Source organism: Colias croceus, chromosome 4 (assembly GCF_905220415.1).
Source record: "Colias croceus chromosome 4, ilColCroc2.1".
Taxonomy (NCBI): Eukaryota; Metazoa; Arthropoda; class Insecta; order Lepidoptera; family Pieridae; genus Colias; species Colias croceus.
Window position 1 is genome coordinate 4,294,822 of NC_059540.1, and position 60,948 is coordinate 4,355,769.

A 60,948-nucleotide genomic window follows, 5' to 3' on the forward strand; every position below is an offset into this window, starting at 1 on the left:
TTATTAAAAACACGAGTAGTTTTCCTATTACGGTGGTAGATATTTCCAGGTAACTCTGTATTAGGTTATATATGATCTCCTATTACGGCCCTATTTCATAGAACTTAAAATTACCAGATTTAGGGTTGCGTAAATAAATAAGAAGTTCTGTGTCTTTTTTGTGGATTCTTATTTGATATGCGTGTTTTTTTTTCCGATAAAACTAAAAGCATAAATGAAACACATTAAAAGTGAATCAACGTAATCAAACCAATGGTTAATGAATAAAAAACTTACAATTTACTTTACTAACACATTCCTATTATTTAACAAATATTATTTGTACGGAACTTCAATGTATATAATATCTGACCTCCGTATTAGGAGCCGCCTACCGCAGTATTAGGCTCTGACCAAAATCATACCTCCGTATTAGGGAAAATCGACATGACTATTTAAATATTTTTTTAAAATAAGAATTATCATGAAAATAAACATAGACTCAACAGCAATACAAAATTTAAGTTCCACTTTTAACGATAAAGTGGTTTGGCACCTTTAGAAAGACTTACAAATGCTTATTTTTGATACTTACTTTCAAATGTTGCGAAATACCTCCGTATTAGGTGCTTTTACCTTAAATGTTTGCCAAAAGCTGGGCTTATTTGCTGTTGCATTTTAGTTATTAAATCTACTAATTTGGGCGAAGGAAGTTCAAGGAAATGACTGACTGAAGTTGATGTTGATTCGAGATGCATTGTTGGTGTTGGAATAGGACTTAGACGGCTTATATGGTTTGTTAAATTAGGTATAAGCACAAAAAAAAGCAAGTCTTTCTTAGAAAAATATAAAGAACCAAGAGCTGACCATACTGGTCAACAATAGGCGAAAAATTGTTTTCGTTGTTCCAAAAGATAACCAGGCCGCTAAAAATCATGAAAAACTGTTCATGCCAAAAATGAAGCCAAAAGTCTATAACAGAATGGTTCAACATTATGCCTATAACAAGACATATAAAGAGTAATCGATTGCATTCAAGATAAATTAAGATTTCCCAATCAACTCCCGATAAAAAACTCTTAGTAAAAAATGTGATTACTTACGGGGCACCTACTTAATTACATCTTCGTGTTGAAAAAATGTCAATATTTCTGATCAATAGCAGCAAGGTTTGTTTATATTTTATAGATGATGTTGCTTTATAGAAAAAACAATAAACTATCATCTGGGGCTGCCATATTTTCTTAATTGGCGCGTATATTTGAATTTTGGTCATGTATTGGCGCTTGGTCAGCTAGTGGTACATTGACCCTAACTTGGCCTTAAACAAGAATACGATTGAATCAATAAAAAAATGTAATAACGATTCGTAATTATAAAAAATAAACGGATTTTGTTACTCTGTACTGGGGTGAAACCATCTTTATCACGCACAAACTTATATTTTTCATTAACAGAACTTTTAATAGTAAGTGCTAAGTTAGGATAATAAAATCCTCGTCTCTTAAATAAATTTCTTAGCCCTATATTAAACCAGTATGTGTATCAGTGATTACATTTACTCATCATTAATAAAACGTCCTTTAATTAAGTTAATATACCGGTCATTGAATTCTGTTCGGAGGAAAGTAAATATATGAATACCATAATTAATATAGAATGTGGATAGAGCCTTATTTACTTGTGTGTTGAAGAGAAAATGTAACATACCTTATGTAGTAGGCATACCGTCTTACATCCATAGAATATTATGAAAGCACCAAATTATTAAAATGTACACCATGAAATATTTCCAGAATAAAACAATCCAGAAAAGACCTACCGAATTCTTGTTTTGTCCACCTGTCCATGCATTCTTGATTTTGGCCTTTGTTTTAGAGACGATCTATTTCTCCAAATTACTTGCAGTGCAGCAGTGCAGTAAAAGAGCGAGAATCATCCCTGTTTTTATTTATGCAAACCTATTCTGTTTGTAAGTTTTAATAAGTTATCAATAGAGACTGGCGTAGCCAACGTTATAATTTATTTCTTTGTTTATTTAATATCTCTACATCATATTACTTTCAAAGATAGCTATAGAAACAATTAATGTTTAAAGGTAAGAGAAACATCGTCACACAATTATACGCTCCGAATTTTAATTTAAACGTTAAAACGGGCTTTGTAAATCAGAGTAACAATAACCTATGTTTGCATAAAGTCCAATTTGGTTTCACACGCTTTTGTCGCGTCTATTTGCTTTGCCAGAACTGTTGTCCGACTCTAAACATGGATCCCAATAGTAAATGAATTGTCTCTGTATGTAAGTTTTAAATATTTATATATGCCAAGGGAAAATTAAAATGTCTCTCGCTGTGCTAACTAAAAACAAACGAAGAGGTGCACTGTTAAGTTGCAAGCGACATAATTATATGTGCTTTAAGGAATTTTTTATGTTCTCTACTTGTCATAAACACGCGTTGAAGCTTGAAGTCGTTTTGGGGTAAGGCATGATGTCCACTAAGTACCGTCGACGTTTTCATATTATTTTTTACATAATTTATGTGAATGAAGATTTTGTCATAGTTTTAAGTATTCCTAACTACTAAAAATCGGACAATTAGTTCTTCCTGTCTGTCTGTCTGCATGCCTGCCTTGAAGTCCGACTCACACTGGGCTGGTATTTTTTTACAGGCAAATCAAAAAAGGACGTTTTTGATTTATGGACCAAATACCAAGCCACATTTCACCTCCGAAGTTTTCATCTATTTACCATTTCCAGAAATAGCTCTAGAAGTGGAAACCTCCCCTTACCACTAACCAGTTGAGAATACAACCAGAAAGTCACTTCATCTTAAAGTATAATCCAATTATATTCCCGTGCACGCCTGACGCGTCCCTACAAACAACTTAATATTTTGATGAGCTTATCTTGTTTAGAAACTCCGCTATTTCTATCAGAGGTAAGCTGATAATTAGTTAAGATTAATTAAAAACTTTGTTAATTAAATTTTAAAACTATTAACGAGCCCTGGAAAATATATTGAATGTGAATTTTTTAACTAACGCTGTCTACCCACGCGTTTGATCTAACTTGGTTTAAAATAATAAGCGAAGTTCTGTAACGTTTTAATAATCCTTGGAATTATATTTGAGAAGTATTTTTTTACATTCGATCGTGGATTACCTAAACATGGTATTTTTGATCTGTATGAAATTAAGTATCAACATTTAGCAGTGCATCAGGTGTTACTTAAAATGTTGCAATTACGTTTAATATTGTAAAGTATAAACATGAACCGAAAACGTCGTCATATAAATCACGGTCTACGCTCGTTGTATGATTAATGCTTCTGTGTACAGTTAAACTATAATTTATTCCAAATAATTGACAAAGCTTATCGCCTAACGCAGTTAGGATACATTACAATTACCCGTTAAACTAACACGCTATATCAAATTTTAGTTGTTCAACGTAAATTATTACCTATATATTATATTACAATAGACCTGTATATAAGCTTGGAAACTCGATATTATTGTGGACTGTATTCAGGTACCTAATATTATGGCTACGTCATTACTTATAAGCCTTACGCAATGAACATTAATTAATTATTGGAATGTATGCATTATTACTTCGCTATCAGGAAACATAACCCAGTATTAATAGAAATAATAAGCGGGAAGAACTAAATTACTAATGTGTGTATCAAATTAAAATAAACGAAAAAATAGACCTACGTGATCCAGCGATTTGCCAGTTCAGAAGGAATCTTGGGTTAAATATCAACACGGTGATTTTTTAAATAAATAAAACGAATTAAATAAAGTTAGTTAACTAAGACATCTTGGCAATCTTAAATATTTTTCCTTTCGTCTTGTAACTATGATTTGAAATAAGGTTCTGTCGCTATGAAAAAGTTATCCAAACTACCACTTTTTAAAAATCACACAAGATATTTCATAATTTATCGATTTGCTTTATTGTTCATTTATAAAAAAAGATGGTATCGTTATATAAAAAATTTTTATCAAAACTTATCACTTATCAATAAGTGTTCCTTAAATTTATTCAAGCGAAATTATCTCCTTCGATCACAAAGAAAGCTCATTCATGCATTCAACGAAGTGACCTAGGAACGGTTTTTGTTACTTTTTGCCGAACCCGTGGCTAATGTAGCGAAGAATAACTTTGATTTAAGAGCCACTATGATTTATTGTATCCATTATTTATCGTTCTCAATTAAGACGTTATTAATATCTCTCTTTTATTATAAATCATTCCAAAGCTCCCACTATTCTCTCTTTTCAGAGATCTTGCGTAATTTATTTTTTACATTGTTACGTAGAAACAATAATAGTCGTTAATCTCGGTCTTTGTAGCGAATTTAATAAATTTGATTTGTTTTCCCATTTAATAACCAAGTAATTCTTACATCTTTCTTTAAGATGTTGAAAAGATAAATAAAAAAAATCGTTTATTTAGAAACAATACATACAAACAAAAACAATTTAGACACGACGATCGCCTCAACTAGGAATATACCTGTGCTAGAGACGGATGTAACAAACATCTCCCATTTTGCTCCAAAATAATGTGTTACAGTATCATAATCCTAATGTCTATTTATAGCTACAAAACAGAGGTAACATAAATACAATTCCAAACCATGACCACGGTTATGCGGTTTTATTAATCACCCAAAGTACCGTAAGTTTATAACCGCTCCGAACCTGAATATCGTCGCCTTCCGAAACTATCGATAATGCTCCTAAACTAACAAAGTGAATTTAGAAATCTAGCATCAAACACCAACTTCGTAACTTCGAAATTTGCTAAGCCAATAATGCTGTGTTTTGCGATTCATTAATATGATATTACTTTAATTAACATAACTGAATATATTAATTTAAACATTGGTATTAATGTGAAGACACTTTGAAGCTTTGATTCATAAAATATAAGGTACGAGATAAAGGAAGGGTATTAATGGTCTGTATAATATATTGTTCACTGAATTAATATACGTATTATATAAATAGGTTAACAGTGTGTGGCATGAGTAATTTTAACTTATATAAAGGATTATTAGTTTCTCGGTGCCCTTCAAATAATGTAATATGTCAAGTAATTGAATGATTTTCTTTTGTGAATCTATACTAATATAATACAGCTGAAGAGTTTGTTTGTTTGAACGCGCTAATCTCAGGAACTACTAGTCCGATTTTAAAAATTCTTTCGGTGTTAAATAGCCCATTTATCGAGAAAGGTTATAGGCTATATTTCATCACCCTGACCAACAGCAGCGGAGCAATGCGGGTAAAACCGCAGGGAACAGCTAGTGGATAAGAAAGAGCATGTCTAAAGCTAGTCGAATTTAATGAGATAGCAAATATCATGTACAACCTAAAAACTGACTGAAAGTACTGCCCGTTATTCTGCTTCTATATCTGTAGATAGCGTGATGGCCTTATTTTATGAGATTTCGTTTGTCCAAAAAAAAAATGTATTTATCTAAAACATTGAACAAACTACACAAACATAATTAAGTATTATTTTACGATACCTTTCGACTTACGTTCTATATCCATATTCTCACATTCTCTTTCTGAGAGTCATAGTGATTGTATAAAAGCCCTTTTAATATTAATATCATCCCATACTTGGACTCATGACCTAATCTTCAGGCAAACAAGACCAAGAAATTGGAGTTTGTTATAAAATTCGTGTAAAGCCTTGAAGATTGTAGTTTCAGTTATGCGAGTTTTCAATTAATGCATTGTAACCGAACGATAACGCGCACAATAACATAACGTAACTGTTTTGTTGATAAGGGAAATAAAGAAAAAAGGTAACTACTGTTTTGTATGAAGTAAAGTATACTTCAGTGCCACCTTAGAACCTGAATAATTTATTTAATAAATAAGATTAAATGGGTATTGCCGTGTTTTATGTCACCGAATTTTTTCTCTTACATAATTGTATGGGTTTATTTTTTTTTTCTTAGTTTTCACGGCATATACCTTTGAAAATTTTCGCAGGCGTTGTAAGTTGCTTAACACCGTGCCCAGGTGAACGTAATATAAAATACTACCTACTAAAATATTTTTGTATAAATAATATAAACCTAAATACTTAACAGTCTAATAAATTACCAACTGTTTCTGTGAAATGTTCGGCGTCTAATCGAGATGAATACGAGATTTAAAATAATTGCAGTAATATCCTAAATCTGAGCAGTAATTGTGCACATTAGGCTCTCGTTACGGACAAAGAAACGTCGATCTCGAACATCGATTCGAGAACTAATCGAGTTGCCGAGGTAATCTCATTTAGTTCAATATAAATACAAAGATGTTTGTGCCAAGATAAATCGAATTGCTTTAATTAATGAATTGTTATTGGAACCGTAGTTAATATAATATCCATTAAATTTCGAATATATTTTAGCCTATTATTGATTAATATCAAGTGTCTAAAATAACTTTAATACATTTGAGGGACTGTTTTTTTAATTGTTTTATATTGAATACTAAGGTAATAGAAATACGAAAACAGAATTAATTTCCTCTCTGCATATTTTCCTATATTCGCTGTATAAAACTCACTAATGTTTAATTTAGGTTAAAATGTTTATTTATTATTTAAAAGATTTTACAAATCGGATCAAACCGGATTTATCGTACAACACAAAGACATTTATTGAATTAATCCCGTAAATTACTAACCACTTACTTCTGGATTATTATTTACATACTATGTAGTATGTACCCTACATTTGTTAAAGACCGCACCTTAATTGACGATTGACGATTTTCAATATTAGTTTGATTAACTAAATTAAACAAAGCTTTAGAAAGCTTTACTTAATTCCTTTGAACCAAACATACATTATTTTATATACGGTTTAAACTCTATGTCCGTTAATTAACAGGAACGTGTAATCGTATTGTTTAAATAACTATAAAACATGGCATCTCGATTGCTTTCACAGAAATTGGGTTATAAGCAATTGGGTCGACTGCAAATTTTGATGATTCATGCTATGCTATTTTCTCTGCCATTCATTTAGTCGCCTCCAAATGGTATCCTTGGAGCTTTTATTAAAATTTCCTCTTTACTGTTGTGATTGGAATACTTTCGCTTTCATGGTTATGAAAGAAATGTACAGGGCGACTAAGGGAAACATCTATCTTCATATTTTTAACGCCTTTCCCAAAAAGGCGGGTGTTTTTCTTTAAGAGTAGAAGTGTAAATAAAATTCCGCACTGAAATCTAAAATTATTTTTGTATAGGTAAGATTTAGAAAAGTAGTATATTTCGAAAGATAGGAAAAGAATATCGTAATTGGAAAAATAACAGAAGCTACACGTTAACTATTTTTCTGCCAGATATGAATCTACTCAAACGAATATCAAATCAGAAAATTCTTAAAGTGTTTTAGCACTCATTTTTAGATAAGAATTAATATATAATATAAGAACCTATCTATTGAACTCACTTTAAAAAATACCCTCAAATTAAGTTAACGTTTTCATTAAGTATCGAGCTATCAAACGGCAAAATGTCCAATCAAATAGAACTTTGGCACTTTTTTGTCAGTTGCTTGAAATTTAGAAAGTCCAATGTTAATATTTTTAGTTAACTTTTTGTTAACATAGCACTCATGTAACCCACTCGAAGAGGACAAAAATGGGTCAATATTTGGACAATCTTTCAAAAACATTTTTTAAAATTCATAGCATAGTTTTTAATTGATTAATATGATATGGATGAGTAATAGGACTGTTATTATTTTTTACTTTGCTGTTCTTGTTTGTGTATGTTTTTTATTTTCGTTTTAAAGGCCAAGAACCACGGCAGGGTCACTGCATTTACTCATTAGTAAATATCTACTAAATAGTAGATAGTCACTAGTCATTGTAATTATATGATAAAAAAATATTTATTTGATCCACTTTATTGTTTATTTTACGGTCTCTAACGGATTCTGCGCGTTATTTACGCTTTACTAGACACAGCCTTGAAGACCCTTAAAGTTATATCAATAGTTTTTTGTACGGAACACGTTTAGGAAGTAGGAAATGCAATAGAATGGCCTTCGATCCCTAAATGCATTTCGTTACAACTCACTGAATTGAACACTGCGCCATCAAGTGCTGGAGGTTGTTCGAAAAAAACTGCATTCAAATACGTACCTTAAATTGCTGAGAAAAGGTTTAGGTAAAAAATGATAAGGTTTAATCATTTGATTTTTTAAGATTTGATACAAAATGTTAACAAATTAAAAGTGATAAATGTTTGGGTTGTATCCCTGTTTTCATGTGATCATGTAATTAGTCACATAATGTTCTGGTTTAATTTGAAAAAACAGTCAAGTACGAGGACGTTTTGAGCATCAAGAGTTCCGTTAAAAAGTTGTTTGTATACAAATCTCCACGAATTATAATTATTATGATGAAGTTATACGCATAGCCGTTTTCCATTTTCCCTATTTACTTAGACCATAAAATATTTATATCTAGGTCGAGAGGCCTATAGTTTTAGGCTCCCTGGAGGGTAACAAAACATGCGGTGTGAACGGCCATATCTTTTGATTGCGTTGACTTTGATCTATGATATTTTCATATCTCCAGACTCCTATATACTTATTTCCTAATATTATCAACAACTTATCGAGTAAAATAAAGACATAATTTTATGCGAAGCTTGTCATTAAACCATATATTATTTTGTTTTTGAGGTAGGTATTACAAACAACAGGAATACATCCAGATATATAAACTAGTCTAAAACTAAGATAAACTAAAGCAATATTTTGAGAAAACAATTAAATTTTCTTTTATACTGAGGTGTTTCTACAAATATTAATATAATAGCGCTGCGGGGAACTTATTGAAATTGTTCCTCCCGCACTTTATTTACGTCACTCCAGTTATATTTTATCCAGGACTATAGGCATATAATATCACCACGCTAAGACCAACAAGAGGGAAGCGATACGGGTAAAGCCGCGGGATACAGCTAGTATAACTTATAAACGCTAAACAAAGGTCAAATAACCCCTGTATATTGTCCGTATATGTTTATATAACAAAGTAAATCCTAAACAAACTAACATTTTAATATTAACGCAAAGTTTGGTAACAAATCCATGTATTGATATAACATACAACGTTATACAAGCTCAGGTTCACGCGTCATGGCAGAACCATTTATCAAACGATGATATGCAGAAAGTGTACCCCAGTGGCCTGCAAGGAAAATCAATATGAACATTTTGGGAACGCGGAAATCCTGCTTTGATTGTATATATTGTAGCTAGCATAATTTTTCATGTTTTGAAATAACATATAGGTTTTGGATATCTTGTTCTATGTTAAAGAATATATTGTGTTTGAATGAAGGAGCCTTTAGAAAATTTAAAATAATGTAAATATAATTAATTACCTATTATGTTCATTGTTATGCTTTACATAAAGTTAATTGACTTTAATAAAGACAAATATTATGAGTAGTGTAGCAATAAGTTTTTATTGTATTTATTTTCACAAATTGTAAAATATGGATTATGGAAGAACATTATTGTGTACCGTATAAATCTTGCTACACAAATTTCATTAAGTAAATGTGCTAAATCGTCATATTGCTGTATTGGTTGTGTTGCTTTCTATGACAACAATTCACGTTACATTAATCCACATCAACAAATTGCCAATAACACAAATAGAAAATACTACACGCTATACGAATAGACGTAGATATCAAATTGAATTAAAAGGCAAACTTATAGCGACCTTCACAGTTTCATTCAAATCCTATACTTTAACAAGTGAATCGCGTTTCGACATATCAAATTACCGTTCTAACGTAAATTATGGCCTCCAACTTATTTCCGTAATACTTAGTAAACATTTCTCCTAAAACATTCGTATTTCTCAACGAGGAATAAATTTAAGAAATTCTCCTCTAATTTCAACGATTAATCTTCAGAACGAGCTGTTTGTTCAAAGATGTTTTATGTAATGATATTAAAAATTATATAATTTTTACACCGCCGCTAGATACGACTTTTTAATTATTAAGTCGCGTTAATTGTTTTATTGTTTGAGTTTAGAATTTTTTAACCTTGCAAGTTAAGAATATGCGTATCATATGGTAATTATTAATTAACGTTTACACCGTTGTCCGTTATGTATGGATTTTTTATAATAAAGAAGTACATAGTATGCTATATATAGATTTTTGATAATACAAGGTAGTAAGTGTTAGTAATTAATCGTCACTTCATTTAATAATATATCCACCATTTCAGTCACGTAACTTATTGATTAAATAATCAACATCCATCCAATCAATATCAGAAGCTTTTCCATTAATAAGACAAATCGTTTCAAAGTATATTGCCATTGAGTCTCTATAAAATCATTTTATAACAATTATATACCTTTATTACTTTCACAATAATATAATAAAAGACTTAAGATGATAAAATATGAAAAGAAGATGCCATACTTGCTTCTGAAGGGGAGCGTTGCCAGTAAAAACTCCGGCAATTAGTTGCAGATTCATTTCCATATAGAAGGGATAATAGCACAGGAAAATATAATTCAACCTTATAAATTATATACTAAATCTTTCCTCTTGAATCTCTTGATTTAAAAAACGCATCAAAATTTTAAAGATCTAAGCGCACAGACACACAGACGGCGGCAGGCTTCGTTTTATGCTATGTAGTGATAACATAGACAACTATATTATGATATATTATACAAATAAATAACATTATATTCTACAATCATACAAACCAACCATAGGAATGTTTTATGTCACTAATAGATATGCAGTGGTTATCTGGAAAATGCTAAAATATTCTACTAATGATGCTAATTTTCCGTAACATGATTATCCTGCTTTGCCCGTTAATTTCTCCTGTGGTTAAATTAATAGATGCTAAATAGGCTAAAACATTAGTAGCATACTAAATTATTCTGCCTATCCGTACACGTGCGTACTAATCGAAACATAGGGTAAAATGATATAAATTAAACATCTTTAAAACCCAAGGTAAATAGAAAAACATTATATACTAAAGTTATTCTTAACCATAATATCAAGAGAGCGATAATAAAAGCAAAATTTTAAAGGTATCTATATACATATCGTACGATATTAAATTACCAAAAAAGTAATTCAATTTATTATGTTAAAAGGATTCTACACGGTTCCAATTATAACAAATAAAAAGCTAAAAGGCAGCCATTTGAAAAAGTAACGAACAAGCCTTTTACACGTCCAAAGCGTTCTCCGCAAAAATACTATTTCGACCATGTTCATTAACAACCTTAACAAAAAGTCCCTTAAAACCTCTTTTTGGCCTGAACATTTTTTCGGGCGAAATTCGTATTGTTCCCATTTCCCAATAAAACGTGGGATTGATAAATTCAGGAATATAATGAAATGTATTCCCCTGCGGTCGTCCTTTTACGTTATTTACATTTATATGAAATATAAACGGCTTTGTAAATATTAATCTGGGCACAAAGAGAAAGGTAAAGTTTGTATGGAAGTAGATAAGTATCAGGCATTGTTTTATGTGTAAGGTATGAAGCGGTAAATTGCGAAATAAATTGAATATTAAGTTTTGGGTAAACTAATATAATATCTACTCTTTGTACAGTGGTAATGAATATTATTTCTCTGGGTTCGATCTTATTGGTGATTGTTAAAAAGGCTGGGTGCATAAAAAGTGTTTAGCTACGCGACCCTTTGAGATTCAGTCAGTGAATACTGAAACAAAGTTAACGCATAAAACATAAAATTTTGATCGAATTTCTAGGAATCTAGTTATCCAATAGTAACAAACAAAAAAGGTTTTAAATACAATAATAGACAATAAACGAGAGAAAAGAAGAAGCTATAGAGGTAAAACTTAAAAGCCATTAATACAACAATGAGCTACATCTACTATCATGGCTCACATAAAACACAGGGTCGATAAAGAGGTTACATAACAAGCCAAATCACTCCGTCGGTTCGTTAGCAAGGCCGTTAAGTGCAATAAAGGGCAGTATTTTATAACTTTTGTTGACATTACGCACAATAAATTGGCTTTACTAGCAATCCGATGTTATAGAGAAGCCTAACAACACCGCACTTTTCAACGCCTTGCTGTATACGATATTGTTTATATAAAATGTATTTTAAAATGTGTATGTGTAATAAGCAATTTTACTGAACATCAGATTATTTTGTCGTCAAATTTTTTTATTTGGTTGAAAATAAGAAAAATTTCGATGTCCATTTTTACATACTCAGGTTATATATGACTAGCTGTTCCGCGCGGTTTCACCCACATTGCTCCGCTCCTGTTAGTCTTAGCGTGATGATTATAGCCTAAAGCCTTCCTCGATAAATGGGCTATCCAACACCGAAAGAATTTTTCAAATCGGACCAGTAGTTCCTGAGGTTAGCGCGTTCAAACAAACAAACAAACTCTTCAGCTTTATAATATTAGTATAGATTTAAATTGTCTTGGAAAGTATATGAAACTGAATCTAGGAATGCTAAAACAGTAACAAAACTTTAATTATTTGCTTTATCACCATTATTACCGTATTTTATTACGTAACGTATTTTCCACACCGAAAATACCACTAACGAACAACATGCAAATAATACGCTACAATTTAAACTCATTACTCTCACAGATCCGTATATTTCGACCTTCATTACGCGTTCTATTTTAAATAAAAAGTAAAATTAAACTTACAATGTATTTCATACTAGCTGCGCCACGCGGTTTCACTCGCGTGGCTCCCCTCTTGTTGGTCAGCGTGATGATATCTATATTATAGTAGGCTATATATCATCACGCTGGAATCAGGCATGAGGCTATAGGTAGCCTTCGCGATAAATGGGCTATCTAACATCGAAAGAATTTTTCAAATCGGACCAGTAGTAGTTCCTGATATTAGTACGTTCAAACAAACAAACAAACTCTTTAGCTTTATAATATTAATATAGATATACTTTATATGTCGGCTAAATGAGAGAGCACAACAATAGATGTTCAGTATTTCACGTTTCGCAGTCAAGGGCAGTGCATAACTCGAGGCAATTTTATTGCAATGGAGACTAATTTTCAACGCTCCATATATGTAAAACAATGGTATAGGCATTTGATAAAGTGTGTTTATTGGATATGATTTGTGTGTGATACCTTGAAATTGGTATCATCAAGAAAGCGGATCTTTATTTATAACCGCGCCGAAGAAAGTTCTTCTCTAATGGCGTAACATAGTTATTTTGTCCAGATTGTATTAATAGTTAGTTATTCGATTTTTTAGTAAAGATTGGTTGAAATAAAGTAATTTTAATTTTTTATTTTGTTTGGAAGTTCAAAATGTTTATCAATTATGTAATGTAACTGAATAATTAGTTACGAAACATTGATATGTCTAATCGTTGTAACTTTACTTAGGACTTTATTTATAGAACGTTATTTTTCTTTTCTAAACATTCTATCATGGAATATATTAGATCCAATAAGTAGTGTTGTTTTACAATAAAATTTTGCATAGAAACAACTTAATTTGTAATTCAATGCGAATTTTTATGAAAACCTCTATCTATTGATAATATTACGTTTTAAACTTTTAGACCTTAAAAAATACAAAAACATTTAAGTTATACAATCTTTTCTTCTTCTTTGATATGAAAAAGCATTGAATAGGAACAAATGGAATACCAAAAATAATAGAGCCCTTTTTGAAACATAGCTCTACAAAATTAAACCTACATTAAATCGTTAACCATTATCAACCAGTTACACTTATTTATGAAACATATAGTTAGCCGGCATGAATACTTTATAGCAAGGCTTTAATCGCAATCATCATTAATCAGAGCATTTACTAGGAATACATGAACGGACAGCAATGCTACGTTCCGGTGCTACGAGATCGTATGCAAAATTATAGAGCGCATCTAATCTTGCCGTTACGTCCTTAAACTTGTCAAGTGTATCAGCGAGCACGCTAGAGTGGACAAGTGCAGCCCAGTCCCCGTGACCTACATCCAACGACCCTCGTTCGGGAAGCTGCTAATTTCCACCATCGACGTCACCGAGGGGGGCGCCTCTACGGCTAGCGAGCTCTCGGCAGTCTACAGCCCCACACCGAACTGAGCACACGTCTCCCCGGCGCCGCGCACTCGCGATCCACACCGAACTGAACCACGGAGCCGCCTGAAAATTTTTCCAAGTGTCATAGTTTTCTAAGTGAGACACTAGTGATTTATTTTTTTAATTCCGAACTGTGATAAGTCAGGCGAGCTGCGCGGGCGGGGCGCGTTCTGCTGACACACTGCCTCAGTCAGCCGACGGACGCCGAGTGGCACACACCATCGATTTTCTCCATACAACTGTACGAGGTACGTAATCACGTGGTCGTATTTTCATCGCGGCTATTTCCACGCGGCGCTTATTTTCGAACGATCTGCTTAGCGTTCAAGGCCGCAGCTGTTTGCTTTAACATTTACGTTAATGTTTTGATCTTGCATCTTAAACAGTCGTCGTGCTGATCGGCGACAGGGGAAACGAATCGTTTTCATGGTTTCATGATCTTTACGTGCGTTCGGAATAAGTAATGCGATAACGACATGTTCAAGGTTAGATTTATATCGTTGCTCAATGTTACTCTCGTGTGTTTTGATTTATTGTAATCATGTTACAAGTGTGTGCATTACAATAATAATAAGGCACAGCGTCTCTATCTGAAATGCGTATAGTCTTATTTCTTTAAAAATTATATAAAGTGCTATAACTGCAATAAATCATTATGTAGTAACGAAACCGAAAATTGTTTTAACCATAGGTACTTGATTTTAAGATAACAACGGTTAGTGACTGAAACAGCTTCTCCAATCTGTCCGTAAAATATTGATTGTTAGATAGTGACGTAGAGGTTATAAATATTACGTTAGCAATACGCATCTGGCATCTCTTCAGATGAAATTCATTGAGACTATTATATAATTAATTTATACATATTTACAAACACAAATGTATTTCCTGCATTCTACAAATGTTTACTATTTCAAACTATTTCGCGAGTTATTAAAAATATAATATAGAGCTATTTTTAAGATTGTGCCTGCTACGTAAATAATAGGCTGGTAGAGATTGTTCTTACTGCATTATATTTTATATAAATATAAAATTATATTCTAGTACCGTTTGATAATGTAAAAAATATATAAGGTACACTTTGAATTGGTAGTTCTGTATCTTTTTAACCGACTTCAAAAAAGGAGGTTAATTCAGCCTGTAAATTTTTTTTAGTTATTCGAATTGTTAACATTCAAACTTACAATTTGAATTGGTAGTTCTGTATCTTTTTAACCGACTTCAAAAAAGGAGGTTCTCAATTCAGCCTATATATTTTTTTAAGTTATTCGAATTGTTAACATTCAAACTTAGCGAAGATCAATGTGTGCACTTAACAAACTAAGCATTTCTAAGGCTTTTCTCATCAAGATCTAGCAAGTGATTGTATTTTTCCATAGATATTATGATTTTTCCTGAATATAAAGAATGAAGAAGTAAAGTAACGGTAGATTTTGAATTCAACATAATATAGTGTATCTTATAGTAGTTAGCCTAAGTTAGTAGTATATTTCTAAAAAAAAATATTAATTTAGAATGTTGTGCTTACTGAGACGAAATATTGAGATTTTTTATGTTAGAGTTACTCGTTTGAAACCCTATAGTGTGTATAATAATAAATTCATATATCATTCTACGACTCATTTGTGTAATTCCAAGTTGCTAAATAAATAAAGATTGAAATACAAAAATTCATATATTTGTCTAAGTGCGGGATAGCTTTAAAATAATAGAAACATCGGGAAAAAATATATTTATAAAATCGCTTTTAAAATCCAGATTAAGTTAATAAATAAACACAAACATAAAAAGTACCAAATCCCACATGTGTAGTCCAATCCTACAGTCGTATTACATTCATAAACGAAATAATACCAAATCGGAAGCATTGATTCGTTATGTGACACTAAAATCAATGAGCGCGACTTACAAGGTGTCAGTGTAACACGTATTAATGTCAAGGCATAACCTATGTACCGACCTATTGTCTGATAAGTGGAACTGTGGAACAGACTATAATTTATTATTATTTTTTAAACTGAGAACGAATTATGGAAAAATAGATTGAAAGATATATTTGGAACTGAATTTTAAGCATACAGAATAGTACAGTAAAGATTAAAATTACCAAATAGACCTTCATACTGCATACCACCTATATATTATGTTTACAGATTCTTCTATATAATATGTCTATAGTCTATAGTTATATATTCTATACCCATGTAGGATGAATGGGCATTCAAATAGAAAGGGTAAAATAGAAGTCAATGTAGACCCGAATTTCTTTACCTATCTAATGTAAAGGTACATTGCTTTAGTCCCTCTTCACTCACTATCTCCTTTCATATTCTAAAAGTAGGTATTAAGAAAAGACCTGTCCTTCCAGACGCGCATAGAAAACGATAATACAAATTTTATTACCCTACCCATTACATTCAAAACCCATTCTTTCAAATACAATATGACTTATCAAAATTTCTATGTCACTAATAATATTTAATTAATTAGTTAGCTATACTTTTCAAAATAATAATAACCACCAAAATTGTATTTACGTCAATCAAATTTTATTTCACTCTCCCTTATTAAAACCGTTTACTCTATCACGATAATTTGACCAATACATTTGTAAGCTATTAAAAACATTTTAAGAACAAGAACGTGCTTTATAATGTTAATCAGAAACATATTTGGTGTAACCCAATTTATTAACAGTCACGCGACGCTTTGGACCTGTCGAGGACTTTTCCTTTCATATATTTATAGTTTTCCTTTTGTCCGAGGTAACTGTCAACTGTCCAATGTCCATTGTATTTTTACAAAGAAAACGTGTTTTTGAACGCACAGTAAAATAGAGTTTTTTTTTCTTTGGGAAATTTGGTTTAATTAAAGTTTGAAATGTTATGAAACGTGGTTAGGCAAATCACAACCTACATTTAATAGTATCTAAGTATACTGGTTCCTAAACTTTTTTTATATAACAAAAAGATATATTATTTTTCATCATCGTTTTTCATCATTCGTCACTAAAATTTATTTTGTTAACTTGCCAAATATAATGTAATATGGAATTTATAAGGGAAGGCACTGCCTTCTGAGATACAGGTAATTAATTACCTAGTTCAGAAGGCAGAGCAATATTGTAATGTTATATTTGAAGTTGCTAATAAATTTTATTTTATTATTTTATTTATTATAAAAAGACAAAACAATAAAATTAAAATAAACCTAAATAAGGCTTACTGTAAATACTTTTTAATCACAGTAGTAACCAAAATATCGACAGAGTACGAGTACATAGGGATCTGAGATATGACGATAAACACGCGATACAAGAATTTACTGAATGAACTTACATTATTATGGGTATTTATTAAAATTTAATTATATCACGTCAAATTGTACACTATAGTTTAGTATTTCAGGTTAATGCTAACGTTACTTTAAAAATACTTAGTGAACTTGTAACAGAAAGTACGATATCGGTACGTGTACAAAACTATTCGTAAAATTATAAAATTAACATGAAAACGTGCGAAAAACAAATCTTTAGGGTCACATAATATGTACAATTTTAATCAAAAACGGTAAATCGTAATAATTGGGATAGAGAAACATGTCTACATTATATATTACTTATAATATTTTTGTTTTTTATCAAAGCCCTATATTACTTTCGATGATAAACAAAATATCCTCCACATAAAAAACAATAAACAATGAGCTCCATAAGAAATCATTTATTACATTTACGATTCGCAAGGCCGGCTTTTCTATCACGCGTGGTTTTTGGCATAGATTTTACAGAATATCGGTAAAGTTACCAAGGTCGGAATACTTTGCCAAGCCGCGGATCAATGGTTGCATAGTATAACTTTATAGTTTAGAAACGATTAAATAATGCCATAGATATGTAACATTTTATTTTTAAGGCATTTAAGGAATCTACCTTATTATGAAGTATAGTTGCTAGTTGTGTTTATAATTGAATAATAATTAGTGACAAAGAAGCATTGCTACGAGTACGGTGTCTAAATTGTATGAACGCATTTTGACATAGGTATTTGTTCAATACATACATACTTACAAATACATGAACATTTTCTCGTTATGAGTTCAATCTCACTTGTCCATATACAGAACTCTACCAAAACTTCTACCAACGCAAAACAAAGTTCATTATTCACTCATAATATTTTAAATAGCTAAAGAAGCAAAATACGTTTTTAATTACACTTGGAGCATTTCAGCCTTAAATCTTAACAAACATTTGCCTGGCCTACTAGCCCATTTATAGCGTCTCGTTAGAGTTATTATTAGACGAAGGCTTCCAATGTAATGATGTAAAATGCATTTATTATTTTCACGATAACTCGAACAAATGTTGTTTTTGTTAAGATTTTCCTTATCAATTGTGAGATCGTGCGGCGTAAATTTTTTTAACCGAATCATTTAAACGTTAATGTGTGATAATATAAAAATAAATTACGACACGTGTTTTCTATTATGAATGTCCTTCATGTAGTTTATTTATAGTATAATCGCGAAGTGCAAATCGCGAAAGAGTTAGAGCCAATTGTTAATATCTGCGTGTTCAAATATTATTGCATTGTGATTTGTGACATATTGAAATAAAAATATATGTATGAAAAAACCTTTAACTTGAATACATTGTTGTAAGTAATACTGTAGTAGGTCATCTAGGTAATTTTCAAAGAAAGCAAAATCTAAATAAAATTATTAATTCAACAACATTAGTCAAAAAAACAATAAAAAATTGAAAAACACCTGCTGGCTCCTCTAAAAGTAGGTTATCTCTCATCTATATATATAAAAGAAAGTCGTGTTAGTTACTCCACTTATAACTCAAGAACGGCTGAACCGATTTAGCTGAAAATTGGCAGGGAGGTAGTTTAGAGCCAGGAGAAGGATATAGGATACTAAATACGTACCACGGGCGAAGCCGGGGCGGACCACTAGTTTATTATATTGAAATGTCAATCGCCATTATATAAATTCCTTGTACACTTCACTACTATACGATAATTATTATTCTCAGTTCAATTTAAGTAAATCAATCAGGTATCTAAATGTAATAAACATTCAGATAATTACAAACCCCATTGATCAATCACTTATTAAGGGAATCTACTTCTACGTAAAACATAGCAAACGCCCTCAATACTACCTTACCTGCCTTAACAATAAAACTAATAAACCCAACCCCAGTCTTGAAATGTTTAGAAAATTGTTCGTAAGATAACGTATAACAAGGTTCCAACAACCGACTAGGGCGGACAATGTAGATGCTATTCTAGCAAGTTGAGGGTATCCCTGAGGAAATGCTGGATTTTCTCTTTGACTTATTACCGAGATTCAATTGTTGTCGCATTATAGAATTTATTCTTACCTAACAAGAACCACGCACTTGAAGTTAAGTTATACAATTGTTATTATCATTCGATTATTGCAATCCTGATGTTCCGATGTTTTATTTATTGATATATTTTTCCCATTACGTTTTCACAAAACTAATTAAAAATATTTCCAAGAGAAACGAAAAATATAAAATATTTTAGTCAATTTGCCCTAAATTTGTAAATACTTCCTGTTTTTTACAACTACACCATAAACTCTTAATGTAGCTTCTATAAAACATGCTTAAGCTTAAATTATAATAAACTCTTGATAAACTGTCATTAAAACACATGACTTGTAAGCGGTGCTACGACAATCTTTATATTTCTTTTAAAAGCTCTATATTTTAGGTGGAAAATTTTATCATATCTATACATATAATAAATCTGTAGAAGGGTCAATTCTGTACATTGAAAATATTGAAAAAATAAGTGTTACTGGATCGATACCAAACCCAAATATGTGATTTAAAAAAATTTTGTCTGTCTGTCTGTCTGTCTGTCTGTATGTCTGTCTGTCTGTATGTGAAGACATCACGTGAAAACTACCGGTTCGATTTCGATGAAACTTGGTATAATTATACCTTATTATCCTGGGCGTAAAATAGGATACTTTTTATCCTGGAAAAATACGTAGAAAAAAAATTAATCTCAATTTTTCAGTTATCCATAGACGTTGTTCTGTAGTAGGTACCGCGAACACACGTTGCGTATTATTATAGACCTAGCCGTATTTGGGTCCAATAGATATTTATAAGATGTCATTGTCCGAGTTACTCAAAATGGAGAAATAAACCATCCACGCAAAGACCGACATCCGCGCGGACGGAGTCGCGGGCGGAAGCTAGTATAATATTATATTTTGACGACGCGGTTGGCGCAGTGGTAAAGTAACTGCCTACTGAGCCGACGGTCCCGGGTTCGATCCCCGGTCAGGGTAAATATTTGTGTGATGAACTCAATTATTTGTTCTTGGGTCTGGGTGTTATTATCTATATATGTATTTATTAAATATTATATTTATCGTCGCCTAGTACCCACAACACAAGCCTTAATTGAGCTTACTGTGGGACTAGGTCGATTTGTGTAATAATGTCCTATAATATTTATTTATTTATTAAAAAAAAATAAAATAAAATCTTTTTGTGTACAGTATAGTAATTACTCAGTATGGAAATCGATTATTTTAAATGTGAATAATTACCAACTAATATTGTAACATCTGTACGTAACAAATAACAATGCTATACAAAAGAATAGGTACATAAAATCGCACTAAGATTGTATATATTTAAACCATACATGAATATAACCAGAAATATTTGGTATTATTAGGAGCACTGTGACGTCAAAATGGCCGTATCATATGACTGGTGTGATGAATTGTGTTTAGATAAACTCAAATCCCAAGCTTATCTCTTTAAGAAATCAATACTACTTTTGGAATGAATCTGTTCACAGAATTATCGGAATCAGTCCTGTACTGATTCCCTACTATTTAAAAATAAATCAATGTTGTATATTCTTCATTAGTTGAATTTTGTTTTAAAGTATTTGTAGTAAGCACTGAATATGATATTCGTAGCACCTTAATTTGGAGGGCTTTGTTTTCTCGTGTGTCTTTACGATTCTTCTGTTAGATTGGATTTTATAGATTAAGATTTCAGAGACCACATGCTTTGTAAAGAAAACGTTGGCTTTTTTTTCGAAAAAGAGCATAATTTTGCCTCAATTTAAGACACATTATCGTAGTAAAATACCAGTAACTAATTTCTTATCATTTTCCTATGCATTTTTTTCATAAAATTATGCATTATGTAAATATTCTCATATCTATTTATGTAGCAATACGTTTGAGATACCGTTCGCCCTTGTTCCATATTAATTATTACAGATGTTCCTTCATTATCATTAATAAACATCGCTGTATGTTTTGCCAATTTCGAGGTGTGTTTTACGTAAATAAAAAATAATATAACAAAATTAACGCAACATGGCTGATAATTTTTTTTTTTTATTATTTATATTTTTGTTGTTGTGGGATATTTAACAAAATGGCGTTTTGTCCCTGTTTGCATAAAAGTTTTTTCTTTGTCTTCATGTAAAACTTATACCTAAGTTTACGTGTAAGAGTAACTGATATTTTATTTATTTATAAATTTAGGTATAGCTTAAAATAAACTGCTAGTAATACCTAACGCTAAAAGACCAGCCCCCCTAGACAAGTGGCTTTCTATTAGCGTAACGTTTGATAGAATAGATTATGAATGTATGAGATTGACGTAAGCTGTCGATACATTTATCTACAGCTTATGTCAAATGTCAATATCATACATTCATAATCTATTCTATCAAACGTTACGCTAAACGAAAGCCACTTGGCTAGGGGGGCAGACATTGTACTCAAAGTGTATACGTAGATAGGTACTTTATATAAGAAATCTTGAAGCCATATCAATATAGAACATTCACGCATGAAGACATTTACACGAGGCGGTATAATAAGTTTTAAATCTTTGAATTTTTTTTTCATAATATATAATATAAAATTCAGCCAAAAGCCACATTGCGCGATAAAAATAGTAATAGTCGGGTAGATTGGACTTAAATGCGCACAGTTCGTTTCTATAATATAATATCTTTAATCTAATATATATTTATCTAGCTAGAATGTGACCTCTCGAAGATTACATTCTAGCCAGGCCTTTTGTAAAAAATATAACCTATTTAGGGCTGATATCAATCGCTTAGGACGTTATCCATAAGTAACAAAATACATACGTATATTTAGATGTATTTCTTTTCAACTATCGGTCTAAGAGTCTAAGGGACACCCTTTATATTTATGACTAGCCGCTTGTACCGGCTCCGCCCGGATTGATCCGAGATAAAAACATCATAAAGTCTATGATCATGAGTCATAAAGAAAGTTTTAAATAGGTCCAGTAGATTCGGAGCTATTCAATTCAAACAAATCTTTTCTCTTTATAATATTAGTGTAGATGTCTCCTATCTTATATATGCTGGCCTACAGAATGATTCAACAAAAAAATCATTTGATTATCACAGCACTGATCATTTAGCAGCCAGTTGCAGTTAGTTATATCTAGTTGTTATAAGGATATTGAATGATGAGGTCAAAACTCGGCCTCGGAACGCATCCGTCATAACTCATAACCAATCATATGTAATGTCATCACTGAATTACATTGAACGAGGTTTATACTAGCGGTCCGCCCCGGCGTCACCCGTGGTACATGTTTACGTTTCTCCGTAAGAACTATCCTCATCAAAGAATAACGAAATCGGTTCAGCCGTTCGAGTTTTCAGCTTAGAAACACTTTTGGCTTTACATTTTTACTATATAGAGAAGATTTAATGAAACTTAATAAAAAATATGTGTGCGTATCTATACCTAGTAGAAGTATCACATTAGATACATTCGAACTTCGTATGATGTTTAGGAAATTATTTTATTATAAATAGAAATAACCATAAGAAACTTAAATAAACAGAAGTGAAAACTTGATTATTAAAAAAAAAAAAAACATCCGTCTTACGCTTTTTCGATCAGGCCACGTGTCCTGACGCGAGTTTAAGATTTTATACCCAACGCCGCTAAAGAAGTTTTCACTTCAAAAAAAAACATATAATTTAGTAAGTGTAACTTGTATAATTGTATTATAAAATACGAGCCATACTTTTACTCGACTCTATCAGTTTTCAAAGGCTCTATATAGATATTAGAAATTATTTTAAAAATTATAACTTAAACAACATTAAAGACTGTAATCCAAAATCACTTCTCAGAATCGGTACACGAATTTATGCTTTCGCATTTCGCCGAAACCACGTCGATAAATCAAAATCAAGTTTCAGACTTCATGCATTTAAACATCACGTAACATCAAACGAATTATCTCACACACTGAAACTAGAATGTTCTAGAATCTTCGAGTTTATGTAAACTATTATCGAGATGAATAGATGATCGTTTAGTTAATGAGTCTCACCTTTGTTAGTTAACTAACGCCTAGAGGACAGCTTTGTTATATTTTCATAAACGTGCCTTGAGCCGAGTTTCGCGTGAATATAATATTCTAGATAGGCTCTCATTTTCTACAGCAATATTAATGTCTTTTAATGAGATAAATAATGCTGTCTAGTTTAGTTTTAATACGGAATACTATTATTACGTTAGCGCGTATGTAAACCTTTTTATTTGGGACAACAACAGGACAACAGAGACTTTATAGCGTTATAAATAATTATTATTTATTTGCTTATAACAATCATTTTATACATATAAGAATCCACTACCACAGGTAACCACAATACGGCATTTTGCCAACTTGTCTGTATTGGCCTTAATGATGTGGATAAGCAATATTAAAAACATATAATAGTATTAAAATGTTAATAAAATGCACTTAACCTTATTTCCATTCCACACGCGACGGTTTATACAGTGACGTACGAACTATGTACATAAACGTTTACGCAATACCATAAGGATTAGCATTTATAAATACAGACGCATCATTTATAGCATATGTGATTATAATGCTGCAAATGACGTATAAAGATGTGGAATAGAATTACGTAAAACCGGTTACTCACCTACCTGCAGCAGGGGCAACACGGGACCTTAATTGGCTCCTTATGTGTATAGGCAAGCAGGGGCAATTTAGAGAACATCTGAAATTGCTCCGACCGCCGACCAACCGATATTAATCCAATATTGCCCCTGCGGTAGGTGCGTGAGTAGCTGGATTAAAATGAATATACCTACATATTTATAATTAAAGGCGCAGGCTTAAAACAATTTTTCACGAACACAACGTTAACCTAACCTAACATGACATGTCACCGTTAAATCTCGCTTAAACCGTTCAAATTATTGCGAATATTCGCGAATTTCAATTATGAGCTTTTCATAATTTAAATTTAAATGTTATGTAGCTAAATCAAATGTTTCGTGTTTGTTATTTAAACACGCAGCGCAAACAAACCGTGTCACGCATCACGTGCCTCAACGCCCAAATAGATACGATATTTTCGTGACGCGATTTATTTTAAAGCTTTAGAACTAACGTTTTTAGATTTCTCGTAAATCAAATTATGACTGAGGCTTCTCTCGCGTGATGTTCGGGCAAAGGTAGCTTTTGTGCTCATCTAAAAGATCGGATCGATCAGCTGATCCACCTTTACTTTTATGTTAAACTGGTTTTAACATCACAATCTTTATATTTGTGTATACTGTATAGCATATAAAATATATCCAAACATTTGTATTCAAAAGAACTGCAAAAAATGCTTCTCATAAACGAAGTCATAACAGCTCGTATTGTTGTAATTCAAACAATAGACACATAAAACGTCTATCCACTGTTGTCCCACTGCCAGCGATGAAGCGACCGTGACATTGACGACCATCACGCAACGCCAACCTTGCCTTGTGACTTGTGACCACGGAGTTTTCAGACAAAACTTCTATGACTATCCACTTAACTGATTAGCATAGTTCGCACAAGTTATGTGAGCGCGTGTAACATTTCATAATGTTACCCCAGAACGCTCTAATGATAACCGACCTCAGGGTGACCTCTTGAAGAGGTCGTATGTTACAGTGCACACTGATTCGATAGGATTTGAGCTATCTGATAGCACCCGCATTTGCATTATAACCTTGTGATGTCACAGGCCGCAATCGACGTCGCGTGACATCACTATCGTGTGCCATTCATTTGGAACCATCAAACGATTTTTTTACATTTTCGCTGTACATCGCCAGCTGACCTCGCGAATGTCACGGACGTTGCGTTGGTGAACGCGAAACGTTTTTTAATTATCTCATTTACACGTCACGCGTTGCGAAATTGAGCTCATGAGAATAAGTAATCTCATTGAGTCAGGACGTTTATTTAGTTGTTGTACAGTCAGAAGCATAAATATATTACCATTTGCAGATTAGCAAAAATATCTGTCATAAGAACGGGTTCAATAATATCTGTCTGCCCGTATACAGCAAAAATATCTGACATTAGTAGACAACATAATAAAGTGGCATCAAAATTATGTGACGAAAATGTTACAGCAAATAATTGTGATAACCTCTCGAAGCATAAATATGTGACGTCACCTAGGAGGCAATAATATCTGACACAATTTTATATTTCTGTATTGTAAAATATAATTGATTCCTCACAAAAAGCATAAATATGTGACACTAGCTTTCCGCCCGCGGCTTCGCCTGCGTTTTCACAGAAATACCGCATAGTATCCGTTCCCGTGGGATTTTTGGGATAAAACCTATCCTATTTGTTAACCCAAGTTACTCTTTATATGTCTGCTAAATTTCATTGTAATCGGTTCAGTAGTATTTGCGTGAAAGAGTAACAGACACACACATACACATCCTCACAAACTTTCGCATTTATAATAATAGATTAGTAGGATAGGAAGTAGGATTATAGTAGGACTAGTAGGATAAAATTGGATAGGATTTTAAAAAGGCGAAACGTTTTTTATTGAATTAGTGTTTTGTATTTTGCTGGGGTAAGAATATAACAAAAGACACATTATATTTTGTAAATATTTTTTATTTAAATGAAATTACGACAATTTATTTAAATGAAATATGTTAACTTGCCATAATTTTCGATACTCAATAAAATAATAGCAATATTATAGGTAAAAGAAAATGAATAACGGAGCAATCGTGTCAAAGGTGTCAAACGCCGCTAACGTCAAATATTATAACAAAACAATTTCTAAATAATACATGAAGGTTACACTGAACCTTCAAATAAAATAGATCTACCCAAGTGGGTATTCATATAAGTATATGAATACTTAAATTTTGTCATGATATGATATCCTTCTAATATTATAAATGCGAAAGTTCGTATCATGTAAGGATGTTTGTTACTCTTTCACACAAATAAAAGGCAAAACAATGGAATTTGGCACACACATAGAAGGTAACTTGGATTAACGCTTATGAGAGCTTTTATCCTAGAAATCCCACAGGAACGGAAACTATGCGGGTTTTTCTTTGAAAACGCGGGCGAAGCCGCGGGTGTTAAGCTGGTAGGATATAATATCTAGACATACAATATGTAGTATACAACGACGGCACATATTAATTAATATGGTAATAATGTTTTAAAACAACGTAGTTAAAATAAAATTTATATTTTGTATAAATTCAATATTAAATTAAAATAAAATTGTGTCAGATATTATTGCTTCCTAGTTGATTTCACATATTTATGCTTTTTGTGTGAAATCAACGCAAAATACAGAAATATAAAATTGTGTCAGATATTATTGCCACCTAGTTGGTGTCACATATTTATGCTTTGTGTGAGGAATCGATGCAAAATACAGAAATATGAAATTGTGTCAGATATTATTGCCACCTAGTTTGTGTCACATGTTTATGCTTTGTGTGAGGAATCGATGCAAAATACAGAAATATGAAATTGTGTCAGATATTATTGCTTCCTAGTTGATGTCACATATTTATGCTTTTCGTGAGGAATCGATGCAAAATACAGAAATATGAAATTGTGTCAGATATTATTGCTTCCTAGTTGATGTCACATATTTATGCTTTTCGTGAGGAATCGATGCAAAATACAGAAATATGAAATTGTGTCAGATATTATTGCTTCCTAGTTGATGTCACATATTTATGCTTTTCGTGAGGAATCGATGCAAAATACAGAAATATGAAATTGTGTCAGATATTATTGCCACCTAGTTGGTGTCACATAGGTATTTATTATTTATGCTTTGTGTGAGGAATCGATGCAAAATACAGAAATATGAAATTGTGTCAGATATTATTGCTTCCTAGTTGATGTAACATATTTAAATGCTTTTTGTGAGGAATCGATGCAAAATACAGAAATATGAAATTGTGTCAGATATTATTGCCATCTAGTTGATGTCACATATTTATGCCGTGAGAGGTTGTCACAATTATTTGCTGTACATTTTCGTCACATTATTTTGATGCCACTTTATTATGTTGCCTACTAATGTCAGATATTTTTGCTGTATACGGGCAGACAGATATTATTGAATTTATTCTAGTGACAGATATTTTTGCACATCGCCCCCTAGGCATATATTATTGCTCGTGACTGTAGTACGTGATGGTAATATTATATTTATTATTTTAAATATTCAGTAACTGTTATGCCTGACTTAAGCGACATAGGCGATTCTATAAATAGCATATTTTGAGAATAATAGAATTTCGTTCATTTCTATAAGATATTTTTGGCTTTGATGTTATACCTATTCGTCTAATTCTCAATGTACATTCCCAGATAATCTTTAGAAATAATACAATAACATTGTAGGCATTCTTTATCCGAATTAGGAGCTTTCCATTCATCGTTTTGTACAATAGGTACGCTAGTTTAGTTATCCACAAAGTAAACTAAATATCCAAAAATATACAAAATTTACTTTTAATTGATACGTGAAATCAATACTAAACCAACGTACCTAGTAACAGTCCTAAATAAAGCGTAGACCATACCAATCAACTCTACAGGTAAAACTAAATAATTCAGACGACACTTTCAAGGACTTGAAACTATAATTATAATGGATGCATGTCATTGATTGATACTCACAATTTACTGACCTTGTTTGTAATCGTGATGATGAACGGTCTTTGTCGGAACCAAAACTGACGCGACATGATGTTCATTTGTTTTACATACGCATTTGTATTGTGACGATTAATTAGTTTTGAGTATTATGTTGGTATGAAATAAATAGGGATTGAGTATTATCGTTCCCTCAATGACATTTGTGGTGGATGCTATTTGTTAAAGATCTGTTGTTAGATATATTAGTTTTTTTTTTTATCGAGATATACCTACTTTTATTATTAGAATGTACAAATGGATGTTACCTATTTACCTATTACGCTATAAAATTGGATAAGTATATATTTTAAATCAGATGAAAAAAAAATGAAAAAATGAAAAATTATTTATTTTCAGCAAAAACATTAGGTAACAAAACCAATTTAACAATACATATAGGAAGTTGCTGTTGCTTATTATACAATTATAGTTGTTAACTATAACTATAGATAAATCTATATTTTGAGTAATCCAAGATCCAAAAAGAGTTTTAATTTATTTTCACCTTCAACTTTAATTTTACAATAAATCCTAATCAGCTTAAGTTATTTACCTAAAAAACCAGAGGTATCTCACACCTCTTTTGATTGAGGTAGTTACCTACTTTAATAGATAAACTTGTAATTTCTTCCTAAGTATTTACCTACATCATACTTGAAGCTTAATAAGGAAGATCGTAATACTCATTTTTTAAACGGAAGATTCTTTACAAATTGAAATAAATAGATTCAAACTCAAACTCAAACTCAAACATTTATTCATTCAATTAGACTACTATTTAGTAGCACTTTCGAATCGTCATTACATAATTATTTTAACATTTACCACCTATTTCTAGAACAACCATAAACTGTATTCTATAGCATTATAAATATCAGTACAAACAAAAACGCGAAGAAATATTTTGTCGCCAAAATAACGTCTACACGTGAAGGCTATACAAAACCGATAAATTATTACAAGACATGACTCAAGTTACATCTATAGCTAACGTACGAATACGGTACGAAAATAAATTCAAAGAAGTTTCCAATAAAATTATTTACATTCTTATTTCTCTCTCGTGTAGGAATCCGAGATGTTACTGGAGTTCGGCTTGATTAGGTAATCTTTTGATCGTATTTGTTATGTAATAAAACTTACGTAAATCTATTTTTATATTAGCTTTAGCTTAACAAAAGGTATTCTAGGATGAAACTGAATAGCGTGGAGACTTTACAAAGTACATATTTATTTATTTATTTATTTTATTTATTTATTTATTACAAAGAACATGTTACATGCGTTTCAGTAAGATATATAGGTACATAACAATTGTTACACATAAACATAAGGCATATAGGTACATAACAATTATTAGGTACAAACAAACATACTTCCCTCCGTGCTAGTCGCTGACGCCACTGTGTTACAGCAGGGAAGTTTATTATTATTTTATTTTAATTTATTTATTTACTTATTTTTTGCAAAATGTACACTACGGTTTATATAATATTATAAATGTTCTCGTTATACAAGTTCTGATGCACATATAAAACAAATGAGTATAAATAACAGTAAGGTAACTTTAAGTAATAGGTTCTAGATGGTACTAGCCACAAACAGTTTTTCTGTCTCGTTGTAGTCGAGGCGAAGCAAAAATTTGTCCAAAGATTTACTGCAAATATTCATATATCTGCATATTCACTCATAAACTTTACTTAAAAAATAACTGTTAACTTTAAATCTGGTTTGGTTCTATGATAGGTATAGTCTACACCTATCTATACTATACTGTCTATGTCTATACTCTATAGAGTATAGACACTTAATTCACAGATCTTTCGAACTCCATCCTGCTCATATCTAATTCTCTCAACACGAGTCTTATTCCATCACTGACATAATCATTACACCGAGCTAACAATTAAATTAATATAAACACAATAAACTACAACAATTCACCAAAATGGAAATATTCCTCATCCATCAAACACGTATAAAACAGAAAGGAAATGGGAGTAAATATAACGAACGTCCTCCGATCCTACATCAATCAAGTTTTTCCCGCGATTCGGGGATCTATGCGATATAAATGGCCAACATTAATCATTATAGATGGACGTTGTTTGGCCCACTTTCTTTTGGGAACGCTTTATCGTCCCATATCTCACTCGCTTTTCGTCAATTGAGGACGGGAATTTTATACTCTGTGGCCCTGGATGGAAATGCGGTTATTTTTTATCTATTCTTATTGTAATGTGGCCAAAACATATTTTTTGCAATAAGGGGTGTGAAATAATATGAATAAGGCATTTATACTGTTTGCTACTAAAATTATACGAAAAATTGGATATATTAACTTTATTCCATTTTAACAAATAGTTTCTGCCAGAATTTTATCATTATCCTTTATCTAGATTAAACTAAAATGCATTTAAATTTAATTTTGTACTTAAGTAACAAGCACAACTTCATTTACGTAAGTTATGTATGAGGAAGGCTTTATTACGAAGTAATATACAATTAAGGGGTATGTCTGCTCTAATTATTAAGTAATTGAAACATTTAATTACGTATAATTGATGAAGCCATATGCCATGTAATACAGAGCCATACAATAGGTAGCTAGTTGTTCCACATTTATATAAAAATGTTTTTCAGACACTCTATTTTCATTATAAAATAAACATGAAAATTTGATTTCGATATTATTATTTACACCCGTTTTTGTGACTCGTGTATTGAATTCTAAAATTGATCAGTTATCCAAATCTATTTTCTCACAACGGGAGCTTAAAATAAGATTTCTAGTGAATAATGGAAGAAAATCTCTATCCATTATACCTTTTATGATATAAGAATATTTGAAAACTGTATTAGAAATACAATAAACTAAAACTTTGATCTCTATATATCACTTTTACTGCCTATTTTATATTCACGCAATACAGACCAAAATATTCACTTATCTTTATTGCTCTCCACGCAATCTCATTCCATTTACTCTGCGCCAGACCAACACACATACACTATATTATTGTACTATTATTTTATTCTCCAATATAGGTCAGGGAAATGTTTCAAAGTTACGCTATAACAATCAGAAACAATCATTCCTCACACATTCCGTTGCAACACGGGGTTAATTTACAGTAGCTTCGTTACGTCACATATTTAAAAATAGAGAACAGGAAACTAATCTTTATTAACGTTGCACAGAGTTTAATTCCCCACACCACCGCCACGACCGAGACCTAGCTTCCTAATGTGAAAAGTTTGACGTCAGCGCGCGTCCCGCATTTCCCGCCCTTGTCTGAGCTACGCTATTCTCTAACATATGTTACTTTGTGGAGAAATTCTACTATTCCCAAGCTTTATTGTGAATAAAATTCTCGCTTTGACTGCGTTACCTATGTACAAGACGATTTTAAATTGCTCTGGGAATATCCCGCTGTCAGTACTCGTGTGTGGAATTTCTAAATTCGCACAAAGAATATCCTCGCTGTGATAAGAACTTTTGTTTAATTTTCACTACACTAAAGGTTTATGAATACACACTAAAACTATGAAGATAAAACCTTATATTTTACATTATTCTATATTTATCAGACCATTTTGACGTAAGTAATTATTTTTCAAGTAGTAAGTATTTTTCAATTTCGAATTATTTACGTTTAAAGCAGAAAAAAGTAGAAATAGATAACAAGCGTTATTGCCTCGTTAAATTTAACAAATATTAAGCATGGAAACAATTTTAAATATGTTAACAAAGTTAAGTATTATTCACGATATGTAAATATGTATTTGTGTAACGCGTATTTAAGAGCTCTCCGCTAATTATCGGAATATCTACATAACGAGGCGGTCATGAAAAATGTACACATTCGTTACTGACCGATGGTTGCTATATGAATATTATTTTACTAGCTTTCCGCCCGCGGCATCGCCCGCGCGGTCAAAGAAAAACCCTCATAGTTCCCGTTCCCGTGGGATTTCCGGAATAAAACCTATCCTATGTCCCGAGGTAAAAAGTAGCCTATGTCCTTTCTCGGGTAACAAAATATCTCTATACCAAATTTCATGCAAATTGGTTCAGTAGTTAAGGCGTGATTGAGTAACAGACAGACAGACAGAGTTACTTTCGCATTTATAATATTATAGTATGGATTGTATGAAACATATTTTAAATACAGCAAAAATGTATGTGTACGCAATGCATAGTTATTTGATGTGTTAACAAAATTATGTAACTAAATAGGTACCCATTGGTAATTCAGAAGTTTTTAATTGTTTTATCTGTTATCTCATAACTACTAGCTCTATTTTCTATTTGGTAGCTCTACGTTGAAACTTTACATTTCTTTTTACTATTGATAAGAGTTTGGTGACGTAATTCTTTTAGAACCTATGTATAGCTACATACATACATGTTATTTCATAAACAATTATTTCGGAATATCGGATGAAATTTTTGCTTCGTCAAGAGAAATTTCTAGAATAAAATCTAACATTATGTATGATGATCGTAATTTTATTGCATCAACATCAACAGTCTATTATAAATCCCGATGATATTACCATAACATTATATAGATTTGAATTGTATTGAATATTTCATAAGCTCAATACCTTATCTATAATTCAATCTGTTTATGCCGTAGTCCCTTTATCATATTCCATATAATATAGACAAAGGACTCCTTTACGATCTATGTTTGTTCGAAACGCCAATATAAATAGACGTTAGTACGTAATCTAATTGACTTTTGTTGTGTTTTTGTTTTCTTTCATTTTGTTGTCCTGGCAATACTTATTTACTTCCATAATTGGCATATATACCTAGTATATTATAGTATACCGTAATACTTATTATAATTATATTTTTCTATTATACTTATAATCTGTTTTTAATACCATAGATTATATTAAAAGATAAAATTTATTCCAAATCACGAAAACATGAAATGCTTTAAAATTTTATGTAAACCCGAAAAAGAGCCAACAAGCGAAAAAAATACTGAAACTGCTGTTAATCAATCAACGTATATTTCAAGGTTACGTAGATTCTGAGTAATTTATCACGATTTCTGACATCTTCGACTAGCTATACACGCGTAGGTAACGTAAACAATCGAGGAACTTCCTAAATTTTAACGTAACAACGTGTTTTCGTGACACAAATATTGTTATACCTATTAGTCAATTTATTTTGGACCGATTGTATTTACTTGTTTTCTTCATTATTTTTATGTATTACTATTTGCGTATATTTATTTTGATATGTTTTCCTTGTGCGTTATTTATCTGACAATAATGTATATATATAAGCCACAGAGCATAAATGAGTATTATGGCATTTCGCCACCGGCTATGCTCGTGGGTTCTTTACATATATATTTTCACCCACTATATCGCACTTTTTATGTATATTTTGTGGCAGTAGATTCTATCTAATAATTTAAGAGCATTAATCAGAAATTTATTTTATTTTATACCTATTACCTAATGGTTATTCGGTCTTCTCTATCTTTAAACTTTAATTAACGCCTTGAAAAACTACCCAAAGACTTATTGTCTGAAATTTAAAGTTATTTATCGACTACGTTTTCTGCATTGATTACAATAATGTCCCTCTGACTAATTATACGGCGAAAGTCAATTAAATTTCAGTAATAACTTCGTTTAATCTACAAATTGGTTTGAGACTGCAAAGTTTGTACGTCTAACGCTAGAACTGATATTGAAAACTGCTCAAATTATTTCCAATTTACGGCTGTTTCGAAGTCGTTACTAGTAATCAATCGAAATTAATCAAATATGCTAATGCAAGGTAATGAATTAATGTATTCTTGATTATTAACTTTGCCAGAATAGTAATAGATTCAATTTCAGTAGGTAATAGACATCTACTAAGCTACGAAGCTTATTAGATAGTAGTATCTAAATAAATACAATAACAGCAATATGTGTAAGTACTGAGCAGTATATTTTTAGCATTGTTCATCTTGAATGTATTAGGTATACTAAAAATCACAAGCATTAGTTATGAAGTATTTAAAACAAATTAATATTTTAAAACTCAAAGAATAAACGAGCGTGAAATCCAAAAGCGTTTCACTGAAAAACACGTGAAAACACAAACTCAATTTACGCTCCGAATTAATAATTCGAGCTTCACCTTTCGAGTTAATGTTTAGCAAATGACTTTAAAAGTAGGACGCGTGGAGTGCGGCCATACAACCAATAATTACGAATATTCTCCCAAAAATGTTTCATTAAACGCTAACAAACTCGTTGAGATACGGGTCGCGGTTGCTGAGCAAAAATAGCATTTATGTTCTTAGTATAAAGTGCATTTTGTTGCAGTATTGTTGACTGTACGCTTGCAAACCGCTGATAACCCACATCGTTATCGAAACCATCCCAAAACACGTGTGAAAGTGTAGGTATGTACGTTAATTTGCATAGCATGATAAGAGAATTAGGGTTACCTACTCACTTCGCTATGTACCAAAATTTCCAGCATAATAACTATGAATATTCCTACATGACCAGATCTATGTAAATGTGCAGTTTGCAGTGGGAATATGAAACTTACAAAGTTTATTTCAAGCTTACCGCTAAAACCCGTACTAACTAAATAATAGTAGGTAGTTAGGTCCATACTTTTAATACTTATTTAATACATATGTCTAATACTTAGTCCAAGTAGAAACAGAAGTTCTCCACGGAGGTCTCTCTTCATATTATTTTTTCCTTTTCTTACTTACTTGTTCGTTGTATCCAACAACAGATAATATTTTTATATTTATGAAATTTCAGATTTTTTAAATTTATTAATATAACCATGCTTTTGTGACTACTTTTGCAGCTTCTAATATCATTTTTTTTTGACGGTAATTGTACCGTGAATTGTCACCCTAGTGCAATAACTAGGGTGACAATTCTCTCCACTAAATTAAGTGGGTCAATTTTGAACTATTCACACATGAAGTACTACATAAAATCACCCTATTATCGTAACAATTAATCCTTTAATACATTAAGGATGGGGTTTGGGATAGGAAATAGTGGCCTAGGGATAGAAATATATAGCTTTAGTTATATATGGATGCTGAGTTGTAACTATCGTCCAAATAGCGATAAGAGAACCCAATAGAGTATGTAGGTACCTACATTGTACCTACTTATATTGAGTGTGTAGAAACAAACTTGGTCATGGATTTTTTACAGCTCTACTGATACGTCTTTGGAAGGTAGTTTGAACTAAGCTTCATGAAAATAATACTATTATATTCATATTGTGATATATCTTCTTATTAAATTGTATAATAAATACAATTTTAGATATTAACTTATCTGTCTGAGGGCCGATTTTTCAATGCTTGGATAAAACTTATCCGTCCAATAAAGTATTACACAGTAGTAAAGTATATTAAAATGTCACGTAAACTGTCAAGTACGGGCAATTAGAATACGTTTTTAAAATGGTAGTTTTATACACTATTCGACGAATAAGTTTTATCCAAGGATTGAAAAATCAGCCCTTATACACATATACAGTATACATAACGATATTATACTATTATAGCGCTCGGCAAACTTCTTGGCAAGAAAATAGCGTGGTGGGGGAAGTTTGCGCATCAAGTTTTAGTACATTTTTATATGCGCAAACTTCCCCCACTACGTTAAAAAGTGGCCAAGTTACGTGCCGACAACTATACCACAGATGATATAATACTGTTACTACTAAATCTAAAATAATTAATCGAATACCTCATAACAGAATAGCAATCTATACTAATATTATAAAGCTGAAGAGTTTGTTTGTTTGAACGCGCTAATCTAAGGAACTGGTCCGATTTGAAAAATTCTTTCGGTGTTAGATAACCCATTTATCGAGGAAGGCTATAGGGTCTTATATCATCACGCTTGGGCCAACAGGAACAGAGAAATGCGAGTGAAACCACGGAGCACAGCTAGTTTATAAATAAAGTGCCATTATACCGCTAAGTAAACTGTGAGCCGACAACGTCCTATAAATTGATTACTTTCCCAACCGGAAGGTATGAGGGTAAAGTACCTCAAATCTGCTGATGAAGGCTCGTAGGCGGAAAATTCGACCAAGTATATTAAACTTGTAAGCAAAAATTATATCGGTAATCTGTAAACTTGGGATATGCAAAGTTTCTGTTAAGGCCGTGTACGCGGTCCGTGCGCTGTTTGGCTCAAATATGTGATTTTTCAAACCAGATTGTCCATCAACCACTTATCTTACAAACATATGAATTACTAATAATTTTAGGAAATTTTATTGTCTATATAGTTAGTTAAGAGTTTTTTTCAATTAATACAGTATTTGTGAATACCATCAAGATAACTGAGCCGATGATTACTTGATTTCGCTTTTAGTGTCAATTTCGAAGCTAAAAATATCTGAAATCGCTGACAGATCTAACACACAATTTTTTTTAACTAACTGCAAAAATTCTTATTAAAATAGTTAGTTAAAAGATTTTTTTATTTTGGACTCCTAACTTACGAAATTACAATCCGAACAATGTGAATTTTTTTAGAAATTATAGTCGACAAAATGATTATTTTCACCAAGATATTTGACTTAGTTTAATATTATTTTTACATATTGCAATAAAAGAACGTATTACTTATAAGATAAAATTTAAAAAATCAACTAAGGTACCTCTATTATTTTTCTACAATTTTTTTTAAAGTACTATAAAACACTGCGCGCGACCCGATTAAAATCAGTCGGCAGCGAGCCTTTCCAGAGAGAGGACATGTTGCTCGGCGCTCTCCTGTGGACTTATGCTGTTCATAGTAAAAGGATAGCGCAAGCCGCGATCTATCGTAATAGATCGCGGAGATTTTGACTTGCGTTAAATTGAATAAGCCCTCTTAAGAGGATACAAAATAATACACCAATTAAGATAGAAAATAATACACCAATTAATTCCTTTTACTAATCTATAATTTCATATACTTAATGCTAAGTTTTAAATGAAAAACAATATTTTTTAACAGAAGTGCTAACAATTTGCTACAACTACACTCGATGTAGTTTTTTTTTTTCAGTATTTTTTTGAAACATTGCAACTCGAATATACTTAGGTAAATGTTAAAATATAAATGTAGTGACAAGTTTTCACACTTGGAGTATTAATATTAATGGAATTATTCAAAATGTTAATATTTATTTCGCGCTCAAATGTATTTCATCAAAACGCGAGTAAAATATGTAAATAGAAATGAAACTACCATCCAACATCCATTCGCGATGGCCGTCGAAGCGTAAAATTATTAAAATGTCCCCTTAAAGATATTATGAAAGCTATCTGGAAGGGTGTTTGTAATCTCAACGTTAAAATATTTCACGCTATATGAACTGTTTTAGTGATAACTATTATCAGCAAGGGTTCTAATTGAATAAAATGATAAATATAATGATAATACACCTACACATTTTGTAACTATCTCGTATTATTAATTACCTATACGAGATGATTTCATTATAATAGGTTTTTCCCAAAAAGTAATAATAATTGTGATCATATAATCTGTGTGTGATTAGGTTCCTTCGGTCTCCGCATTTCGTGACAGCAATTCCGTCTATTTTCTATATAAAATATCCTCCGAATTCCAAGCCTGAAATGGATTATTAAGGCGTAAGAAAATAGCACCATTTTATCCAACGATTACACACTAACGTAGATAAATACCGGCCATTTATAAAGGTGTGGAGGGGGTGGAAATGACGTCTTTCCCTTTCATATACCTACTATACATAAGTCTCAATTTATACTCGTACTATAAAAGCCGTCGTCTGTTATATTCGGCAGAAATCTTTATGAGTATTTTATTTTACTAGTTTATTACTAATACTACAATTACAAATACTTAAATACTAACTAAAAAAATAAAAATAAATACATAAATAAATATCTACTACATAACCACTGCGCTCGCCAACTCGCCTGCCAAGCGTGGTGAGTATGGCATCATACCCCTCATGATCTTTGTCCAGTAGTGGACGTCCCACGGCTGACACGACGACGACGACAAAATTAAATAAAAGTCATAAAATCTATTTGAAACTAGCGGTCCGCCCCGGCTTCGCCCGTGGTACATGTTTACGTTTTCTCTGCATAAGATCCATCCTCGCACTTCAAGGAATATAATAAAAAAAGAATTATCGAAATCGGTTCAGCCGTTCTCGAGTTATGCGCTTACCAACACATTTTGCGATTCATTTTTATATATAGATAAGATATAAATACAAAATGTACTTTATACGCACGAAACAGTGTAAATAACCTAACTTTAACGCAATGTAATGTAACCGCGAATGCTTCAAGTACAACTTCTATGAATAATATTTCACAAGCGTAACATTGAAATACGGTTTTGTTACAGCGATAATTCATGATAAGTTAAGTGCCGTGCCACTTTGTAGCAATAAGATGAAATGTTAGTCAGTACTTGAGGTTTCTATTATATTAGATTGAAATATTACGTTTATAGTAATAGAATATAATATAATAAATGTATAAAACAAAACATCATACTCTTGCAAGTACAAACTCATTATTTATTGAATTAGACTTCTTCTAAAAGCTTTTTTGAGTCGTCATTACATATTTTTAACATTTACCATCGATTCGGAGAGCGTATCTATGGAGAAGAACCGACATGAAACTCTATAGTTATAGTTAAAAATACCAATCTCTATATAAAGCAAATTAATTCGACACATAATCGCAGCTCGGTTCACGCGAGAGTTTTTCTAGAAAGATAAGCTTTCATTGTATTTAATGTTCTCAGATAACTTAGACGTCCTAGGGCTTGTGAAAGTTGTGTTGGAATTTTCATGCTTTGTAACGTTATATATTTTCTTAGGCTAAATCATGACAATTCAATTTTGAGGGCTTTTTTGTCAATCTATTATGTTCATATGCACGTTGTTATAGATTACAATTATTTACAATGTAGAGATCATGCATAAACCTAGATACGTAGTTATTAAAACCAAAAGATATACATTTTCTTTACACAAGAAAGCAATTCGACATCAATTGTACAATGTATATTGTTTCCGTACAGAACAAAAAGAACGTATTTAAAAGGAGCCATCCTTAATTACACCCAGAAGTCAAATTCGGCCGGCGTATTTCGCCAACGCAGTTGCTGAAATTGTGACCGGGGATTCTGACCTTTACACCTATTGTTACAAGTGATTTTATTGAATGTACACAGTCAGGGGTTGTCGGGCAGTGGGGCGCCGGATCGATACAGGGATATAAATAGGACAGCCGAACTTAACCGCACGCCCCTAGAACGTTTTTATTGTAAATCGATAGAGATGAGATGCTGTTGTCAGCAAGGGTTAATAAAGACTGATGGTCGGGAGCCAAGCTGTCAAACAAACTTAGACTTGGTAAACTGGTATATTGTAAGTGATCTATTTTAGCAAGATTTTAACAGCTACAGAATAGATATTGAAAGATTGAGTAGAAATTAACTTTGGTTTTCTGTAGTTATAACAAGATTATTTTAATAAATCGGTCAGACAACTTATTATTTAGTGGTATTTGCATAGCCTAGTTTTATAAGAATCCTCCTTAAGTCGAAATCCTCACTGCTGAGGGTCGTGATCATTTTGGAATTGTGATTTCCTAGTTATTTTACGCCATTTGTCTCGATCTTCTGCGATGTGGATAGCTTCAGGTACGCTAGTTTCTACGGTCGTTTTAATTTGGTCTGACCAGCGCATTGGGCTGCGGCCTCGAGGCCTTTTTCCTTCTACCCTGCCAGTTAGAAGGACTTTCTCCAGGTTGTCTCCCCTCTTCCTTGCAATATGACCGAAGAATTCTAAAATTCGTCGCAAGCATGTGGAGGACAGTCTTTTGGTAATGCCAAGCTCCTTGAGAATTGATTTATTCGTTCTACGTGCCGTCCATGGGATGCGAAGCATTCGTCGCCAACACCACATTTCAAAAGCATTTATCCGAGAGTAGTCTGCCTTGCGCAATGTCCAGGTTTCGGAGCCATATAGAAAGATGGAGAAGATTAAAGAATTGACAAGTTTCCGTTTGGTTATAAGAGAAATATTTCTATCTGCCCACACTCTGTGCAGTTGAGACATTGCATTTTTGGCGATTCCTATTCTTCTTCGGATATCGGGTTCACATGAGCCATTGTTAGTAATAATGGAGCCTAAGTAGACAAAACTATCGACGGTATCCAAGTTGGTCGTGTTTGTCGCATCCATCTTGTTTGTGCGATCCACAACCATTAGTTTGGTCTTTGCTTTGTTGATAGTTAGCCCCAATTCATTGCTGATGCTTTCCAATCTGTCTAGAAATGAAGCCATTTCGACTTTATCATTTGCTATAAGCGTGGTGTCATCAGCATAACGCAGATTGGTGATTTTGGTGCCGCCGATATTAACTCCACCCTCCCAATCTTCACAAACTCTTCTCATGATGTATTCACCATAAATGTTAAATAAAATGGGTGAAAGAATGCATCCCTGCCTCACTCCCTTTTCAAATTTAAATGGCTTGGACAAAGTATGGTCAACTCTTACAACTCCCTGGCTATTGTAATATAGTGATTGAAGTAGGAAGATTAAGTGTCGGGGTACACCGAGTTCAGCAAGTACCTTCCAGAGACAGCTCCAGTCAACACAATCGAAAGCTTTGCTATAGTCGATAAAGCACAAAACTAGTGGGATATCGAATTCATAAGCTTTTTCGACTAACTGTCTTACGTTTAGGATTTGTTCGCGTGTGCCTTTGCCCTTCACGAAACCTGCCTGTTCTTGAGGAATTTGCCAATCGAGATAATATCGAATTCGATTATTTATAATATGTAGTAATATTTTGCAATTTATAAGAATACGGTCCACTTATTTCGGGGTTGATCATTATAATGCTTTCCACGTTATCTAATTATAGAGACCTTCAATTAATTTATACATCGTTAGACATATTTGGACAAGTCATAGCTAATGGATCTTAGTTTGTTTATGTAAAAGCAATTACTCGTCGCCTCTATCTAGTAATTAGGGTTCCTAAGTCTTAAGGCTATACGTGATCAATTTAATGGATCCTATTAATTTGTTTTCAATATGGAGTTAGTACTCTTGTTAGTGGCTTTGACTCATCTATTACAGGACGCAAGGGAATTGAATTATTTAGGGTTTGGTTATGTGAACTATAGTTTCTTGAACAGGTTAGATATACAATTAAAGTTACTACTTATGTATTTAGTTATACATATATGCTCGATTCATTATTTAATTAAAGACATATCTTTAGTCAATCTTTGCGCTTGAAACCTGTCTGCTTCTTTGGTTCTTTCTCAAAGTTTTCCTGGCTGCCTTTCAACCTAATAAATCAAATTTAAACTTCAATCTACATTTATAGCTTAGTTGTTCTGTTTCCACTAGCTCATTTGTTTATAAAGGTCACATAAGCGCACATAAGAACACTGACCTGAATTACTACAGTTTCGCAAAACTTTCCATGCGTAACTAATTGTATACGAAACTTGGGGCTATCGCTTCAACTTTAGCGTCAACCGCTCACAAACTTATCTTCCCGTAGGCTCACAAAGGGTTGGCCCTTCCATTTATTCCACGATCGCGTTATCTTAGCCGAACGTTCAAAAGTTTGCCTTCGCTTTCAAGGCTTTTTATGTCCATCTATTCTTATCGAGACGGCTTCGTTGACAATGTGGAGTGGGCTATTTATGTTTCGGCTTATTTTAACTTTCCCTTGCGTTTGTGGATTTTCACTTCCTTATGTTTTTAATGGGATAATTTATTTCGACCGTATTTTGACCCAATTCCTTATCTCAACGTAACTGTAGTAATAAAATTTTTCTAATTAAATGGATTTAATAAAAATTTACAAAAGATTGTTTTACTTTCTTGTACTTAATTTGACTGAAAATTTTAAACTTCCATTTGTACCTAATAACTTCCTCATTTTCAGTTATTCAACATGTATTTGATTACATTCTTGTGTTTAAAATGTAGCAATTTTGCTGCAAATTGAGGCTTTGATTAATTTAGTCACTGTGTATGACGTGAATGAGTTATATAAGATGAGAACACAGTGAAGTTAATTGGCTGGCAAATTGAAAATAGGATTGATTGTAGATACTCTTACACGTGTAACAGTGCTTTTACCAGTGCTTTTCGTTTTTATATTGTGTAAAATATTACGTTACAGATGTAATAGTTATTATAATTTTCATCCGTGAAAATAGTAATGTGTAAATACAAGGTCTAAATATTTCTCAGTGAAACTCTTAGTTAATCTGAGTTAATCTTTACTTCTACCTACTAATTAGGTACAAATTCATTATTTCTAATCCATGCATTGCAAATTTACTTACAATCGATTTTACCGTGATGAATTTCGTTTCAGTCAATTATTGTCCATAGACATACTTAAATAATAATATGAGCTGTGCCTGCTCCAAATGTTAGGCTATGCTCATTCAACTACTTATGTTTGCAAATTGCAAATGAATATCTATTCTGAGTATCTGGCAATCGATGGGACGAACCAACTCGTAACAAATCGATGCCGTGCACTTAACTGTATTCTAATGATTAAACGTGTTAAATGGAAATAGAAACTGTTTTCTGATGAAACATTTTAGAACTTCCCAACCCAATCGGTCATACTCAGTCTCTCCTAAGCGTGATAAGATTATATCTTCAGTTTATCTCGTGAGATGTCACCTTATTTATCGTATGATATATGATACAGATTACTTCACAAAAGTACAGTAACATAAAGAACAATACTTGTAAATTTAAGTGGCGTTATTTTAGTATCATTTCTCTTGTTCCAGGGATAAGACAAAATGCATATTGAAGTCCAGGTGGCCCTTAACTTTGTTATATCATACCTTTACAACAAACTGCCCAGGCGGCGGGTGAACATCTTCGGTGAGGAACTCGAGAAGGCGCTAAAGGACAAATTCAGGGGTCACTGGTACCCAGACCGGCCATGCCGGGGGTCAGCGTTCAGATGTTTGAAAACCGGGGGACCTCTGGACCCAGTGTTGGAAAGAGCAGCGAGAGAATCAGGCGTTCCTGTTCGGGATGTTTTGGAACACCTACCACGTGACCTTGCTGTCTGGGTCGATCCAGGTAAATATAGTTTAAAAGCATTTACTTATAGCATAGAATACTTAGTTATATTTTTAATGGTATATATTGACATGGTGTATAGATAATAAATAAGTACCTAAGTGCAAAAGCGGGTCATCCAAATGATTCCAAATGTTATGCCATTATAATATTATGTGACCTTGGAACATTGTTTTGCTCATTACTAGCGACATTTTAAATTAGTTTCTTCCTATATAACTGACTAACGCCAGTTAAAACACGGTCCATTAAACGCTCTATTTAACTTATTATGTTTTTAACCGCAATAAGCACATCATGTACCTACTAACAGTTGAGTTTATTGAGGTCGCTTTACGAGTCCTGTTATCCTGGTAGGGGATCCTCTATATTATTATGTAGTAGTTAGTAGATCACTGTGGAGTCCCTAGTTCCAATACCTACTGGTTAATTAAATTTATATCCAAGGATCAGGATTTCTTATGATTCTAGAATTTCTTCTCGCTTTTCTCAAAAGCAAGGAATTTTTCCAGACCTCGAATTTTCTAGTTCAATTAATTCATTCATATATTAAAATGTATTGTATTTATTGTTTCAGGCGAAGTGTCTTACAGAATCGGAGAAAAAGGTGCTGTGAAGGTTCTCTTCAGTAGTGATGAGAGAGCAGCGGAAGAACGAACTGACAGAGAGGTAATTAATTACCTACTTATATCCATACCTATAAATATAAAAAGAATAAATAAAAAACGTTTAGCATACAAAGTATGTAATATATTGTGCATTTTTAAAGCAGATTATTACTTCCATTTTTTGTAGTAAGCTCAATTTTTATAGAGGGCTATTGCCAATTAAAAACTCTTGGCTGATCTAATTCATTCCACGTGGAAACAGCAAAAAAATATCAAAGCGAAATTGTGTCAATACCTACAAAAACGCCATTTAAAGATATCTGAATAGTATTGAAACTGGAATAAAATATTGTTTACAATAAATGTAGGCCACACGGAGACGTGAAATTTGGCAGATGTTCAAGTGGGACAATAAATTACGCAATAAATCAATAGCTGATCAAATGCAGAACTATCTCTATGTTGATAAAGTGATTTTGCCATGGAAATTTCAGTTATTTATTTGAATTTACACGGTGGAATAAATTATATCATGCGTACCGAATTTGTTAGTTTTTAAATTATACATATAGAATAATTCGTTAAGAAAAAAATTATTAAAGTAATTCAAATCTGTCATTGAGAATCATTTTGCTACCGTGTAAAAAGCGGGTCGTTTTTCACGAAGCGTATAATATGAGAACAAGTCATAAATTAAGTCGGAAGTAAGTAGAACTGAGCGGAAAGCTTCAAAGAGCTTTTTAATTTAACAAATATTAAAGTTTAATCATGCAATGTAAAAAGATTCCAATTAGAAATACTGAGGAGTTTGAACTGAAAAATCATGTTTCCACGCTTATTGATTTAGATTTAGAATATGAATTGTAAAGCTCATATATGGAATGCATAGAGTATGTGAAGGTGTCGGTTTAGTGTCGATTGCGAACCAAGAGATTAAAAATGATTATATTTGTTTCAGGTGACCCGCGCATTCAACCCCGAGGCGCAGTGCTTCCGGCCCGTGGAGCCGGTGGCGGCGCCGTCGCCCCCCGCGCCCGCCGCCTTCTCGCCCGCGCCGCCGTTCCGCGCGCAGCCGCTAACCTTCACCACGGCCACGTTCGCGCAGACCAAGTTCGGCAGCACCAAGCTGAAGACGAGCAGCAAGCGCGCCAACCGCATGTCGCCCACCGAGTTCAGCAACTACATCAAGCAGCGCGCCGTGCAGCAGCAGCTGGCGGCGCGCGCGCTGTCGCCGGCCGCGGACCCGGCGGCGTACTTCGTGTCGCGGCGCGAGGCGGCCCCGCCCGCCGCGCCCCCCTACCCGCCGGCGCCCGCGCACCTGCTGCTCGCCAACTGAGAGAACTAGCCGCCTCGCGCGACCCGCTCATAGAGTCTACTTTTTTACGAGAGAGACGCGCGCCGCGATTTATTTTTTTATTTTCCGCGGGGGCGTCCCGCGCCGCCCGCCGCTTGTGATATCCGTACGATTTTTCATAACTTTTTGTATTCTCGTTCGTTACGTCGATGTGTAAATTTATCGATAGAAGCAATAATCTGCCGCGCGACTCGCCGGCGATTTATTTTCTTACTATTTAAAGCCGAGTCGACTTTTAGATGTCTTCGTTCGATATCGATATAATATAATATTATGCGTAGGGTAAGAACGAGAGGCCGAGTGGCCGTGCGCTTACGACGACGTACCTTCATGAGCGAGCCTGTATTCATTCGTCCTCCGATCTAAGAGAATACTAATATTTAAATATGTATACTTTATATATTCGTACGCGAAACGTCTAATTTTTCACGTTTAAAGGCCAATAGAGAAATTACATATTTTTAATATTGAGAAATAAATTCATACTTTCTAAGATATAGCGTACTGTTGTGTATTCGACTTTTGTATGTAATGATGTTTGCATATCCGTTCGGACGCGGTCGGACGGCGCGGCGGGCCGCCCGAAGGCGTCGGAGATCTCACCTAGTATAATCCTCACGTGTACGATTGTACCCTTATAATAATTATAATATACATAAATATATTATAGGATTAGCTACGTTTCAATCTAACAGTATTTTTTTAAGAAGATATTAGTCCTCGTGTACATTGCCGGACGACCGCATCTAGGTGGCCGGCCTTAGTCTGTATCGTATACTTATATAATGTTATTAATAAAAAGACGTGAATGTGAATAAATGAATAAAAAATATTTCTCAATTCATAAAGTAACTGGTGCATGCAAATTCATAAAGTAAATACTATGTGTTATTTATCTTTTTTATAATTCACTTGGCAACGGCGAGTGTTTCAATCGAGGCTCATAGTTGTAGATGGCTGTGCTTAGGTATGCAGTAGGCAGCTTGTCGTTGGTTGCGACGGTTGCATGTCGCCGTCGCATGACGTCACACGCTACGGGTTCGTCCACATGACCAGCATCGTGTTATTGCGAGCGGCCCGCGGGCAGGACGGTGCGGTTTACTCATCCATTCACATAACTCCATGCGAACTGCATCGTCTCTCGCTCGTCGCTCGAAAATCGAAGATGCACACTAAAATAAAGCTCAAAATCATGTCTTCTCGCAAACGTTAGCTAGAGCGAGATCACGATTTCGAGTTTTCTTTTTCATAGTTTAACGCATTTTCCTTTATATAGTACGCTGAGTGACGTTAATATAATTTGTGTTCTTAAAGCTATGCTATAAAATTGCGTGGTCGTGTAGATAACCGTTTTCAAAGCACAACAATGACAAGTTGGACATACGGAAATGTGCACTATTTTTTTACGATTTTTATATTTTGATTTAGATTAAGTCTAGTTGTATAATTTTAATACCTTAAAGTAATTTATTGATACCCTATTCTTATTACGTAACGTAAAAGCTCGATTGAAAAACTGGCCAAGAAGCTACAGTATTTTTTGTAGATAAAATCTTATAATGTAAGTTTAATATTACAACTTAGCGTAATGAGATTTTTTATTAATAAAGATACTTTTTATTTTCCTTTCTTTTGTAAGATATATTCGATGAGGTGTTAAATATAGAATAATATTTGCATAATATAGATAGCGGTTCTCCATAACCGCGGATATAATTAGTCAATAATAATTTTTCATATTGTTGTACGACTTTTTAAGTTTATATTAAAATGTTTTGTGCAATCTATGATGTGTTTAAATTTCCTACTTTCCCCATGACCTACCTACCCTTAGGCTCAGTTAAATAAGCCAAACAAACTCTTAGTGGAGATTTTTTTAAGCTATTGCATAGCTTCTATTTAAAGCCGAGTCGACTTTTAGATATCCTTGAGCGCGGGGATCGAATCGAGAAATTCCGTAACGAAAAAATCTCACGCTCCCCACTCCGAGCGGTAGTCCCCGAGTGCCACACGTCATTTTTTTAAATATCTAACTTTACGCACTGAGGACACCTAGGTTATAGGTATTATTATTATGAATATTCAGTGTATGTCTATGCACTACACTTACAGGTACAGCTCATGGAAAAAGGTTTAAATGGCAATATAATCGATACCTACTGAAACCAAAGAGCAATTAAAATATTGATCCTTATTACGAGGAAAGTACATTTACCTACTAAATGTATTTAAGTGAGACTTGGCAATTGGCATACTTTAAGTTCACAGTTATTCCGAAGTTACGAATATTATGAAAAACTAGCTCTAAGCTCTTCGCTCTAAGCTTTAATGTTAAGTTGACTAATTTGTATGTTTGTATGGATTAATCTATAAACAGTTTTGTAATTAAGTACCTAACTAAATGCATAAAAGTTAAAACGGTTTTGACACTTCTTTCACCAGTAAAAAAAATTGACAATGATCATGAAGCGTTGATACAATCATGTAGAGCCAAACAAAGTATACTATACCCCTGTTAAAATACGTGGCTTGGCCGTTTTGCGTACTTTGGATGGCGTAGTGAAAACTTTGTAGGTACAATAGTTCTTCAAGTAACGAAACGACCAGGTCGCATATTTTAACTAATAGTCTGGGATACATCGCCCATTTTTGCGAGTGATTACTATCAAGCTAATTTTCCGTGTGTAGCTTTATTTTGAGGAGACGCCCAATAATTTCCTGTACGGAACTCTCGATTGTGGTAGCTAACAGAGATAACAAGGATAAAATATGTCGATTCTATGGTTCTCAAATATTTATTACTAACTGATTTTTTTTTTGTTCAATCTCAAGATAATTATCTAAATTATTCGAAAAAATATTTGTCCTACAAAATCTATGGTTTGATCATAGAGTCCCCTCTTTCCAATGTGTATCGATAACGAGGTCATTATAAATGATTACTAACCAGCTTTTTTTTTTTTGTTCACTTAGTTAATATTTATACAATTCAACAGACATATTGTCCTACAAATTGCGTGGAACGTTATCCTGGTCCTAGATAAATCCTTGTTACCTCAGTTAGCTACCACAATCGAGAGTTCCGTACAGGAAATTATTGGGCGTCTCCTCAAAATAAAGCTACTCACGGAAAATTAGCTTGATAGTAATCACTCGCAAAAATGGGCGATGTATCCCAGACTATAAGGTATACCTACTTAGTTTGTTAAGTTACGAGTTAGTACTTAGGACGTGTAGAGCTAGATGAAAAAAATATTACAATATTTATTTATTTATTAGACCCAGTTATATTTGACCATGGTACAGTGATTGACGCGTAAGCGTAGACCTATAGGGGTCCAAGGTTCGTTGGAGACGAAGAAATAAATTTTCGTTCTGACAGGACACATAAGGCTGAGAGACTTTTTTCTAAAGAAAATCAATCAGCGAAACAGATGTATACATAATGGATCTGCCCCTTACCTCACTAGGGACGGCACTTCACAAAAAAATAAGTTATAAATATGATGAGATGCTTGTCTGTACCACATAATATTATAATACTATTCGCTCTACATTAGATCTGATAACTTTTTCAAAGCGCAAGACCTACAATCGCATCTTTGGAATATTTTTCATGAAAATGTTTTGGGATTGTTCTTTCAATAAAATGTTCGATATTGTTACTGCCTTTAAGACGCTTAATCTAAAAAATACTTGTGATCTTTGGGGAATGTCCGTAAATTTAGTTAATAATATAATAGAAAATATTGCGAAAAATTTAGCTTTCATATTTAATAAGTGTTGTGACTATGGTACATTTCCTAATTTACTAAAGCTTAGTAAAGTTATACCTCTATTTAAGAAGGGCGATCAAGAAGACTGTAACAATTATAGACCTATCTCTATTTTACCAACATTAAGTAAGGTATTCGAGAAGTTAATATTAAACCAATTGAGTAGTCATTTTGCATCTAATAATTTACTGCACACCAAACAGTTTGGTTTCACAAAGGGGCGCTCAACCACAGATGCTGGAGTTGCACTTCTAACACATATTTATAAAGCATGGGAAAACTCAAAAAATGCTCTGGGGTTATTTTGTGACCTCTCCAAGGCATTTGACTGCGTTTAACATTGTACTTTGTTACGTAAACTTAATCACTAAGGAATTACAGGAAAAGCCCAGAACCTCATACCTGCATGATAGAATACAGACTGTAGTTGTTAATGGAGAACGTTCTAGCGGTGCGTCAATTAACATTGGTGTTCCACAGGGGTCCATTTTAGGTCCCTTCTTGTTCTTGGTATATATCAATGATCTTCCCTATTATTTGCAGGATAGGTGTGAAATAGTTCTGTTTGCAGATGATACCTCATTAATTTTTAATGTGGATAGGCATGACCCAAATGTTGACGAAGTGAACAGTGCTCTTTTACACATATCTGAATGGTTTACTGCCAATAATTTATTATTAAATGCCAAAAAAACCACTTGTGTTGAATTTTTACTTCCTAATGTAAAAAAGTTGAACAGAGATATTACCTTGAACGGGGAGGTATTGCATCCTACTGAGTCTACTGTATTTCTAGGGTTAACATTGGATGAGAAACTACAGTGGGGAGCCCATGTCAACACCGCTGCAGGTAAGCTCAGTTCAGCTGCATATGCAATCCGAAAAATAAGGCATCTCACCGATGAAGATACGGCTAGATTGGTTTATTTCAGCTACTTTCATAGCATTATGTCCTATGGAATTCTACTGTGGGGCAAGGCTGCAGATATAGAAACTATATTTATCTTACAGAAAAGAGCCATTCGCTCTATATATAATTTACGTGCTCGGGACTCACTAAGAGATCATTTTAAGAATACTGGTATCCTTACTGTACCATCACAGTACATATATTTAATAATATTTTGCATGTTCACAAAAACGCCGACTTACACACAAGGGTAGGAGATAGACACGATTATGGCACAAGGAACAGGAATAGAATTGAAATGCCATTTTTCCGATTAGCTAAAGTTAAAAATTCATTTATGGGTCAAGGTATACGCTTATACAATAGAATTCCTCTCAATATATCGAGTTTAGTAGTTCTAAATTTAAAACTTATATAAAAAAATGTACTAGTTCAGAGAGCGTACTACAGTATTCAGGAATATATGGACGATAAAGACCCATGGAGGGTTGTCGCGTAAAAACCACAGGACAGTTCTTTGGCATATTATGATATATTATGTATAAGTTAGATATAAGTTACATATTATGTAATATTGACATGATTTTAAAAGAGCAACTATGGAGTTTCTTGCCGATTCTTCTCCATAGATACTGCTTTCCGAATCGGTGGTAAATGTTAAAAATACTTATGTAATGACGATTCGAAAGTGCTACTAAATAGTAGTCTAATTGAATAAATGAATGTTTGAGTTTGAGTTTGTTTGAGTTTCTATTACAAATACCTATACCTACAAATATGGCTGAAGGTTGACGCAAGAATGATGTAGTAAAAAAATATTGTAGCCAAGATTGTAGCTAACCAATCTAAACCTTCAATGTATATTGCTGTTATTTAAGAGTTTCTTAAACATGTTTACTTTTACAATTTAATATTCGTGTCTTATGGTTGACAAAAAACAGTTAAGAGAGTATTTCGTACCTAATTTTTTCAGACCATGTATGATTGTTGCAAGTTAGCTTCAATACATTTGAAAGGTATATATACCCACCCCACTAACTAGGAGAAATTTGATTCCTCTCTCAAAACATAATAAAGGACAATATAATATGTATAAGGAAATGATCAAATAAAAAACAACATTTTATTAAGTCACTTTATTTGTGAAACCACAAAGATGACAAAGTAAAAACCTCATCTATGGACACTAATTTTATAGCGATATACATAACTTGTAAAGTAACAATGATTAAAACACAATTTACAGCCGAATAAAAGGAGAGATCAATAAATATATTACAATTTGGTTTTATTTCCAATGGCAATTCCATGATGTAAAAAAGTATATAAATCAGACTTTTTCCTTAATAAACATTACATACCTAGCGATTCAATAAAAGAGTTACCAATATGTATGAGGGGTTACATTATAAATTAAAATTTAAAATCATGAGGACACAATCAACAAGGCACTATGTCTTTGAGAATCTAGTTAGATACATACTGCACATAGCATATATGTCGCTCAAAATATACATCATTATTTTTATGTGGTTGATTTAAATCTTAGTATTTTAATTTATTTCTAATTATGTCTTCGTAGAGAATCAAAGAGATGATGTTATTTGTAAAATATGTTGCGGTATATAAGATTTAGATTAAATAAATGATTAAATTGGTTGATTAAAATTAATAATTAAGACGTTAAAATAATGCATCATTTAATTTCACTTGATTTAAGTTGTGAATTGATCTGAAACCATATTTTTAAAACAGATGATTAGGCCGAATAATTATCATAGATGAGGAGATGATGCATTTTTGTGGTTAACTTATTCGTAAAAAATATACAAGTTGAATTGCTATAAAATAATCAGTACATTTTAATGGAACTTAAAATTACTCTTTAAATCAAAACTCAATATCCCTAATTTGTAGTCATCGAACTATTTACAATAATAATAAAAGAACCTAGTTATTATTATTATTAAGAACTCACCAAGATTAAATTAATTTATCTTGCCCTTATTAATTCAAAGACAAAACATCACTTACATAAAAACAAAACATTTAAATGACTATATGAAAATTTTGGCCCGTTATTTCAGTATTTAAAATACAGAAATAGATATAATCACTTCGCTTAATTAAAAAATACGAAATAACAATTAACTTATTCGGCTTAGTATTCAAGGCCTAACTTACACCTTCATAGTTAATAATCAAAATCAAATTATTGAGTCACTTCAATCGCTAAATTGAAAGTTAAATAAATAACACAAGATATGAGCAGATATTAATTAAAATTAAAAATTATTTACCATAATACAAAACCAAACAAGACAAGGAATGACAACAAAATAAAAGTTAAAAATACCTTTTCCTAAGGTAAGAAATCATTAAAAAACGCTTATTTACATTAAACATATCAATTTCCACCTCACTAGTAACGTCCAGTCATTTCACTTGAAAAGACAATATTCAAACCAGCTGGTGTTCAACCAGCTTGAAAGTTAACATCAGTGAGCCATTTCGATGTGCCGTTGTAAGCTCTTCTTATTCATATAGAAACGGTCGCACATAGCACAAGGGAAGAAAACTTTTTCATTATCAGAATGCCTGGCTCGCGTGTGCGAAGACAGGTCGATCGCTCTTGCAAAGTATACCTTGCAAATATTGCAGAAGAATTTAGTGGGCGTCGAGTGCATAGTTCTGTGCGCGATCAGATCGCGAGGAGTGGCGACCCCGTCCCCGCACTGTCCGCACGTGAACTCTCCGGGCTGCGGGAGCGGCACCGAACCGTCATCTTCAGATTCGTTAGATTCCTCATCACCGTGTTGCGTCTCGCGGTGCATGTTCAACGCTTTAGCGCTCTCGAATTGCTCCCCGCACACTTCGCACGAATTATTATCGTCCTCTTGAAGAGTCATACTCGAACTACCTTCCCCGGTGTCATAGTGCTTCTTCATATGCACAATTAAAGTGGACTTTCGCGTGAAACTCTTGTCGCAGACGGGACAAAACACCGAGTTCGGTTGATGCACCTCGTCCATGTGGCGCTGATAGGCTGCTCGTTTCGTAAATTCGCGATCGCATATATTACAGTATCTGTCGTCCGCTCCGCTGGATGAAATCTGCTGGTCCATTTCGATAGAATCATCCGATCGCATTTTTTTGTTCGGATTGACGACGGTCACCTCCACTTCTGGCGGTAGCCTTCGCTTGGCAATGGAGGCCGGACTGGTAGTCGTGTGCGACACGCGGGCTAACTGAGACGGGTCGACGACTTCATATTTACTGACTTTACTCGTTACTTTGTTTTGCGGCATCCACAAGCCGCTGTTGTTCGCGGCGGCCTTGCCGTCGGGCGAGCGCAAGTGCCATCCACGGTGACTCTTGAGTGCAGCGATGGAGGTGTAACTCTTGTGGCAAATTTCACAATCGAAAGTCTGAGGTTGTTGTGTAACTTGATTGATACATTGATGGTTTTGTAAGGCGAGCAAGCCAACGAATTGTTTCCCGCACGTGTCGCACGGGTATCGAGCTTGGTAGTCCGCACTCGGGTCCACGGGTTCCGGCTCTGGCTCGTATTCGAGTTCCATTTCTTGACTAATATCTTGAGCTTTACTAGGACCTTGGCTAGCGTTGTAGCCTAACAATTCCCGTGCATGAGCAGACTTTAAATGTTCATAGAGCTCTAGAGTAGAATTCAATGGCTTGCCACATATTTTACACATTTGAACAGTCGACTTGTGGACATTTTTCCTGTGCCTGTAGTATGATTTTTTGTCGGTGAACGAAATTTTACATATGGTACAACTGGATCTACTATTGTTAACTTCTACCGAATTGTCTGTGGCGCTCGCGTTAATAATTCCATGCTTAGCACGTTTATGTTTCCACAGGCTTGTTTTTAGAGGGAATCGCTTATAGCACAGGTCACAGGAATATGGCATTGCATCCTGGGAAGGCGCTGGCTGCATGCTAGTTGCAAGATTCGCAAAATTGAAGCTGTTGAACTGTGGCGTAGATAAAATCGCTCCATTTTCATCGGGATTGTATTCGTCATCTTCTGTGGATGCATGCATAGTGTTCTCCTCACTGTCATTTCTTTCATTCAAAATATCTGCATGCAGAACTTTCTTGTGCTTCCAGATGTTTTTCTTGTGCATAAATCCTTTTCCACAAATATCACACGAATAAGGTGCGTTTGGTACATTACAATTGGGTTTAAATGGACTAAATCCAGGTTGTACCATAGAGAAATGACGAATTGGTTTACCAATAATTTGTGGAGCAAAACTTTTAGGCTCTCCAGACTTTCTCTTAGTAGAGGGCACTTTAGCATGAATACGCATATGGTTCGAGAAGGCCTGACGACTTTTGAATGATCTCACACAAATATCGCAGAAGAATTCTGTTTCTCCGGCGCCCATTCCCATTCCTGGGTGAGTCTGCTGAACGTGCTCCGCTAACTTTTGTGGCGTACTGTAAGAATTGGAACAAATACTACACGGGTACAACTTGACGCGCAAGTGACTATTTTTATGCTCTGCCAGCTCAGATGGTCTTAGGAATTTCTTTTCACATTGGTCGCAATGATGCGCGATTTGATTATGTTCTGCAACCTGATGATCAGTCCATGCATCGACAGTTTCGAATATGGCATTACATTCTGTACATGAATAATGGTATTCTTCTGTCTCTTCTTTTACAAGCGACATGTCTGGCTCCGAGGACTGCACTCCTAAAACCTTATCAGAATGCTCCATGTAGATGTGCTTGTTTAGATCGGTGGCTAGCTCATATTTTGAATCACAATGTTGACAGTAATGCGGTTTCTCTTCATTGTGTATTATCTTCAAATGCTTAACTAAATTTGCATAGCCACTGTTCTTTTTACCACAAATGGGGCAATCAGACGGACGACCGTCCACACATTTGTTCTGATTATCAGGATCAAAACTACCAGCATGAATTGCCAGAGCATGTTCATTGAAATCTTGCATATTGCGGAACGTCTCTGAACATAAATCACAGGCGATGTAAACAGTACATTCACCATTACGAATATGTTTCTTCCACATGTTCTTATCTTTGAATCGCGACCTACAATGCACACAAGCAAGATGAACCTGTGATTGGCCGTCCTCATGAACATCTAACACATGTTTCATAATAAATTGTTTCAATTGGAATTTTGCAGGACACAACTTGCAAGCATAGGACCTAGCGTTAAATATATCTTTGTAATGTACTTTGACATCTTTTGGTTCATTTTCAAGAACTTGATCATCACTGATACCATTTTCATTATAAATTATTTTCCATAGATCAGTGCAAGTATTTGATCTCATGTGACTTAGCAGAGCACCTATGTGAGTGAAGGTTACGACACAATTGTAACAAGTATGTTTAGGTACTTTGTGTCCATTTTTCTGCAAATGTTGTATAACTGCTTTTCTTCTCGGGTGTTCTTTATTGCAGCAAAGACATCTTTTAGTGTTGATCTGTTCGATGATGTCGCGATATTTTTGGATGAATTCCTTTTGCGTTTTGGTGACGTACTGTTTATCTGGATCGAGTTCCTTATCATCGCCATCGACTACGTCATTAGGGTCGGCTGAATCGTCAAGTTCTAATTCTTCTTCTTCATTAATCTCGCTGTTATAAGAGTTTGTTTGCATATCTTCATTTATCTCCACAACTGGGGCTAGGGGCGGTAAATCGGGATCGAAAGCATCATCTTGGTTTTCTTCATCTTGATTTGCTTCTTTTTCCTCATTACCTTCTTCATTCTCTGTTACTTCCTTTTCATTTTCGTTATTTTCATCATTAACATCTTCTTGGCCTTCACCTTCTTTAGGTTCAATTTCAGTATCGTTCTGTTCCTCATTTTCATTTTCCTCGTTATTTATAGTCTGCTCTGTTTCCATTTCATTCTGATTATCAATTTGGTCACCTTCAGGTTGATTTTCATGTTGACGAGCGATTTCGATCTCATTATCAGAGTCCATGTCAACAGTGTCATAATTCTGGCTTTGATTTCGCATTTCCTCATCATTTTCTCCCTCATCTTGATGATTTATGAAGCCATCGGGCTCTGATAGAATAGTCTCTACTTGAAAAGAAGCTATTTCAGGTTCTGATATTAATGTCTCAGGGCTCTCCGGACCTGAGTTGAGAATTTCAGGTTCAGATACTAACACCTCAGGCTTCGTTGTAAGTAGCGTCTTCAATATTTGTGGTTCTTTCTTTTTGATTTGCAAATCTTTTAATGCTTTAATACGTAAAGGATATGGCAGATTGTTTTGTTGTTGTTTGATATTCTTAATAGGAATGGGTTTTGGTGGTATGATAGTTTTTTGTGGCATCATCTTAATGGCCATCGGAGTATTTGGAATGAGTTGCATTTTATGGCTTATAGGATTTGGCATTAAACGGGCCTTAGGATTGAATGGATTAGGCCTCAGTTTTGGTTGCATACGATTAGATTTTTTGTTTGTAATTTTATTTGTATATCTATCGAAGCTATGCGCCGTGAGTTCGTGACGTCGGGCATTATGTGAGTACCTGTAGGATCGGCCACAGACTAGGCAATCCTTTGAAGCTAGTTGCTGTATGCCCTGCCGTGCGTGTAACGTTTCTCCTGTAGGGCGCATTACCGTAATAGAAACTTCTGGTACATTGGGCGGGGTCGGAAAGTTTTGTTGTTCATTCATCTCTTCATCTTCTTCCTCTTCATCTTTTTCGCTTTCCACACCCTGTAATGTTATATAATTTAAGAAATAATTTAGGTAAGTAATAATAATAAAATGAAACATTTAAAAGGTTTGGAAATAAATCAACTCTTTATTTAATAAACATAAAAATTATTGAAAAATAGATATATTTTGTATATGACACATCTATATGAATATAGTAAAGTTCTTTAATGAAAAAAAAAAAAATTTTTCCTTTATATATTGCCAATCGATTGCACACTGGTTTAACAATAAAAATTTAATTCATCTATAACAATATAAATTATTTCATTATCATAAAAAATTAACACATTTCTAGGATATAATATAAATGTTATTTACATTTTTTAACTTCTTTCACAATTATTCTAAACTATATTGCTTAAATTTAAATAAAAAGTAATTTTTAATTGATTATAATACGTATGTAGTTGCAATAGTATCAATATCTTTACTTTCCCTTTATTCACATCATGCAAACTGTGCAAATGCTGACTGTATGCTCTCTACAAATAAAAGTTCCACATCTCAAGCAACTCTGCCTCGTTCTTCTATCCTTCTTAGTTGATTTCATACAAATTTTGCATCGTTTTCTCTGCCTAATTCCTGTCCCACTACTATTCCCTATAGCAGACATCCTCGGCCGTTTAATTAAGAACTCTTCTATAAGTTGAGATGATTCATCTGATTCCATTAAACTAACAGCAAGGTCACGAATAAACATACGCCGCTGGACTACATTCGTTGAATTAGCGCTGCTCCATATAACTTGAGCGTTAACAGAAGCAATATTCAGTAGCATAAAAAACAGTGACATAGTCCAATCATTTGTATTCTGCATTGTTGTGTAGTAATGCATTAAAACATCAACAACTTCAATTGCAGATTTATTTCTCTTGTAAGCTGATACAACTGTGTGACTAGTATGACCTCTTTTATAATAATTAGGGTCATTGGTCAGTATATTGACCACTTTCGAGTTGGAATCAATATAAGAAGATAGAACTAAGTCTTCATCTATAAAACCATTAATAAATGGCTTACACTTCCTATACTGCGATAAAAATACTGGTGGAATGTTTGTATCACTCGGGTGCAACGCAGCAATACTATACAAATTATATTCTTTTTTCAATCTGTTTATTAATGTCTCAGATGAAAACCAACAGTCCATATAAATCGTTCTTCCTGTACCTGCGAGATGTTGTACTAATTTTGTGGTAATATCTTCATTACCAAAATATGGGTCTGTTATAACATCCAAATTGCTGACATAAAAATTTGTTGGATCCACTACAAGTACCATTTTCATTCCCTGCTTTATTTCTTTCTTCTTTATAGAATACCTAAATGGACACGGGCCATGGACTGGTAATAAAAGTTCATCTATAACTGCGGTATTTCCAATTTCCTTAGCAGTTCTACAGTTCAATGCAAAAATTTCAAACACCTTGCGAATGCGTTTCATAATATCCGATTGCATAATACAACTGTCATCACCTTCACTGTCAAAACTCAAGTTCTCAAGAAGAAACTTGAATCTATCATACTTCATTGTTCTTCGAATGCAAATAGATCCAAAGTCATTGTCCCAGAGGTCACTGCATTTCTGATGTGTTGGCCTCATTATGCCATGATAGTACAGTATGCCAATCAATGTTTTTATTTCACTTACATCAGTGGCCTTATTATTTGAGTTCTTTAAAATTTTTTCATTAGTGGAAGAAACAATGAGTTCTAGTAAGTCATCGCTGACCAAAAGTTGCCATGCATTTTTAGGGAATTGGCATCTTTTAACACTTTTTATGTTTCGCTTTCTCAAGTTTGTAAGTTTCTTTACTAGAGCTAAATTTTCAGCGAGCGGCAAGATTGGGTTTTTGGCCAAAACTCTTTTATTTTTGCACATGTAACCAGTTTTGCAATCGAGGCAGTCTTCTGGCACTGCTCCCGTTAAATCACCTTCCATATCTGAATCATGATCAGATTGGTGCAAGACTTCACATTCTTCCACTGTTTGTAGTGAATCAATCACTTCATCATCTTGAATAATGCCCAGTATTGCATGCACCCGTTGCCAATCCATCCGTGGATCTATATATTTCTGTGAATAAAATTAATTCAAATGAACTATTCTCACACTACTACCTATTAAACTCCTACAAAAATTTCAAAGTACATTCTGTATAGAAGTGCCATATACACTACTTCTCTTATCAGTTCATTACAGTGCATGATAAGAGCATTAATAGTAATCTTTACCTTATCACTTCTTGGAGTGAGTCCCAAAGATGCCAATATTGGAGGTCCTTCAGGTTGGATTTTATTAGAGGGCCCGGCATTCTGAAAAGTTTACCAAAGATTATTTAAAAGTGAATAAACAAAAATTAGCACCAATAAAAAATTAGCTTATATGAAAAAAAAATATTAATCCTACCACAATTTAAGTATCAATATTATGTCCTTGACACAAAAATCTAGACATAACTAAAATAAAATAATCATGAGGCATTACTCAGGCAAATGGAGGATATTAACAATTATCCTGTTGGTAAAACTTGCACAATCATAAAAAGTAAAAACACACATACCTCAATATCTGGATATGTTCCATCAATAGCAATCCCATCATCATAACCACCATCTGATAATCCTTCATTTGGTTCAGTTTTAATGTGAACCTGAAAAATATTTTTCATCATTATGTAAATATGTAAACAACTAAGTGACAACTGTATTATAAAATAACAGTCAAGAAAAATAACCTCACCTCTTCTAGATGGCTGCTCTCTTTATGAATCAGAGATTGTAGTTTGTTTTGTGTCCTTTCACAAACTGTCTTGAATATATGCCAGTTATTGACATTATCCAAGCATTTCCTGCAGACATTAGTGGGCAGTTCGTCATTTTCGTTTATCTGGAAAGATAATCATACGCAATCATGTTACGAAGGTATAAAGAAGCGCGCATTCCATCTCGATGTGGCGAGCGAAACCGCGCCTCATGTATAGATAGATATGGCGCGAGGAGAAACTAAGTAGGTAGGCGTAGGTATTAGTCGAGCGGCGGCGAGCGCCTGCTCTTCAACCGAATAAGTAGAAGCGAGTCGAGTGGCGACCAGTGAGCCCCTCAAGGGTTACCTACCGCTCGATAGTCTCACACACACACACATCTATAGCGCACTGACGCCGACAGCGACGCTCCTTACTCGAGACGAGCTGCACAGGCCTGGTCGTCCGATAAATCAATACGCCCGCTCCCAACGCCGTGCTTATCTAACGCAGACCCCCTCCCGACCAGGCCCCCGGGAATAATGCCAAACCCGACCCTCATCATGCGTTCCATACCTCGCCGGCTGCACGGAATGCGACGCAACGCGGCCACGATTCGAACGACAGCCGTGGTACATTACAAAATGGTGGACGATCTTACGACATCTCCACCTAGACACACTGCCTGTCATTACACGAACCGAGACGGATGACGAGTTCTCACGTACATCAAGGGTCTACTTTCACTTAAAACTCCTTTCTATAACTTAATTATCACTCTTCTTACCTGAACGGACACGCAATCCTTTATTTTCGACACAAGGACAGGAGGTTCCGAGTCATCCGAACTGGTGGTAGGGAATATCGGCAGTAATTCGCCTCGAGATGACAAGCACAGTCTACAAACACGATCATAATTCACATTCATTGTAAATAAACTACTATTTTGAACTATTTACACCATTCACAACGTTTAAAATACGGACGCCATGTCACCACGACCACTTCAACACAAAGCACTGCATATCGCTCTTACTTGAGCACGATAGCGGCTGATGATGAGCATGAGAAGTCGATGTTCGTTCGCAATAGCTGGGTCGAGCCGTCGACCACCTGTCGTTCTGCGCATGTGCGCGTATTATGTCGACAAGGCTGCCAACATAACGAGAAAAAAGATACAACTTGCAGGGATAAAACACCCAAATTATAATTAATTATTAATTGTATGAATTGTACTATTATATTTTTCAATCATTTATATTGTAGTTGATATACATCTAAACGAAATGTTTATGTAATTATTTATACATAAAAGCTAATGTAGCTTACATAAAGCATAGTGATATTATGTAACAGTGAAAAATTTGAACAGCAAACTTTCATAGTTAAATATTCAAAGTCTTCTAAAACGTATACAGGC

General features: G+C 33.6%; 2 protein-coding genes across 2 annotated transcripts; one reads left to right on the forward strand and one right to left on the reverse strand.

Annotated features, from left to right (window-relative positions):
• The first annotated feature begins 14,115 nt into the window (after positions 1 to 14,115).
• Positions 14,116 to 47,139, forward strand: LOC123691078 (protein Tob1). Its single transcript, XM_045635308.1, has 4 exons — positions 14,116 to 14,395; positions 43,090 to 43,390; positions 43,968 to 44,059; positions 44,957 to 47,139. Exons 2-4 carry the CDS (start codon positions 43,102 to 43,104, stop codon positions 45,332 to 45,334), a joined length of 759 nt encoding a protein of 252 aa, XP_045491264.1. The 5' UTR covers positions 14,116 to 14,395; positions 43,090 to 43,101; the 3' UTR covers positions 45,335 to 47,139.
• A 4,020-nt stretch (positions 47,140 to 51,159) lies between these two features.
• Positions 51,160 to 60,648, reverse strand: LOC123690927 (zinc finger protein Xfin-like). Its single transcript, XM_045635083.1, has 5 exons — positions 60,316 to 60,648; positions 59,528 to 59,674; positions 59,349 to 59,438; positions 59,020 to 59,100; positions 51,160 to 56,781 (listed from the first exon to the last, which is right to left on the reverse strand). Exons 1-5 carry the CDS (start codon positions 60,454 to 60,456, stop codon positions 52,537 to 52,539), a joined length of 4,704 nt encoding a protein of 1,567 aa, XP_045491039.1. The 5' UTR covers positions 60,457 to 60,648; the 3' UTR covers positions 51,160 to 52,536.
• Between the last annotated feature and the right edge of the window lie 300 nt (positions 60,649 to 60,948).

Bases quoted from the DNA above. Each gene is read 5' to 3' on its own strand.
- LOC123691078 (XM_045635308.1), top strand. From the start codon at position 43,102: ATGCATATTGAAGTCCAGGTGGCCCTTAACTTTGTTATATCATACCTT. The intron at 43,391-43,967 runs GTAAATATAGTT...TTATTGTTTCAG, and splicing joins TGCTGTCTGGGTCGATCCAG to GCGAAGTGTCTTACAGAATC. The intron at 44,060-44,956 runs GTAATTAATTAC...TATTTGTTTCAG, and splicing joins AAGAACGAACTGACAGAGAG to GTGACCCGCGCATTCAACCC.
- LOC123690927 (XM_045635083.1), bottom strand. From the start codon at position 60,456: ATGAATGTGAATTATGATCGTGTTTGTAGACTGTGCTTGTCATCTCGA. The intron at 59,101-59,348 runs GTATGTGTGTTT...TAAACTTTTCAG, and splicing joins GAACATATCCAGATATTGAG to AATGCCGGGCCCTCTAATAA. The intron at 56,782-59,019 runs GTAAAGATTACT...ATAACATTACAG, and splicing joins TCACTCCAAGAAGTGATAAG to GGTGTGGAAAGCGAAAAAGA.